The sequence below is a fragment of the Pinus tabuliformis genome, chromosome 6 (assembly GCF_031772625.1).
Source record: "Pinus tabuliformis cultivar Carrire ecotype Pingquan chromosome 6, CPIR1, whole genome shotgun sequence".
Taxonomy (NCBI): Eukaryota; Viridiplantae; Streptophyta; class Pinopsida; order Pinales; family Pinaceae; genus Pinus; species Pinus tabuliformis.
The window spans coordinates 1372475498-1372547586 of record NC_142292.1 but is presented as its reverse complement, the minus strand read 5'-3'; positions in this window follow the sequence as shown (position 1 = coordinate 1372547586).

Sequence of the window (72089 nt, the reverse complement as noted above, 5' to 3'; positions counted from 1 at the left end):
CCTCAATGTGCTCTTCCATTGAACCCTTTTGTTTGAGATTTATCAATTGGATAAAGAACGAGTTTCTCTTTGTATCCTCAGAATGTGCTATCATTTCCTCCGTGAAAATTGACCACGTAACAAGTTTTTTATGAGAACAAAGCCCTTTATACCATAAAAATTGATCTGGTTCTAAATATGAAGATGCAATAAATACCTTTTGTAACAGTGGTACACCATGTAGATCAAAATATTTCTCCATCTGAAGTATCCAATTTACCGGATCCTTGCCATCAAACTTCCTCATATCGCCTTTTCTTGATTTTAGGAGCTCGATCTTGAAACGACTATAAATCTGTAATTTCGACTCTTCCAGTTCTTAAATTACGACCTGTAGTAGCCCTCTGTGTCCTCTTTCCAATGCCACCAGTCTGATCAAATTTGGATTCTCCAAGAAAGAGTTATGCACAATATTCCAAGATGACCTAATTATATTCCTTTTCAGAAGAGCGAACTTGTATGAAGTTCCATGTGTCACTGTTTTGACCTTAGGATCTACAAAATATACACAAGAAACTACAGTCCGTCATATTTCTTTAACTTCTTACGAAATTTCAATCTGATGCTCAAAACAATAGTTATGACTATTTTCCCTAGGTAACCTGTTTGGAATGTAATTTAGGAGTCTGCAAAAAGACCAACTTCCTCAAATCATATCTCTACAAATATAGCGCAAAAAGCTCTGAACTTCAGACCCAAGCTTCAGTGCGATCTTGTCTCAAATGGGTTTTTTTTTTTAGCTTCTGAAACGTCGCAGAAAAAAAGTTATAGTGAAAATGCCACGATGACCTATTTGGAGCAGCGAAACCCTAGAATCCAAAGCTTTGATACCAAATGTTATGAAACCAGCTCACAAAAGATAGAAAAGATAGATCAACGCCTTAGAATTCAGCCTCTTCGAGGGGGCAACCTCCTTTAAATTACATAAATGAACAATTCTTGGATGATACAAATGACAAGACCTCCTTTCTATATATAGGAGTCTTAGGGGTCATAATATAATCAGAGCCGACATAACAATAATAATGTAAGGGCACAACAATAACAATAGTGGGCTTCTATGGGGCACAATAGTAACAATATGGGGACTAGATGGCTAAAACAATATAATAAGGGGGTTGTACTAATAATAATAAGGGGTTACACTAGTAGTATAGGGGCCTAACATAACGCAGCCAGATGCTGATGGAAGGAGGGCTAAATGGATTGCAAAGCTTATTGAATTCAACGTAGAATTAAAGCCCACCAAGCTGATCAAAGGTCAAGGCCTTGCCAAGATAATGGATGAAGAGAATTTCAGAATGTTGAACATGAATTGGATAGGCACAAGCTCTGATGACACACATACAAGGGAAGAAACGGTTGAACCAGGGTAGAACCAGTCATTGGAAGAAAAGCTAGTTTCTTGTGAATGGTATTCTACAATAGTTCAATTTTTGCTGAAGCTAGAAGTTCCTCTAGGCCTAAGTTCAAGCCAAGCCAGAACTATTAAGCTCAGAGCAGCCAATTATTGCATTCATGAAAACTTGCTCTATTGGAGGGATTCATCTGGAATCCTTTTGAGATGTCTGGACAAGGAGCAATCTATGGAGGTCATGCATCAGTTCCATTCCAGCATTTGTGGAGGGCATCACTATTGGAAAACCACAACCCATAAGATCCTCAGAGCCGGGTATTATTGGCCCACTTTGTTTTCTGATGTCTTCTCGTTTGTAAAATCTTGTGACAGGTGCCAAAGGTTTGAAGGAAAACAACAGTTGAAGTCTTTGCCCTTGAAGCCAATTCATGCAATGGCCCTTTTCAGCAGTGGGGCTTGGATTTCATAGGAGAAATTAATCCACATTCTGGTGGCCAGCATAGATGGATCTTAGTAGCCACTGACTACTTCACTAAATGTATTGATGTCATCCCTACTAGGAAATCTGATCACCATGTGGTCATGAAGTTTTTGATAGAAAATATCTTCACTAGGTTTGGTTGTCCCCACAAATTGATTACAGAAAATGCAGTAGCCTTCAAGGCAAAAGAGTTGGTGGACATGTGTGACTCAATGGGCATTAAGCTAGTGCATTCTACCTCATATTACCCTCAAGGTAATGGCCTAGCAGAATCATCCAACAAGAGCTGATAAGGATAATTAAAAAGCTGCTGGAAGACAACAAAAGAAACTGGGATTCCAAGCTCAAGCTTGCATTATGGGCTGATAGGGTAACCACCAAGAAATCTACAGGGAATTCTCCTCTTAAGCTGGTATATGGCATTGAGGCTATATTCTTAATCGAGTTGACCCTCCCTATGGCTAAGTTCTTGCAGGAAGAGCTGAATGAGGAAGATGACATGGCAAGGAGGATTAGTGACTTGGCAGAAGTTCACCAGATCAGGGATCAGTTGATTGAAAGGTCTACAACACATCAAAAGAGAATCAAGGAAGCCTTTGACAGAAAGTAAAAGATAGATAATTTTCAAGTTGGAGAATTGGTTCTTAAGTGGGATGCACTTAAGGAGAATAAAGGCAATCATGGGAAGTTCGATGCTCTGTGGACTGGACCTTTTATTATTTCTTAGATCCAGGGGAACAACACCTTCATACTACAAAGTATGGAAGGAGAAACAGTTTTTGATGGCCCAGTTAATGGACAATTTTTGAAAGTTTATGTTGTTTAAGGCCTCCAGGCCTCAGCATTGTAAATATGTTCTTTTTACAAGTTTTAGTGTAGGCTTAATTAGACTCCATGCCCAATGGGACACTAGGGAATATTGCTGATTTTGTTTTTGTAGGAAAGGCAATGGTCTACGGTTCTTGAGACCTCACAGGGAGGATCTCATCCCCAGAGGGAGCTAGTGTTAGCTCTGTTATGCAACACTGATTCTCTAAAGGTTAGAAATGATTTGTGTCATTTGGTGGCATCTTCAAAGGAACTCACAATGGTCACCTTTTCCTTTTTCCCTCCACCCCACTTATTCTCCACCATCTCTGTCACCCTACTTTCCTCCTAAACCCAGCAAAATAGCCCCCTTTGCCTTTAAGCCCCGAGCGCAAAGCCTAAACCGGCCATAAAACCTCAACTATATGACTTTGTGCCTCTTTAACTCATCGCCTGTTACCTCCGCCGTTGATCTTCCCCATCGAATCCAATGTCTCCCGTCGCGCCTGATAAAGTAACCCACACGGTCATTTCCCCACTATCTGATCATCTTTGTAAAGATTCGACAGCATTCGCTCTTATCACGCCTACAACCCAATCGAACGTTAGTGTGTGATGAGAGCGGTTTTTCTCTCTCATTCGTCGCTACGTGTTGATCATTGAGTGGGATCGTGCAACTTTCGGTTTTTACCACTTAGGGCCTAAAAGCGGTGCGTTAAAAAGCATTACCGCCCATCCAAACCACCCACACCCGTTAAACGACTGCGCAGCTTCACCGCCCGATCACCGTTCGATCTGTCTGCCAAAGATCCAATGGTTCTCATTCACCCTGCTCTTACCCCGGCCGATAGCCTCTGTCGAGCCATCTTTGCCATCCATTTCCCTGATCCAACGGCCATTCTTTCCACTCATCCAACTCGTCCACTTGCCCATGCATTTCATTTCCCCTGACCACTCCGCTTTCTCGAGAAGGAAGATAACCAACTTACTAGTACTAGTCACTGACAGACCTTGTTAAGCCCCAAACTTGCATCTTTCCTATACACCTTTCTAGACTTTTTCCATTTACCTGGACCTCCTGAGCTGTCAACATCATTGCATATTAGTTTAAAAGAGCATATAATGTGGTTTCCTAACTATGTTTTGTGTCTGCTGTTTGAATTAGATTTTTGCTCATTGAGCTGCGGAATCTTGTCACTTTCCACAGCTAGTTCAACTTTCCGCAGCCTTTTTGTTAAAGTCTATATTGTATGTGTCTTCAGGAAAATCGAGCCACATGGGCAAGTTGGAAATGACGAGGACATGGACCGAGTCCTATTGGCTCAGTTGAATTCATCATAGGAGGCCATAGTCAATGGGGGTCAAGCGGTGGTCAACAGAAGAGTCTTACAGTAACAGGACTCCGTTTTTCACCACGTGAAGACTTGCGCGGTTGTTCCTAGATCTCTGGGGACATATAAACTCCTATGGACTGCTCCATAAGGCAAATCCAATAGCCACCCTCAATAGATTTAATCACCACGGTAGCCATGATACTAGATCCCTAAACGTCGATATTCACATGTCCTCTATCAGCGATGTTTTGAGGAAATTAGTTATGTCATATTATGTTATAAATAATGCGTTCCCATACGCATAATAGTTAGCCTTTGTAATGTAATTTTGAATGTTAACGAGCCCACTGTGCCGTGACATTATTTATTTGTTATGACTGCATTTTGAATACATGAGAAGGCTCTGTTTATAAGCATAATTCGTGGTTGATAGCTGTTGCCTGAGGTTCTGCAGAGGGCCCCTGCACACGTCGAGGTTTTGTGTATTGTTGTATAGTTTCATGCTTTATTTCCTTACGTTCATTATGCCATAGTTATTCATGTGTATATATTACATTTCTTATAGTATTAACGTTTGATTTTTGTCTATAATTTTTCATGCTTTATACTGCAGTTAACTGATCAGTGTCTTTGTTCCAGATTACAGTAGGCAGCCCGGGCATTTGCACATAGTTTTACAATGACTAATGACATGGAACCAGTCTTGTCCTTCTTCTGAATTATTTTTCTTAGTTTTAATTCCAGCACTGTTTTATTTATTTCAGTTTTGTTCATTTGCTTTATTAGTTATATTAGATATTAAATTACTCATGTCATTATCAGTTACCTCCGAAAGCCATAGCGAGACTAATGGTGAGGGATTGAAATATGAGTGTGTAGTTTGATATTAGTTTATTTTTTTCTGAAAGTTAGATATTAAATTGCTCATGTCATTATTAGTTACCTTCGAAAGCCATAGCAAGACTAATGGTGAGGGCTTGAAGTATGAGTGTGTAGTTTGATATTAGTTTATTTTTCTGCAAGTTAGATATTAAATTGCTCATGTCATTATCAGTTACCTCTGAAAGCCATAGCGAGACTAATGGTGAGGGATTGAAGTATGAGTGTGTAATTTGATATTAGTTTATTTTTCTGCAAATTGGATATCAAATTTCTAAAGTTGTTTATAATTACCTCCGAAAGCCATAGCGAGACTAATGGTGAGGGGTCATAATATGAGTTGATGTAATTTGATTTTAGCTTTACTTTGCTTGCAATTTTTGGATTTCTTTGAGTACAGTTTCTTTTGTATTTAGACAGCAGCAAGGATAATGGTTTCATGATCAATAGTTCACTGTTTGTTTAATTAGAATAGTGGCACATTTTCATTTTCTTTTAGGAATTAATTTCATCATTGCATGTTTCAAAACCTTTTTGAAAAAGTTTGAAGTTTTGGAAATCATTCTAAAGGACACCATTGCCTTGAACATTTATATCCATACTTGTCTTTTAGGATTGCCATCTCACATTAGGGAATCAATGAAGATAAACTCAAAAACAAACTAAAAATCAAAAACGACAAAAAAGTAAGAAATAGGTTATCTTGCACATATAGTGCGCCACACTTCAACAGTTTACGACTCCCGGATTGACAATTAATATAGCAATTTAGGACACTCTAAATTGACCAAACATTTTGGCACCGTTGCTAGGGAAGTGTAACTAGGTGGCCAATTTCTTAAAAAAAAGGGATGAAAAATTTAAAGAAGGAAAAAATTGATAACTTCTCAAAGTATGCTCTCCTCTTGCACCTAGTGTGATCTGGAGGATCAGAAAAGAGAGTTATTGGTTTAATAATTTCTTGAGTATGCTCTCTTCTTGCACCTAGAGTGATCTGGAAGATCAGAAAGAGAATTATTAGCCCGACTTGAAGATAAAAAAAATAAAAAAAAAATGACATGCATAGAGCAAGAGATTCTAGGGGAAGGTTTATAGCTAGGGCCAAGAGTTCGATTTTTACAACTCCATCTACTTCAAGGCATAGACAAGATACACCTCCATCATCTCCAACTCACACTCCCAGCCTTAGGATTCCTGGAATTCAAGGGGCAGCAGTTGAATTAGGAGACTCTCCCACACTATCCACCAAAACTGATTTAGGAAAAGAACCTTTCTTCACTTTTACAGGGGAACATATTGTAATCAAAGAAGTAGAATCACATGAAGAAGAAGAGGGAGAAATTCCTCCTCTTTCGCCATTAATAGAAGAACTAGAGGACTCTGAAATCTCTGAGGAAACTATCATGACAGAGGAGGTAGTAAATGGATTAGGAGGTGGAGGTAGAGGTAGAGGTAGAGGAGGAGGAAACAATGGAGGAGGTAGAGATAACAATGGGGGAAATAGGGATGGAGATAACTCGTTTGGATTTCCTATAGTTGATGAGGAATCTCGTACAACAATGAAAAACATCTCACCATCTGTCCTCCCAAACTTTTATGGGTTGCGAAGTGGGGATCCTGAAACATTTCTATTTGAGTTTGAAGTCGTGTGCCGAACTTATGACTATATGGAAGACTCTCAAAAACTCAAATTGTTTCCTTCAACATTGAAGGGGGCTGCTTTGAAATGGTTCATGGGATTAGTCACTCAATCTATTAGGACTTGGAATGATATGAAACAAACATTTTTGGATAGATATCTGGACTATTGCATGCCCACCAACCATAAGGATGAGGTATTCAAAATGGTGCAAAAAAAAGATGAAAACTTGGAGGATTTACTTGAAAGATTTCAATACAACCTGAAAAGAGAAAAAATGAGTAACTTAGATGAGGAGACCTTGAAATCCCTTCTATTAAAAGCCATTAGAGATAAATGGATAGATATTTTAAACATGATGGGAAAGCGAGATATTTCTCAACTTCCACTTCATGACATAGCAGAACTATGTGTCCATCTCTCAAGGGGAAAATATAAAACTGGAAAAGGGCCTGAGAAAACAAATCTACAACTGGATCAGTAAGTAGGGCAGAGATTGGCAATATGCTTGATGAGTTCAAAACTGATATCCTAGGGAGCCTTAGTGAACAACTAGACACCCTTAAAATACAAAACAAGTAGAAAGCAGAAGCTGAAGCTTTGGCCATATTTTGTCCAGAATGTAGGAAGAAACATGCTCTAAGGGAATGCCCCTTGGATGCAAAAGTTGTAGAAACATGTATGATTTGCTCAGAAAGCCATGAGACCAAGGATTGTCCTTCAATTCCTGGGCTCAAAGCTATATTTCAAGAAGATCCAAATTCAATAGAGTCTCTCTGTTTTGTTTCAAGGAGACCTTGGCAGGGGCAACAAAATCAAGGGTTTAATAACCCTATGAACTTTCAACCTCCACCAAATTGGAATCCTTGGAAACAACCTTGGTCCCAACCTCAAAATCCATATCAATCATGGGTACAAGGTACGCAAAATCCTTATGGGAGATTTGCTCAATTTTATCAATATCCTCCATCTTTTCAAAATCAACAAGCTCCACAACTTCCAAATCAAAATCCACAACTTTCATTACCATTTCCACAACAACAACAACCTTCTCAACAAAATCCAAATTCTTAACTCTTGCTTCCATTTCAACAAAAGACAAATCAACTACCATCCCAGCCATTGCCAAATCCCAATAATAAAAATCCTAAGAATTTTACATGGTAGAAGGTCAATAATTTCCTACCTATATTATTGTTCCTCTCAATGATGTACAACTCAGATCTGGTAGAGTTTTAGAAAAACCTTCTATAGATGCTCAAAAGAAAAGTATTTATGAGGAAGATTCTCTTGAAGCCAATAAAGGTTTGGAAGCATCTCTTCAAAACCCAAGCACTCAAAAAGAAAAAGAAAAAGAGTCAACCCCCACAACTCCTATAGTTGAGCAACCTGCATCTTCATCCACACCTCCTTTCCCTGAAAGATTACAAATTGACAAAGGAGTGGAAAAACAAATCTTGTTGCCTGACTATGATTTCCTAGATGAATTAAAGAATGTCTGTATCAAGATTCCCTTGCTACAAGCCATTAGATAGATTCCTATTCTAGCAAAAACAATAAAGGAGTTGAGTCTCAAAAGACCAGGAAGGAAACCAAGAGATACAAGAAGAATTCACCTGGTAGGAAAAATTGTAGATATCATGATGGGAAAAATTACCATGTAGAAGTATGTAGATCCCCGTAGTCCAATTGTCAGGACACATATAAATGGGGTAGAAATTCCAAATACTTTGATTGACTTAGGGGCTGCTATCAACATTATGAATAGACAGACTATGGAACAGCTGAAACTTCCTAATCTTCTTTTTACACCTACTTTACTGCAACTTGCAGATAGATCAATTATCAAACCAGATGGTGTATTAGAAGATATTTCAGTCTCCTTATATTCTTGGGAATATCCAGTAGATTTCATGATTTTGACTCCCAAGAGTAATTTAGGAGGGCACCCACTCATTTTAGGAAGACCTTGGCTAGCCATAGCTGATTCTTTCATTAGTTGTAGATCTGGAGATATTTACATTTCTGATGGTAATTCGACAAAGAAGTTCAATTTGTATCCTCCAGCAAAAGCAATTACAAAAGTAGAAGATAATGAATGGGTCGATGATGAGGACACTATACAACCTGTCTTTACCATTTCTGAAATCAGTGAAGATAGTCAAATTCTGAACACATTAGAAAATTTTAAAACATCTTCAGAATATGACCACACACAATTTCAGTTAGATTCTAACATTGAGTATCTATAATCTAGACAAATGTCTCTTTACTCTATGGAAGAGTTTGGTAGTTTCACCATTGAGATTTTTCCAGGTAAAACATTGAATATCAAGAAAAATTTGAAAAAATTACAACAGGGAGAGCTAACTAAAATCTTGCAAAAACATTCTACTGCATTTGCATGGGAGTATACTGATATGAAAGGTATTGACCCTAATACTTGTATTCATCACATCTACATCGAAGAAAACAGTAGACCAATCAGAAAACCTCAGAGAAGGATGAATCCAAATCTTAGGGAGATAGTGAAAGAAGAGTTCCAAAAACTACTCAATGTAAACTTCATTTATCCAATTTCAGATAGCCGATGGGTTTCCCCTTTGGTTATAGTACCTAAAAAGAATGGTAAACAGAGAGTATGCATTGATTACAGGGAATTGAATAAAGAAACTTTGAAGGATCACTTTCCTTTTCCCTTTATCGATCAGGTATTAGATACTCTAGCAGGCAAAAAGTACTTTTCATTCTTGGATGGTTTTAGTAGCTATAATCAAATTCAGGTAGCACCTGAAGATCAAGATAAGACCACATTTACCTGTCCATGGGGAACTTTTGCTTACTGAGTGCGTCCTTTTGGATTATGTAATGCACCCGCAACATTCCAAAGAGTAGTACTGGGAATCTTTTCTGATCTAATCCATGATTGTGTAGAGATTTATATGGATAATTTTACAGTTTATGGTAATTCATTTGAAGAGGCATTAGAGAATTTGGAAAAAGTCCTTATAAGATGTAAAGAAACAAACCTTTCATTGAGTCATGAAAAATTCTTTATGATGTTTACTGAAGGTATTGTTTTAGGACATCACATTTCAGGGGATGGGATTAAAGTTGATAGATCAGAAGTTGAAGTCATCTCCAAGTTACCTATTCCAAATTGTCAAAAAGATGTTAGAAGTTTTCTAGGATTTACTGGGTACTATATAAGATTTATAGAGAACTTCACTAAAATAGCATCTCCACTCTTCAAATTGCTCACAAAAGACTGTGAATTCAAATGGGATACTAATTGCCAATCAACATTTGAAACTTTGAAAACAAGAATATCTGAAGCACCCATCTTGAGAGGGCCAAATTGGAAACTTCCTTTCCATATTTCTACAGATGCTTCAGATACATCTCCAAGGGTTGTATTAGGTCAAAAGGATTTAGTTCCTTATGCCATTTACTATACCAGTAAAAACTTAGCTCCCACTGAGTTGAACTATACTATGACTGAAAAAGAGTTCTTAGTTGTTGTTCATGCAATCAATAAGTTTAGACATTATATAACAGGTTATGAAACTTTTGTCCATACTGATCATTCTGCGATTAGATATCTTATGAACAAACCTGTTACTAATGGCAGAGTTACAAGGTGGCTCTTACTTTTATAGGAATTCAATATTACTATGTTGGATAGACCAGGGAAACAAAATACAGTAGCTGATTTCTTGTCTAGGATCCAAAATACTAAAGAAGATTCTCCTATAGAGGATAAGTTTCCGGATGACTATTTATTTGCAGTAACTACTAAGACCCCTTGGTATGCAGATATTGCTAACTATTCGGTTACAGGGAAACTACCTCCACATCTATTTCCTAGTGAAAGAAGAAAGATTATTCATGAGAGTTCAAAATATTCATGGATTTCTAACGAATTGTTTAAAACAGGGCTAGATCTTGTGATCAGAAGATATGTTAGGGAAGATGAAATGCCTGACATCCTCAAGGCATGCCATGATGAACCATGCGGCTAACACTTTGCTGACAAAAGGACAACCTATCAAATCCTTTCTTTAGGATATCATTGGCCTTCCCTCTTCAGAGATAAAGAATATGTCAAAAGGAGTGACAACTTCCAAAGAGTAGGGAAACCGACTCTTTCAAATGAAATTCCATTGCAACCGCAGGTACTCATCGAACCCTTTGAAAAATGGGCTTTAGATTTCATTGGACCTATTAATCCACCATCTAAACAAAAGAAGTATATATTGGTATGTACTGATTATGTCACTAAATGGGTAGAAGCCAAAGCATTACTTTTTGTTACTGAAAATTCAGTTGTTAGTTTTCTTTATGAGGATATTTTTACTCGCTTTGGTGTTCCAAGAGAAATTGTGACAGATCAGGGAAGTCAATTCACATCCAACATGGTGGAGAAGCTGATGGAAGAATACAAAATCAAGCACAGAAAATCTACTCCTTACCATCCATAAGCAAATGGCCAAGTGGAGTCTACAAACAAAGTTATTGAAGGCATCATCACCAAAACTGTTCATCTACACAGAAGAGATTGGGCAGAAAGGCTTCCTGAAGCCTTATGGGCCTACAGAACTACATGGAGGAATATAACAGGACATTCTCCCTATGAACTTGTTTATGGGAAATAAGTCCTGCTCCCCATTGAGTTCCAAGTCAAAACTTGCAAGATGGAAGTTCAGTTGGGGATGGATCTATCAGAAGCCCAAAAGCACAGAATGGAGCAGCTAAATAAGCTAGATGAGATCAGACAAGAAGAAATCCTAAGAATTGATCTAGTTCAGTATCAAAGAGCTAAGTGGCATGACAAATACATCAAAGAGAAAAAGTTTCAAGAGGGAGATTGGGAATTACTATTTGATTCCAAGTTTAAAGACTTCAAAGGTAAATTTCAGACTCATTGACTTGGGCCATATGAGATTGACAAAGTCTTTAGCAATGGAGTGGTAAGAATCAAGACCATTGATGAATTTCAAACTCCTCTTATTGTGAACGGCCACAGATTAAAGATCTATCATAAGCCACTCTCAAAAGAGGAATTTGTCAAAATGTTTCAAGATAGTTCTCCAATAAGACTGGTGAAGAAGAATCCTTCTTCTCCACCAGCCTAGCCTTTGTTCCTTTCTGTTTCAAAAAAAAATAAAATTAAATTGTATAAGCCTACAAACCAATTACTGATTGGCAGTCTTATACAGAAAATATAGAGTGAAAATCAGGAACACCTGACACCCTATATTTTCCAAAAAAAAATAAAAAATCTCTCTTTCTTTCCCATTTTCATTTCACTTCACCTCATTTTCATTCCACTCCATTTTATTCCACTTCATTCCACTCCACTTCATTTCATTTCACTCCATTTCATTTCATTTCACCAATAAAAATTTCTTTCATGACCATTTTCATTCAGTCAGTTATCATCTATCCATCTTCATTTAGTTAAGTGGTTGTTGTGTCAGTTTCCGCAGCTGGAATCAGTTTCCGCAGCTGGAATCAGTTTCTGCAGCCAGAAGCAGTTTCCACAGCCACCACTCTGTTTTTCAAATTGACAGTCAAGATGTTAGTTCAATAATCATGAAAGAAAATGCAGGTATAATCGAGGACATATTATAAAGACATGGAGCACCTAAAGGCATCAATAAGGAGCAGTTGATCAAGGGTTAATGGACAAACAAATGGCAAAAATTCCAAGGTATGAGTAAGAGTTTATTTCAAATAGCAATCAAAACACATTTTTACATAGTTATTAAACCATAAGCTCCACTATATGCAATGATTGTCGTGATAGCTCCATAACCATTCCACGACATTCCTCCATGAACCATGCATTTATTTTCCAAACGGTCTTATGATTAGCCTTCAGATTTAATTTGTGTTGGCTGCATCTTAACACTCCACCTGTAGTCATAATGACGTGGTCGATTTGACTATGGCTCTCCTCAGCCGCACAAAATCCGTAGTCGTTTCATGAACGTGTTTGCATCTACTTTGCAGCCACCCAAATTAAAATTCCACCAGATGCATTGTACTCTCCCTACTGTTCTATTAATATCACGGCTGCATTCCCACTTTGCTCACATAAGCCTTCACCCCATTTCACGAATTCACTTCCGTTGTCTGTCCTCTGTTTTCCGCTCATAGTCACTAGTTTTCTCCATAAACTCTGTTCACTCCCGTAACCAGCCGTCTCACCTCCACTAAACCCTCCTCACGCAAACAAATTTTAAGAATAGAAGGAAGGATGGGTCTGTTGTTGAGGGCAGAACCGGAAGGGCCTAAGTTTTTGGAAGGATACCCTCAAGTGAAAGACTTACTGAAGAAGGAAAGATGGCTACGTTTCATTCAAAAATTTAAGGCCCACAATAAGGAGATTACAAAGGCTTTTGCAAGGTCTTTTAATGGCTAGGTGGTGGAAATTGGGGACCTTAAGTTTACAATCACTGAGGCATCCATAGCAGCTGCTACAAAACTTCCCCAGGAAGGTGAACGCTGGTTCAAGAACAAGAGCTTTGACGAGCAAGCTTAGAGAGTCATACTACGCAACCCAGGTATGGACGTAACTATATTCAAAAAAGGAATTCCTGTTCATGCTTTAAAAGAGGAGTGGGCCAGCTTACTGTTAATCATTCAAAAGTTCATTACTTGTGAAGGCCGTTTTGGGGCAATGTATATGTATCATACTCGGTTGTTGATGAAATTTTTAGAAAACCAAACCCTCAATCTGCCCTACTTTTTATTGCTGAGCTTGAAAAAGATGTGCACAACAGTCCAAAAGAATATAGAAGACATAGAACCCCATTTGTATCATCATGGGCTTGTGAGAATTCTAATTGAGGACCAATTGAAGAAAAATAGGGACACATGGGAACGGTTTTTGGTGAGGAACTACTTTCAAGAGCCACCCGAGGTACCTGAGAGTAGTAAAGCAAGAAGGAGTAGGAGGAAGGAGACAAGTGTAATAATTGAAGACCCTCCTATTAGAAAAACCAAAGAAGTTGATCAAGAAGAGAGGCTGGAAAGAACATGTTATGAAACAAGCTCAAGAAAATATAGATCAACGCCTTAGAATTCAGCCTCTTCGAGGGGGCAACCTCCTTTACATTACATAAATGAACAATTCTTTGATGATTCAAATGACAAAACCTCCTTTCTATATATAGGAGTCTAAGGAGTCACAATATAATCCAGCCGACCTAACAATAATAATATTTAGCCACAAAAATAACAATAGAGGGATTCTATGGGGCACAGTAATAACAATATGGGGGCAATAGGGGCACAACAATATTAATAAGGGGTATAACTACAATAGTAATGGGGTAATCACTAGTATTATAGGGACCCAACATGCCCCTCTCCTTAAAAAAAGTGTTGTCCTCAACGCTTGAGTAGTTATGGATACTTCTACATAAAATTCTCATCCTCCTATGTGGAATCTTCAGCGGATAAGTTCTTCCACTTGATAAGATACTCTGAAATTGAACGATTTCGTAGCTGTCGAGTTTTTGTTTCTGTGACTGCTTCCTACTCCAATATAATTTTTCCTTCCTCGTCAAGTTCTGGCAATATTGTTTGAACTGGGAGCTTGTCACCTATAACCTACTTTAAACATGAAACATGGAGAACTGGGTGCAATCGAGAAGCTGCAGGAAGCTCCAATTTGTATGCCATAGTACCAATCTTTTGCAACACCTTGTACGGACCATAATACTTTGGTGATAATTTATTATCCTTCTTAGCTTGCTTGAGGGACATTTGTTTATATGGTTGTAGCCGTAGGAATACCCAATCACCTACATTGAAACTTCTTTCACTACGATGTTGATCTGCCTGTTGTTTCATTCTATTTTGTGCCAACACGAGGTTATCCTTTAAGAGTTGGAGGACTTGTTGTTGATGTTCGATGTGATGTTCCACTGCCTGAACCTTAGAATTTTCTCTTAAATATGATGTGATGGATGGTGGTTGATACCCATAAAGTGCCATAAATGGGGTCATTTTTGTTGCTGTATGGAAGGAAGTGTTATACCACCATTCAGCCAGAGGCAACCATTTGACCCATTGTGTCTGTTTATCAGATACAAAGCAATGAAGATATCCTTCCAAACATTTGTTTACTATCTTAGTTTGCCCATCAGATTGAGGATGATAAGATGAGCTATGAGCTAACTGAGTACCAAGACAAGAAAATAATTTTGTCAAAAATTTCCAGTGAAAATGGGATCTCTGTCACTTACAATAATCTTTGGGTTTCCATGTAGCTTTTGAATTGTTTCCATAAATGCAGTAGAAACTGTACTGGCTTTAAATGGATGTGATAATGCACAAAAGTGTGCATACTTGGTAAGTCTGTCAACTACCACCATGATGACACTCTTTCCCTCAGACTTGGGTAAACCTGTGATAAAATCCATTGAAACCTCCTCCCAACGTTGGCTTGGAATGGATAAAGGTTGTAATAGACCCGGTGTCTTAATTGTTTCAACTTTATTTTGTTGGCAAACGAAACATTCAGCCACAAACTTTTGAATATCTGATTTAAGGCCATCCCAAAAAAATTCCTTCTTAACCCTGTGGTAAGTTTTTAAAAATCCTGAGTGCCCTCCTAAGGGAGAAGTGTGCAATTCCATAAGAATCTTTTGTTTTAGCTGGGAATTCTTACAGAGGTATAAGCGATCTTTGTACCATAACGAATCATTTTGCCAGCTAAATGTACCAGACGTACTGGAATCTTGTTGTAACTTTCGAATAAGTGCCCACACTTCTTCGTCATTCTTCCATTCCTCCCTTGCTTCGTTTATCCAATCTGGTTGGATAATAGAAATGGCGTACAACAATGCTTCCACATCCTCATCCTTTCTTGAGAGTGCATCTGCCACCACATTTTGCTTCCTTTTTTTGTAGATGATTTCAAAGTCATAACCCAACATCTTTGTGACCCACTTTTGTTTCTCTTCAGAGGATAATCTTTGTTCTAAAAAGTATTTAAGGCTATCATGATCCGTTTTTACCTTGAAGTGTCTTCCCATTAGGTAGGGTCGCCATTTCTTAAGTGCATGGAGTATTTCCAACATTTCCTTCTCATAAATAGCTTTGCTTAAAAACTTTCCCTTGATTGGACGACTTTCAAAAGCAATGGGTCTTTCATCTTGCATTAGAACAACACCAATTCCATTTCCTGAAGCATCACATTCCACAATAAAGGTTTTTTTGAAGTCTGGTGTAGCTAAGATCGGTGCTTGGCACATTGCCTCTTTAAGATGTTCGAAGGCCTTTGTTGCTTCCGGAGTCCATGAAAATGCATCTTTCTTCAATAATGTTGTTAGAGGTGCTGCTATTCTCCCATAATTCTTAACAAACTTGCGATAATACCCTGTCAACCCAAGAAATCCTCGCAGATGCTTTATGGATGTGGGGATTTTCCATTCCTTAATGGCTTTAATTTTGCTAGGGTCTACCTTAACTCCTTCATGAGATACAATATGACCCAAATATTCCACCTCCTGGACTCCAAAGAAACATTTGGATCTTTTTGCATATAATTGTTTCTCCTTCAATAGTTGTAGCACCTTGTCAACATGTTCAACATGATCCTTCCAAGACTTGCTGTAGATTAGTATATCATCAAAAAATACTAACACAAATTTTCTAAGGAATGGTTTGAAAATTGAATTCATCAAACCTTGAAATGTTGAAGGTGCATTGGTAAGGCCAAAAGGCATGACCAAAAATTCATAATGACCCTCATGAGTTCTAAATGTTGTTTTTGGAATGTCTTCAGTCTTCATTCTGATTTGATGATATCCTGAATGAAGATCCAACTTGGTGAAGTAAATTGATCCATGCAATTCATCCAGTAATTCATCAATGACAGGAATGGAGAACTTATCTTTAATAGTGAGCTTGTTGAGCTCCCTATAATCCAGACACATGCGCCATGATCCATCCTTCTTGTGCACCAATACTACTGGAGCAGAGAAAGAACTTTGACTCGGTTGAATTATACCAGCCTCTAGCATTTCTGCAACCATACGTTCAATTTCACTCTTTTGGACATAGGGATATCTGTACGGCCTGATGTTTGGAGGAACACTTCCTGGAATCAGATGAATAGCATGATCATGATCACGCATAGGTGGGAGACCTTTGGGAGTCTCAAATACCTTGGAATGATTGTCCAGGACTTTTTGGAGATCTGGAGAAATAGATGATTCCGATGTGGAAACATCTAGCGAACATAATTGTGCAATTACACCTCTTTGCTCCTTTTTTAGAAGCTTTGTCATACTATTAGAGCTGATTATCTTTCCTGGTTTCCCTGCAATACCCCTTAATTCAACTTCCTTTCCTTCCGTAGAAAATTTGATGAAAAGTTCTTGAAAATTAAAAGCTATTGTACCCAAGGATTGTAGCCATTGGACTCCTAGTACAACATCAGCACCTCCCATTGGAATGGAAAGCATTGGGCTAGTCAATACATATTCTCCCATGGATAGCTTGATATTATGGCACTTTCCAAAGCAATTTATTGTTCCTCCATTTGCAATCATCACTTGACACTCTGGTGCTGGATATAGGAAGCAATTCAATTCTTTTGCTACCTTACAATGAATAAAATTGTGGGTGCTTCCTGAATCAATCAACACTATTACCTTTTTCTTCTTGATTTGTCCTTCTATCTTGATGGTTTGAGGAGTGGTAATTCCTGCCAATGCATTACAAGATATGGTCGGATTTATTTGTTCTTCATCTAGGCTTTGTTCCTGGAGTATATCCTCTTCTTTTGACCTTTCTTGCTCCTTTTCTTCTTCCTCTTCACAATCTATGTAGAATAATTTCTTCTCAGCACACTTATGACCTTTAGTGTATTTGCTATCACAACTGTAACAAAGCCCTTTTGCTCTTTTTTCTTCCAATTGTTGTGGTGTCAACCTTATAGGTTGTGGAAGACTAGGGGCAACAACACTTCCGTCTTTATAGTTGTGAGTGGTATGCTTCCTAGTTGCCATAATTTTGCTTTCCATTTTTCTTGCTAACCTGAATGCCTTCTCTAATGAATCAGGTTCCCAAAGGCGAACATCATGTTGGATATTATCCTTTAAAGACCCTATGAACACATCAATCCTATGCTCCTCTGGAATATCTTTTACCCTTATGTTCAATTTTTGGAACTCCTCAATGTGCTCCATTATTGAACCCTTTTGTTTGAGACTTATCAATTGGCTAAAAAAAGTGTTGCTTTTTGTATTCTCATAATGTGCTATCAATTCTTCTGTAAAAATTGCCCAAGTGATAAATGGTTTACGAGAGAAAAGCCATTGATACCATACAAACTGATTTGGTTCCAAATATAAAGTTGCCATACGTACCTTTTGTGTGTTTTGCACATTATTGAGATCGAAGAATTGCTCCATCTGTAATATCCATGTGGCAGGATCCTTGCCATCAAACTTCCTCATATCGATTTTTGGAATATGGTGAGTCTTAGATCCAAAATTAGCGTCTATGGAATCATGATTAACATTTCTTTTGTTCTCATCATGAGTTTCCTTTAGTACCCTTTCACCCTTAGGGACCATTTCTTGTAGCAACTTATTCATATTTATCTTCAATTCGTCCATGTTTGTCTTCAAATCTATCTTCAAATCATCCATCTTAGCTTCCACGTCAATCATCTTAGCTTCTACGCCTTTCTTTAACCAGTCCATCTTAGCTTCTACACCTTTCATTAAACCATCCATCTTAGCTTCTACATCTTTCTTTAAGCCATCCATCTTAGATTCTTTTCCTTTTTGTGCAAGGGACAGTTGTTGCACTTGGTCTTGTAATTTTGATATATCATGTTGCATTTCTTCCTCTTCTTCATGAGTCATGCTAGAGCTTTCAGGTTCCTTACTAGGTGTTTGCATTTTCTTTCCTCGGGGCATCAGTTACCGATAATAATGCTCTACTATGCCCTTTGAATTCCTTCAAAATAAATTTTCAAACCAAGCTTAAGCAAAAATTTAAGAAAATCTACACACCTTTTTTCACTTTGTAGGAGCTCGATATTGCCTCTGATGTATCTCTGTACTTTCCAATCATCTAGTTCTGAATTTGTGAGCTGTAGTAGCCCTATGTGTCCTCTTTCCAATGCCACAATCTTGACCCAAATTGGATTCTCCAAGGAAGAGTTATGTGAAATCTCCCACAGTGACTTGCTTATAGACTAGTTCAGTAGAACGAACTTGTACAACGTGCCATGAGTCACTGTTTTGACCTTTGGATCTGAAACATGCATACAAGAAACTAAAGTCCGTCCTCTTTCTGTACCTTCTTACGAAATTTCAATTCGATCCCCAGAGAGAAAGTTATGATGATTTTCCCCAGGTCACCTGTTTTGAATGTAATTCAGGAGTCTGCAAAAACACCAACTTCCTCAGATCATATCTCCACAAATATCGCGCGAAAAGCTCGGAAATTTGGACCCAAGGTTTAGCGTGATTTCTTCTCAAATGGTTTTTTTTGCGACTTCTGAAACGTCACAGAAAAAAGTTATAGCGAAAATGCCACGATGACCAGTTTGGAGCAGCGAAACCCTAGAATCCAAAGCTCTGATACCAAATGTTATGAAACAAGCTCAAGAAAATATAGATCAACGCCTTAGAATTCAGCCTCTTCGAGGGGGCAACCTCCTTTACATTACATAAATGAACAATTCTTTGATGATTCAAATGACAAAACCTCCTTTCTATATATAGGAGTCTAAGGAGTCACAATATAATCCAGCCGACCTAACAATAATAATATAAAGCCACAAAAATAACAATAGAGGGATTCTATGGGGCACAGTAATAACAATATGGGGGCAATAGGGGCACAACAATATTAATAAGGGGTATAACTATAATAGTAATGGGGTAATCACTAGTATTATAGGGACCCAACAGAACAAAGGATAGAAACCAAAAAAAATCAAAAGGGAAATGAAACATAGAAGCTGTCTATCAAACTTCAGAGCCTTCTCAAAAAGAAGACTACCAGACATTGTCCGAAAGGTTAGCTTATCTTAAAGGACAAGCGGTTGCAGCCAAAAAAAAATGAAAGGAAAAACAGAGTATGGGTATGGAGGAAGATACTAGTCCACAACATGTAAGAAGAAGCTCTAGGCTTAAAGGGAAATTAAAGACAGTAAAAACCAAAGGGCCCCACTTTATTGATTTGGGGGAGGAAACCCTAGAAAAGCCTCCAGCAACCTCTCCTGATCGTAGCCCACACCATAGTTCCATTTCACAGCCAGATGTTGATATGAGCCCTTCTCGGCCAGAGTTTGAAATCAATCCCTCTCAATAGGATTTTAGGGTCAGCCCAAGGAAGGCTACACCCGAGGTAGACCAAAATCAGCAGGAGATGTACAATTATATAGAATCCTTAGAGAAGATAGTTGCAGGTCCAAGCACGTCATCCACTCAGCCTCACATAGCACAAGAAGCTCTAGTCCAATCATTGAAACAAGAAGTCTTTGAATTGGAGGTTTTAAATAGACATATTAAAAATGAAAATGAAGCATTAAAGGAGCAAAGCAGATTGGACAAGATCATTCATGACAACACTATGTTACATCTGGGACTGTGGTAGAAAAAGAACAGGAAATTAAAGAAAAAGTGCAGGAAGTTGAGTAGAGAATTGATCAGTCTCAAATTCAGATGCTTGATGAGGAAGCCCAGGATGGTAGTAATATCACAGAAGAGGAGAAGAGGACTGGATGTACTGGCAGAAACTTCAGAGCACATGGACTAAAGGGAGGATGATCAAATTTTTTTTTGCATGGGGACATGCAACACCTTCACAGTGGGGGTATGTTGAGCCCCAAACTTGCATCTTTCCTATACACCTTTCTAGACTTTTTCCATTTACCTGGACCTCCTAAGCTGTCAACATCATTGCATATTAGTTTAAAAGAGCATATAAAGTGGTTTCCTAACTATGTTTTCTGTTTGCTGTTTGAATTAGATTTTTTCTCATTGAGCTGCGGAATCTTGTCACTTTCCGCAGCCTTTTTGTTAAAGTCTATATTGCAGGTGTCTTGAGGAAAATCGAGCCACATGGGCAAGTTGGAAATGACGAGGACATGGACCGAGTCCTATTGGCTCAGTCGAATTCATCAGAGGAGGCCATAGTCAACGGGGGTCAAGCGGTGGTCAAAAGAAGAGTCTTATGGTAACATGACTCCATTTTTCACCATGTGAAGACTTGCGTGGCCATTCCTAGATCTCTGGGGACATATCAACACCTGTGGACTGCTCCATAAGGCGAATCCAACAGCCACCCTCAATAGATTTAATCACGACGGCAGCCATGATGCTAGATCCCTGGACGTCGATGTTAACGTGTCCTCTATTAGCGCTGTTTTTAGGAAATTAGTTATGTCATCTTCTGTTATAAATAATGCATTCGCATACGCATAATAGTTAGCCTTTGTAATGTAATTTTGACTGTTAACGAGCCCACTGTGCCGTGACATTATTTATTTGTTATGACTGCATTTTGAATACATGAGAAGGCTCTGTTTATAAGCATAATTCGTGGTTGATAGCTGTTGCCTGAGGTTTTGCAGAGGGCCCCTGCACACGCCGAGGTTTTGTGTATTGTTGTATAGTTTCATGCTTTATTTCCTTACGTTCATTATGCCATAGTTATTCATGTGTATATATTACATTTCTTATGGTATTAACGTTTGATTTTTGTCTATAATTTTTCATGCTTTATACTGCAGTTAACTGATCAGTGTCTTTGTTCCAGATTACAGTAGGCAGCCCGGGCATTTGCACATAGTTTTACAATGACTAATGACATGGAATTAGTCTTGTCCTTCTGCTGATTTATTTTTCTTAGTTTTAATTCTAGCACTGTTTTATTTATTTCAGTTTTGTTCATTTGCTTTATTAGTTATATTAGATATTAAATTACTCATGTCATTATCAGTTTCCTCCGAAAGCCATAGCGAGACTAATGGTGAGGGATTGAAATATGAGTGTGTAGTTTGATATTAGTTTATTTTTTCTGCAAGTTAGATATTAAATTGATCATGTCATTATCAGTTACCTCCAAAAGCAATAGCGAGACTAATGGTGAGAGATTGAAGTATGAGTGTGTAGTTTGATATTAGTTTATTTTTTTGCAAGTTAGATATTAAATTGCTCATGTCATTATCAGTTACCTCTGAAAGCCATAGCGAGACTAATGGTGAGGGATTGAAGTATGAGTGTGTAATTTGATATTATTTTATTTTTCTGCAAATTAGATATCAGATTGCTCAAGTTGTTTATGATTACCTCTGAAAGCCATAGTGAGACTAATGGTGAGGGGTCAGAATATGAGTTGATGTAATTTGATTTTAGCTTTACTTTGTTTGCAATTTTTGGATTTCTTTGAGTACAGTTTCTTTTGTATTTAGACAACAACAAGGATAATGGTTTCATGATCAATAGTTCACTGCTTGTTTAATTAGAATAGTGACACATTTTCATTTTCTTTTAGGAATTAATTTCATCATTGCATGTTTCAAAACCTTTTTGAAAAAGTTTGAAGTTTTGGAAATCATTCTAAAAGACACCATTGCCTTGAACATTTATTTCCATACTTGTCTTTTAGGATTGCCATCTCACATTAGGGAATCAACGAAGATAAACCCAAAAACAAACTAAAAATCAAAAATGACAAAAAAGTAAGAAATAGGTTATCTTGCACATATAGTGCGCCACACTTCAGCAGTTTACGATTCTCGGATTGACAATTAATATAGCAATTTAGGACACTCTAAATTGACCAAACAGACCCCAACAACCATGTTTAACAAACAGCATGGCCAAGGGAGAAAAAGGACAAGAACGACCCTGTGACTGTATTTATCAGTTATGGAACCCCACTGGTACGAGCACTCCAACTACCTAAGAGGACAACACAACACCTGAACAGATCAGATTCTTCCACTAAAGTAAGCAAGCATGATCAGAGACTCCATCAGGCAGCTAAATGCGGTTGGTGGTAAATTATGACCCCTCCATACCTAAATTGGCCAAGTGCCCTTGTAATGTAAATCTATAAATACCCAGAAACAAGATGTAATTAGGGTTGAAGGTTGGAATTTGATGTAAATTTCAACTTCTGGAGACTGTAGATAGTTTGTCACTTGCAGTGTCTCGTCTTCATTTTTAGCTAATACAAGCTTCTTTTGCTGTTAACTGCTCACTTTCCATTTCCCTCTGTTCTAAGTTGTGCCTGATATGCTATGTTCATGATCTCTTGATGTTTAGCACTAGATAGCTGTCATCCTATTTATGTGTTAGAATCTTGTATGAATCATTGAATAGGTGGTATAGGTTTCTTTCTATCTAATGCAGGAGAGCTGTCATCATGTCTTTGCATTAGTAGATTATATTTGTAGACTTCTTTACTAGTTGCAGCCGGCCATCACATGGTCTTGTGCATCTACTAGTGTGGTTAATATTCTCCATATTCACCTTATACCTCAAACTGTGAAATTGGTGGTCTAAAGCCTTGTAGTCTAGGGGTGTTCACGCATGTCTGGAGTGAAACAAAGTAGAAGTGGTTATTTGGCTTGAACGAAACCATCAGTCCTTCCATTAAACCTGCAACAATAGTTGAATTTATATGTTACCAGGCATCTCTGAGCTACAACCTAGGAGAGTTTCTTGGAATCCTAATAGTTCCAAGTGAAGGTTACATTTATAGTCTCTGTGTCCACCAGTCCCATGTTCATGAGGAAATCTTGGAAGGCTTCAGAGTCCCTACCAAGCTGTCTCGTGCCTCCTTTTTTTTCTGAAAGAGATCTTATCATATTGAAATCCCTTGCTAGTATCCAGGGTATGTTGGGGTAACGAGCTCTGAGCCCTTCCAAGGAGGTGAGAAGCTTGAGTTTATCTGCTTGCTGTTGAGGGCCATATACATTAGTTAACATGTAAGTCTCCTTGTCACCTACAGGACTACACACCAAAGAAAGATAGTTCCTGGACGCTTTAGCATCCAGGATTCCCAATTTCTGTGGATCCCACAATGTGAGAATCCCTCCTGCAGAGTTATTAGCTTTAACCTCCAAATAATCATACTTGATTAACCATTTATTGTGAATTTCTCTTATTTTCTCCATTGAACATTTTGTCTCCTGAATAAATACCATATCTGGTTTTACTTCTTTTATTCTATTACTTAGATTTCTCTGTTTCCTTCTACTACCTAAACCTCTAATATTCTAGGTTGTAAGCTTCATTAAGAAAGGTTGGTAAAAGAATAGCTGGTAAGATCTTTCATCTTACCTAAGTTAATCAGTAGTTTCCCACATTCAGTTAGCAGTTCATTCTGTCTTTTCCTTCCTCTTTTCCTTCCGAGTTTTTTGGAGATAGTGTCTGCTGGTTCTCCATCATTTTGATCCCACTCTGCTCTTGGCTTTCATGGTTTCTTTTGACCCCATTTCCCTTCGGTTGTGCCCTCCATAGATAGAGTTGTTGGACTCGATCATAGTCTTCTTTTGGCAATGAGTCTACTCCTTTGTTCTTTCCTTGCTCCAGAAATTGTTCTAGGTCCAAATTTTCCCTGTCTAGAATCTCCTGCAGTTCATGATCCTCCATACCTACCTCACTTGGGGTCATCTCATGGTCCTTGCTGATCTCCATGTAGTTTTGTATATCCTCTATCTGCTGGTTGTTTACTGGGATTTCCTCCATTTTAGCTTCCATATCCTGCTCCTTGGGGATGTTCTCCTTAACCTAGGCTGTCTCCATGCTCTCCTCCATATCCTCTAGGATTTTGAAACTATTGTGTTTTTTCTATCTGTATTCACTCGTTTTCTTATGTGATCTTTTACCCCCTTTCCCTTTACTGCCAACCTTGTGTAAAACCCTCATGATATTTGTCCACAAGGTTTTCCCATTGCTTTCTACCTTGTTTCTGGGACAGTCTTTGAATAGATGTCTGTGCTCATGACATTTGCGGCATCTGAATGGTATGTGCTCATAGTCTCACATTTTCACCCATCCCTCATCATATAATTCTAAGATTATTGCTTTTGGAAGGGCTCCAGATAGATCCATTTCCACACATATTCGGGTGAAGGAGGTACATTTACCTTTAAGAGTTTCCTATGATATTTTCAGAAAACGCCCCAACTTGTTTTGATAGTTTTCAAGGACTCTGGTTTCTAGTAGTCCAGAGGTAATAAGTATAGTCTGATCCAAACTGGTACAGATGTGAATGTTTCATGTTCCAGAACGAATTTCATCGTCCATGGGTGCATGTAGAGTCCTGCCACAACGTAGAAGTAAGGTCCCCCTTCAAACACTCTATCTTTGTCCTCTAGGCTTGTAAACAGCACTGTAAAGAATCCCTTAGAACCCAGATGCAAATGTATTTCTCCCTTGGTATCCCAATGGCTTTTGATCCAGATGTATAGAGCTTTCTCCATTGGCCATAACCCCATAAACTTGCAGATGATCACATGTTCTTTCATATGGTCCCTATGCACTTGAATCACTGGATCACTTAATATGACCCTGGGGATGATGCACGATTTGGGTTTGCAGACTCCTGTATATTTCTTATGAGGCATTTTCTTGCCACTGCCTTCCTTCTCCCTTTCTTGATTCGCTTTCCATTGTTTTTCTTCCTGATTTTGGGTGACATTAGTTCCCACTTTTTCCTTGCCTCTTGCTTCTGATCTCTTTTCCATTGGTATTTTGAACTGCTTCCCTCCTGCCTCCTTGCCTCCCTCCGTGACGGCTTGACTGTAGGAGGGAGAGGCGCTCCCCCCTGCATGACCCGCCATAGAACCCTAAAACCAGACTTGGCGCCAACTTCAAAGCTTTCTTAAGTTGCAGAGCTCCTTAAATTGAAACATTGAAGTCTTCCTTCGAGATGATTTCAACATTTATAGTTATTTATAAAATAAAAAGAAAAAAGAAAAAAGTCCTATAGAACTACATGTGGCACAAAGCTAGTGTTATCTAAAAGATTTTGAGTTTAAATCATGATATTTTAAGTGTATGTATCTATAGCTCCCTTATGGTTATAATGGAAAATTCATGTTAGGTTCTCTGCATATGTGGTCCTTTAATTTTATTTTACCAAATAATAGGTTCAACTTTACTTCATGTTATGTAGAAATGGTATACTATGAGGCTCCTCATTTTATGTTTTTGAATCGTGTACAATGACAAACTATGTAAATGCTATTATTGTAAATATTTACCATGAGTAGGCTTGGTCCTACCTCAGGCAATTGTTTCCTTTTTTCTATTTATTGTATCATATTTATTAAAGAGGAGTACCACCTCTCTAAAAATAAAGAAGTCTTTTTCCTTGTAGTTTTATTTCTAAGGCTTTGAGAAATCTTAAATAACGACAGGCCCACCTACCCTCCTTTCACCACAACCACACTCATAGTGGTCACGACCTCCTCTAATATGTCTTACTACACAACTTTCAAAACTTGTCATAAAATTATCTTTCTAGATATTGTTCCTTGGGATTATTATTGTCCACCATGTAGGTGATGGAGAGGAGGGTGCATGATCCTTCATAAAAAAATAATCTTGTTGCATGATAAAGTTCATGGTACCCCTCTTTTATGTACTCTCTCTTGGTCTCACCATCGAACCCCAGCCACTAACAAATTATGCCACTAGTTTCCCCTAATAATGATCAATATGATGTCCTAAACATTATTCTGTGGGACTATTCAAACAACCAACAATAAACTTTTCCAATGATGTTCTCAACCTTCTATTGTACCCCCATAATCTTTTATTCCTCCTCAGCTTTATAGTGAAGTAATGCCATGTTCTCCTCCAATATTATAAAAGACTTGGAAACTCCAACCTCTCATCCATTATATATAAAAAGAATGTGTGCCCCACCCTTTGCACCTCCTTCTATGTAATCCAAACATCAATGACTATATACAATGACCTCTTGCTATCAACACTATATGCATGGTATTGGCACTACATTCTATGAGAGATACCTCCCACCAACCCACTTCCAAATCAATGTTTGTGACCTAAACCTTTTCACATGCAACTAACCCCATCACACCTATCATAAGAGGTACTACGAAATTGAGTTCTATGGTGGGTCCTTAGCTCCATCTCAAAACTATATCATAGAAATAGGCCCACTAGAATAGCATAGGAAATCACAATCCATGAGCCTCTCTCTTGATAAATTCGAGGCCTTAACACAACCTTGACATCGTGTTAAAAATATAGAAAAACCAAGAACACACAAAAATATATGTAACATTGACCCAATAATAAATGCATAATAGTAATTAAGAAAACAACAAGATTAAATTTGGGAGATTGGATTAAAGTGGAAAAAACCCAAACAAGGTAAAATCTCCACTATCAATATTTTATTGTGTTTCAATGTGCATTAAATGATATAATGGGAACATTCACTATATGAGACTAAGTTGCTTCAAATTCTTTGAGCAATAATCTCTCTCTCTCTCTCTCTCTCTCTCTCTCTCTCTCTCTCTCTCTCTCTCTCTCTATATATATATATATATATATATCACATAGAACTATAATGAATAGTTTTGTGGTCAATTGTTGGACATTAATAAATTATTTTATTTATCTTATCTTATCCTTTATGCGCTATGTGTGTTGTTTGTGTCATAATTGTCTTTAGAACTTTGTCTCAATTATCTCTCTAGGTTTAAAAAAATTCAAAAATAAATTCTATCAAACTATTACATTTTTTGGTGGGCTTTCGAAACCTTCCATAATTTGATTCTCTTAATTTAAAGAAAAATCTTTTAACGTTACTAAATTAATGAGAATATTACCCAGTTCTCATTTTTTAGAGGTCACATTTACTGGTTATTTCTACCCCATTGCAAAAAATGGTGCCATTGGTAAAACTCATTTTTTTCAAAGTTGAATTACAAAATTTTGCAGCCATCATCTATAAAGTTGCAAGCAAAAATATTAAGAGCAACCCCCAAAACAAAAGATGTTGCTCACACCATCACCCCTTTTTAAAAGGTTTAAATTACAACATGTTTGAAATCATAGTCTCAATGACCAATGTCATATTGAACAAAAACATTAAAATCGACTCTTCAAACAAAAAATAGTGCTCCTTGCTAAAATCAAAGTCTCAACAACCAATATCATTTTGAACAGAAACATTAAAATCAACCCCAAAAATGAAAATGGTGCTATCATGAGCACCCCTATGTTTTTGAGGTTAGGATTAAAACTTATTTGAGACCATGGCTTTAATGGTTGGTATCATTGTGAACTAAGCCCATCAAATCAATCTCTAAATTAAAACATGCCACTATAAGTAGCACATTTGTTTTTATCCCCAAATTAAAATTGCAATGTTTTTAAAGCTAGCACCTAAAAAGTCAACCTATTATTACAAATAAAATCATAAAATAATAATAATAATAATAATAATAATAATAATAATAATAATAATTCGGGGCAACTTAATTGGTTAATCCAAGAAATGTGAAATGGTTGAAACTAGTAAGACCCAGTTTCAAATCCCCTTATTGTGACCTAGGCTTTAGAGAGAAAGACATATCGTAGACCCCTAAAAATTTACAATTAAAAATATATATATTAAATAAACATTTTCTTTAAAAAATTATAATAATTTAAAATATAAAATATAAAATAAGAAACTTCCAAATATATTTAAATTATTAAAAAAAATTAGCAAATTAAATAACAAAATATAAATAATACAAAACAAAAAAGAAAACTAGTGAAAAGAAAAATCTAAAAATTCGAGAAAAAATACATTTAAAAAACCAAAACAGATTAGTAAAATAAAAAATATATATTTAAATTATTAAAAAAATAACAAAATATAAATATTACAAAACAAAAAGGAAAACGAGTGAAAAGAAAAATCTAAAAATTCGAGAAAAAATACATTTAAAAAACCAAAATAGATTAGTCAAATAAAAAAATTACAAACAAAATGATCTGAACATCACTCGTGAATGATCACAGTTAATGAATGAAGATATTACAGACTCATGTGTTGGGGTGTGTCTATGTTATTTTAGGCAACGGATCGATAAGATTGTAAAATACACAGACACTTGAAACAATAAGAGAAACACAGTGAGCAAATACAGAACACAACAAATTTAATAAGGAGTTCACCCAATCCTCCTGGGCTACGTCTCCTAGTCCAGCTTCAGTGGTGGCCTTTTCTATTGTGTCTTAAGCAGAGATTTTACAATAAGGAGCTCAATTTGAGTCTCACTTAATAGATGATGATCAGTAGGGTGGTACTTGGATCCCCCAAGCCTCTAGAGTACACAGACTCCCCCTTACTGAATCTCGACCTCAACTAGTCTCAATGGTATGAGTCCAATTTGGTACTCAGTATCTGACAGGTATATATAGAGGAGTTGCTTGAATGTCTCAAGCCCTCTCTGGAGTTCACAGACTCTTGGAATCTCTCTGTCTCTATTTGCTCGATGCTGCCTTTGCTCTACAGGTCAGCTCGGCTTCTCTATTCTCTACAATTCGCTTCTTTCTCTACTTCTATTCCCCTTTACTCTTTGTTTGTTCGTGGCTTAAAGCCAATCTGCTCCCTAACTGTTCGTTTCCTCTTCCCAGCTCTCTGGATCGCCTGCCTTTGTCCGCTGGAATTCCCCTGCTCTGTGTCGTCATCGCTGTGTAACACTACACAAAGAGGTGGCCACTTGTCGCCTTACAGATTGAGTGTCAGTTTTCTTTTGAACGGTCATTATTTCCGTTACTCCAGGATTTTCCCGCGAAATTGATTCTCCTGCTAACTCATCGGTCATGCGGACCTCAAATCTTTATGTGCCTTAGTCTGTTTTCCCGTCGAATCCGGTCATCCATTGGGTTAATTCTCCGCCTTTGATCTGGAGCCTCCAAGTCCTACGGTCTCCGTTTATATTGCGCGGTTAAGTTGCTCGACCATTACTCACGCGATGTATGTGGTTTTCTCTCTCATCTGCTGGACATGTGTCTCCCAGTGTATGGCATCGCACTGAACTCGGCCAAACCTGCTTACCACTCGAAGTGCACGCGATATCCTGTTGGTTTTGGGTGTGAGACCTACCTTCTGACATTTTTCACACGGTTTCCTGTTTTCCCTCGTGACCGAGCGCTCGGGGCTTTCCTTCTCTGATGGTTTTTTCCTGCGATACGCAATTAGTGCTTTCTCTATGGGCCTGGTCAGCGTGCTTTTGAAACCCGCAGAGTATCAGAAACTGCCTCTGTTTGGATCTGGGCTTCCAATTGCCAACTTGCATCCATGCGCGGTCTCCATGGGCCAATGGTCAGTGTGCTTTGACCAAGGGTCCTCGTTGTTCCGTGAAGGCCACAGTTACCATTGTCTAGAGGTCATTTCTGATACTTGTTATTCATAAGATTTGATCTAACATAATATTTAAATAGTCATGAGAAATGTTTAAGGATCCAATTCGGATCATGGCCTTCCCACTGAAAAAGCTTTTGGACCACCAAAAGTTGGTTTTCAAGCATTGACTAAGTGAGGATATAACTATCTCACTTGTCCAATCTCTATCCATTTTGTACTGCTTGGATTTGAACCCTTGAGTCCAATCCTAAGGTACTCAACATTTCCCCTACACGTCGTCCTCACCTTCCTGCCAGAATTGTGTGTTCCTGCAATTCATTGAGATATTCAGGTAACAAATCATCAATAGAAGGAAATTAACTTTTCTCTTCGGGATCTTCAATTAATTAGGGTTCAAATAGTCTCAAGTTGTCTGCATTAATGACTGAGTAGATGTGCATGTAAGCTGGTAAATCAAGGCGAAAAGCATTCTCACCAATTTTCTCAAGTATCTTGAAAGGTCCATACCTTATTGGCTTTAGCTTTTTACCTTCACCTTGCATTATGTCTTTGCTGATATACAGCCAGACTTGATCACCAACTTAGAAACTATGCTCCACCCAATGCTTGTCATGCCTTGCCTTGTATTTGGCTTGGCTCTTTTCCAGCTATTCTTGTACTACCTGGTGAATCTCTTGGATTTGTTCAATGAAATTGGTTGCCTTGTCCACATCATTGTGTCCATCAACTGCTATGTCCTTACCAAAGACAAAATCCAAGGGAGACCTTGGTGTGAAACCAAAACAGGTCTCAAAAGGAGATCTCTGTGTAGAAGAATGTTTTGCTCGGTTGTAAGCATGCTGCACATAACACAAATGTTCATCCCAAAGTTTGGGATGCTTGCTGTAATAGCCTCTGAGTAACTGGATCACTGTCCTGTTGACTACTTCTGTCTGGCCATCCATTTGTGGATGAAAGGCTGTGATTTTCTTCAATCTGGTGTCCATCAGTTCCCACGGACTCGACCAAAACTTCCCAACAAATCTGGTGTCTCAATAAGATACAATGGAAGTGGGTAATCCAAAATGAACCCATACATGCTGAAAGAACAACTTTGTAGTTTGTTCAGCTGTAATCTGTTTATTACAAGGTATCAAAATACACATTTTGCTGAACCTATCCACAACAACATATAAATAGTCATGACCTTTTCTAGATTTAGGCAGTTCTCCAACAAAGTCCATGGAAATACTTTCCCAAGGATGAGAAGGAACTGGTAATGGAGTGTACAAGCCTAGTTTTCTATTGCTAGGCTTGCTTTTAGCACACATGGTACACCCTCTTACATATCTAGAAACTGTATCATTCATTTTTGGCCAATAACAAAATCTTTGCAGTTGTGCAACCATTTTACTTACCCCAAAGTGACCTGATATTAGAGAAGTGTGTGCTTCCCGAATTATCTTTACTCTTTCAGTTTGTGGAATGCATAGCTTCCCACAATGATACAAGAGTTGGTCCTTAACATGATAATCCAATTCTTCTACTCGTTTGCCTTGACTTAAATTTGCATATACATATTTGAAATCTATATCTTGAGCATATTGTTCAATGTAGCTCTCATGCAGTACTGAATTATGCTTAAGTATAGTGGCTGCATTTATAATAGGTCTAGACAACATATCTACAACTTTATTGTGTATGCCCTTTTTATATCTGATGACTAAATGAAACTGTTGTAGAAAACCCATCCACCTATAGTGTCTTGATTGCTGAAACTTAGTTTGGGAGTGTAGATATTGAAGTGGTTGATGATCAGTATGTATGACTGTCTCTTTGCCCATTAAGTAATGTTTCCACTTTTTCACACTCTGTACTAATGCATACAATTCTTTATCATATGTTGGATAGTTAACTACTGCAAAATTAAATGTCTCAGAATGGTAACATATGGGTTTACCATGTCGTATCAACACTGCTCCCATGGCATAGCCACTGGCATCTGTTTGGATCTCAAATGGTCTTTGAATATCTGGCAGTGCTAGTACTGGCGCTGTACTAATCTTTTCTTTCAAGGTGTCGAAGGCTTTCTGCTATTTGCCTCCCCACTGAAACACCTTGTTCAATCCTGTCAAAGCATGTAAGGGAGCTGCAATTAAGGAAAAGTTAGAAATGAACTTCAATATTGTGTTGCTCCTAAGAAGCTTCTCACTTCTATAGTATATTTGGGTTTAGGCCAGTTTACAGTGACTGCAACTTTAGAGGGATCTATCTTCAATTCACCACCCCCTACTATATGTCCCAAATAATTCAAAAATGTTTTGCCAAATTCACATTTTGAGAGTTTAACATAAAGTTTTTATCTTTTCAAAACATCTAGTGTCTGCTTAACATGCTTTAAATGTTCCTCCCACGTTTTGCTAAATATAAGAATGTCATCCAGATATACAATAACAAAATCATCAAGAAAAGGTCTGAGTACATCATTCATTATTCTCATGAAAGTAGCATGAGCATTAGTTAAGCCCAAAGGCATAACCAACCACTCATACAATCCCTTCTTTGTTTTGAAAGCAGTCTTCCATGCATCTTGTTCTGCAACTGACCTCATGATATCCAGTATGCAAGTCTAGCTTGGAAAAATAAACAACTTCCTTTAACTGATCTAATAGATCATCTATGCGAGGAAGGGGATAACGATTTTTGATTGTTATCTTATTCAGTGCTCGGTAATCAATGCACATTATCCATGAGCCATCTTTCTTTCTCACCAAAACGATTGGTGACCCACATGGTGATGTGATAGGTTTGATGAACCCCTTCTCGAGCAACTCCTGCGCCTGCTTCTTGATTTCTGCCTTCTCTAAAGTGGACAACTTGTACATCCCAATGTTAGGCAATGAAGCATCTTGCTACAAATTAATATCATGCATTATTTCCTTTTTGGGTGGCATACCTTTAGGTTCTTGAAACAAGACATCATACTCTAAAACAACTTTTTCTAAATTAGCTTGCTGTTTAGCATCACAGCCCTCAAATACATTGGTTTTATCAGGTTTCTTATCCTTTACAACCATTAGTAAAAATTGTTTGCATGAATTTATGCCCTGAGTTTATGAGATTATAATTATTCTTGAGCTTATGAGCTATTACGAAGTATTTGATTCCATCTTTAACGAGTAGATACTTGTTCTCAGCTCTGTAGAAAATAGCTTTCCTATCATACAAGTAAGGACTTCCTAAAACAATTCCACATATATCTAGAGGAATTATATCTAACTCAACCTCATCTACAAATGCTGACCCAAAAGAAAACTTAAGTTTACATTTTCTAGTCACTTGTAGTTGTGCTTTATCACTCAACCAACCTTATGGGTATGGTTTCTTGTGAGGTGTAGTCAGTAATCCCAACTCCTTTACAATTGCTTCAGAAATTAAATTTACTTGTGAACCACTATCAAACAAAGTATCAAACTTTTGATGTTTGGAAACAACTCGAATATGGAAAAGCTCATGTCTTTTTCTCTCATTTTCTTCATCATTAATAGATTGTGCAAAATTACTAGTAGATGCTTCAGAATTTTTACCTCTTATACCTGTGGCTGCAATGGTTGTTTCATCTCCTGAGTCTGACCCCAAATCTTTCTGAATAGCTGCAGCAGTCTTCTTCTTCTTGCCCTCGAACTTCTTAGGTCTCAGCTCCAAATGCAGAATCCAACAGTGCTCATCATCATGCCCATCCTTTTTACAGTGAGTGCATGAAGACTTTGTCTTTTGTGCAGTATTGGCCTTCCTTTCTTTCCATTTCTGTTTTCTTTTCTCCTTATTCTTGCTTGCAATGGGTTTGGATGATCCCCCAACTTCTGGGTTCCCATTCTTTCCTCTAGCTTCTAGATGCGTAGCTTGAACAGATACCTCATCTATACTAGTGGGATTAAACATGAGGATAGTGTGCCTCATGTAGCTGTGTAGACCCCCTATGTACTTCAGTAGAGTCTCAGGTGAGTCTAATGAAATTCCTAGAATCAAAGCTCTCTTCCTAAATTCTTGGGTGTAACCCTATACACTTTGCCTTTTCAATTGGTGAAGAGTTTTCTAGCTCATCATGGCTTGCTGCATGTAAGCTAGTGGATAGAACTATTTTTTGATTGCAAAAACAAATTCACTCTAGACAGAAAGAATTTTACCATGTTTCTTCATGTCAGCTTGTGTCCTGCCTTCCCACAATACCAAGGCAGTGCCTCCGAGGCGTAGGCTGGCCAGTTGAATCTTACTCTTGTCTGAGTCGATATTTTGCAGTCTGAAATACACATCAATTTGTCTGATCCAATTATCTAGCTTCTCTACATTCAACTCTCCATCATATATTGGTAAACCAAATTTAACGTCTAATTTAAACAAAGATGTCTTCTTTTTATGCTCAGGGCTCTTAGGAGGTGTGAGAAATCTTTCTTCCTTCCCTTTGCCTTTTGAGTGGTCATGGAGGAGAGATTCTTCTTCTCCTTTATCTTGTTTGGAGCCTGATGAATCCTCATCTTTATGTTTCCTAAAGTCCTTATACATTTTCTCTACCATGGACCTCATGGCCAGGAAACTATCTATAAATTAAGTGTCTGGCCCCAAGGGACTTTCTTCTGACATTTTCTTCCAAGGATAGACTCTTCCAGTCTCTGGGTTAGTTTTGACCAGCTCTCCTTCTCCTAATTTAAGCTTTGATCTAGTTAGCATTCAACAGTAAAATCCAGCACAAGCTTGTCTAACCTTAAACAACCTAGGAGATTTGATACCACTTGATCTGAAAATCACTCGTGAATGATCTTAGTTAATTAATGAAGGTATTACAGAGTCATGTGCTGGGGTGTGTCTATGTTATTTTAGGCAACGGATTGATAAGATTTCGAAATACACAGACACTTGAAACAATAAGAGAAACACAGTGAGCAAATACATAACACAACAAATTTAATAAGGAGTTCACCCAATCCTCCTGGGCTACATCTCCTGGTCCAGCTTCAGTGATGGCCTTTTCTATTGTGTCTTAAGCAGAGATTTTACAATATGGAGCTCAATTTGAGTCTCACTTAACAGATGATGATCATTCGAGTGGTACTTGGATCCCCCAAGCCTCTAGAGTACACAGACTCCCCCTTGCTGAATCTCGACCTCAACTGGTCTCAATGGTATGAGTCCAAATTGTACTCAATACCTGACAGGTATACACAGAGGAGTTGATTGAACCTCTCAAGCCCTCTCTGGAGTTCACAGACTTTCGGACTCTCTCTGTCTATGTCTACTCGATGCTGCCTTTGCTCTACAGGTCAGCTCAACTTCTCTATTCTCTGCAATTCGCTTCTTTCTCTACTTCTGTTCCCCTTTACTCTTTATCTATTCATGGATTAAAGCCAATCTGCTCCCTGACTGTTCGTTTCCTCTTCCCGGCTCTCTGGATCGCTTGCCTCTATCCGCTGGAATTCCCCTGCTTTGCGTCGTCATCACTGTGTAACGCTGCACAAAGAGGTGGCCATTTGTCGCCTTATGGACTGAGTGTCAATTTTCTTTTGAACGGTTGTTATTTCCATTACTCTAGGATTTTCCTGTGAAATTGATTCTCCTGCCAGCTCATCGGTCATGCCGGACCTCAAATCTTTATGTGCCTTAGTCTATTTTCCTGTCGAATTCGGTCATCCATCAGGTTAATTCTCTGCCGTTGATCTGTAGCCTCTAGATCCTACGATCTCCATTTATATCGCATGGTTAAGTTGCTCGACCGTTACTCACGCGATGTAAGCAGTTTTCTCTCTCATCTATTGGACATGCGTCACCCAGTGTATGGCATCGCGCTGAACTCGGCCAAACCCGCTTACCGCTCGAAGTGCACGCGATATCCTGCTGGTTTTGGGTGCGGGACCCGCCTTCTGACGTTTTCCACACGGTTTCCTGTTTTCCCTCGTGACCGAGCACTTGGGGCTTTCCTTCTCTGAGCGTTTTGTCCTGCGATACACGATTAGTGTTAATCGCGTATCAGAAACTGTCTGTTTTTTGATCTGGGCTTTCAATTGCTAATTTACGTCCATGCGCGGTCTCCATGGGCGAACGGTCAACGCGCTTTGACTGAGGGTCCTTGTTCTTCCGTGCAGGCCACAATTGCCATTGTCCAGAGGTCATTTCTGATACCTGTTATTCATAAGATTTGATCTGACATAATTTTGAAACAGTCATGAGAAATGTTTAAGGATCCAATTCGGATCACAAAACTTGAGAGGGGAAAGAAGGTGATGCCCAATCCCACCACTCAAGTGAAATGGAGCCCACCTCATAGTCTCTTAGGGAAATCTATAGCACTATCGACGCCAATGGGGCCATCGGTGCTCAGTGGCAATGGCTTATAAACAATTGCAATCTAGACCGCAGTTGAGATTTCTTTTCAGATTTTAATTAGAAAAAATATTTTATTATTATTTTAGTTTTAGTTTTATTTCTTTAGGTTGCAACTTTTTAAATTAATTAAATTTTTATTTTTATTTATTTTTAAAATTGAGTTTTATTTTTATTTTTTTAATAAATTTATGGATTGTGTAGTTTAAAGAAAAATGTTTTAGGTTTTTTTTTTTTTCATTTCAATTTTTTTAAATTATTTTTTTCCTAAATTAAAAAATGTATTATTTAAATTTATTTTTATATATTTTAATTCATTATTATTTTTTAAAATATTTTTTCGTTGAGCATTTAGATTTATAATTATATAATAAATAAATAAATATTTTTTTCTTTAATTATTATTTTGTAGGTTTATTTTTACTATTTTGTTTATAATTATTTTGATTTTCTTAACTTGTGATTTTTAAAACATTACAAATCTAAATTTGAAATTCTAAAACAAAAAATGAACTAGTAACTTTGTATATTATAATTAGAAAGATGGTTTTGAGGTCTTAATCTAGAATGTTACCATTTTTTCTTTTTGTGAATCAAAGATTTAATATTAAGTCAAAAAGATTACATTTCACCATATTGTTTTTCAAAAACTTATTGGCCTCACTATTATTAGATGTATTGGCAGTTAGATGCATACCAATATGCATAGCAAATATCCAAAATGACAAAGATTTATATACACTGACGTGCAAAAAGTGCCAAAAAACCCATAAGACTAAGAGACAACCAACTATCATTAGAAATATTCTGAATTTACCAAGGGAAGATGGTATGGACCTGGGCCAGAGGATGGATGAGGTTTGAAGTCAAAGTGAACACACCCCTCTGTATGAGCCAATCTAGTCTACATAAGGTCTAGCTTCTCCTGGATGTGTCGTTTGCCTCCCCAGAGACTAACCAGTATGTCATGGATCTCCCACAAATTTCTTTATATGTGACTCATGAAGTTTATGATGTCATTGCGATCATCTTGCCATGCCTCATTGAGCTGGTCCAAGGAAACATTTATATATCATATGATACTAACACTATCCTCTGTCGGGGAGGTGCTCACTGCCATGGGATTAAATTGTGAGGGTGGTGAGTTTACAGTTTCTCCTTGAACCTAATCATTTCACTACTATCGTGTTGGATTCCCCCTCCTCTTAACTTCTTGCCCAGGAAAGGAAACAACTCCCATGCACCAACGAGCTGACCTGAAAAGTTGGGGATGCCCATTCTTCATGTTTGGGGCCTCAATCTTCCTTGTCCCTAAGAGCAAATGACTCTTACCAAGGGGATTCTCCTTGTGATAAAATGAACCCCTACAAACCACCACAAAAACCATAGAGTCTTCAAATATAAAAGTTGCCCCACCACTACCCAAGTTGACCCCAGGAAAATTACACCCACCAACCTCCCAATGAGGGTCATAAAAACATTGAATAGAGCCCAGGATCTTCCAAGGCCAAACTAATAGTTGGCCAGCCAAGCTTCACCCACTCCCATAAACATCAAACCCATGCATAGTCAGTGTCCAGATTACTTACAACACTCAAACGCCCATGGGTAGTTTTCACCACCCACCAAAAAACAAACATACCCCTTACCTCCCTTATTGCAAACAGAAAAGGTAGGATAACACGCACCTTTCCAAACAACCACTTCACCCAAACATAGATAGAAAAACTAAATGCTACAAGCACAAAATTAGCAAGCCCAGTTTGTAAGTTCAAGCTTACAACTTTATACTTGGCGTGGATAACCCATAATAGCTTTGTGTGCAGACCCAGAGTGCCTACAACAATAGTAGAGTCTGAGCACTCCTCATGAAGTCACACATCGCACAACTCGGTTCCAAGTTTCCATTTGCTCTCGCTTTGAATCTCCCACTCACTAAGGCATCCTAGCTAGATTCCTCTAAGAATTCCCCCCACCGTCACTTGTTTGGGACAAAGAGACTTCCCAACATATTTCTCAACATTTCTTGGCACACAAGCATACAAACTACATTTCACTAGCCCTCTCATTTTACACTGATAAATATTATGTCGGTTGACAGACCACCAGTTGCACCTCTGGTAGATAGCACCAAGTTGTTAAATGACATGCAATAAAAAAATTAATTGCCACCCTACAGTGGCTTAAGGTTTCACATGGGAGTGCATGCAACCCATTTTCCATGATATGAACTCAAATGTTATCAAGGAGGTCCGTTGGGTGGTGTACCCCCACCTCAATCCCCATATCCCAATGTTCTGACACCCCCAGCAGGGAAGGAAAAATAGGTTGTTATTTCTAGCCCTAGTGTTTGTTTTAATGGTTGGTTTTAAGGGTTTCATTTCAAACAATACTAGTTGACAAGACCATTATTTCAAACACATTGTAATTTTCACTCCTCGCTCCTCCCAACTCGCAAAGAGAGAGAAAGATAGAAAGAGAAAAATGGTGATGTTGTGAGCACCAATTTTTTTATTTAAAGATCAATTTTAAGATTTTTATTTGAAAATTTACACATATTTAAATAATGAAAAATTATTGTAAAATTGTTATAATTTTAAACTTAAACAAAAGAAAAGGAAAAAAAAAGCAATGAGTAATACAAAAATTGGTGTTTTTATGTTAAAATGTGAATTCTGAGACAAAACTATCCTCTGGAGATTAATATGATATTTCAAATATTTAATTACACTTTATAATTAATTCATTGATCAAGTTTACTTTATAGAAGGGGTTCAGAAGCTATTATATATCATTATAATCTTCTAAAATTTTTAAATTATATCATTGTTTATTTTTTAACTTAGTATTGACAATGTATTATTAATACAAATCGGTTTTGCAATTATTTAAAGAAATTACAATCGATCAGTTTTTCATCATTACCGACTAGTGTTAGGCATATGTCAGAGATATCATTCGCTGTAACCCCTGGGGAACTATTTCCAAGTGATAATTATAAACTATAAGACTAACATTGTAAGATTGTTTTTATTAATACATATGAAATATGCCGTTATTTCCTTTGATAAATTTTCTTCCATGATTGTTGGGATAGGTCTACAATGTGGTCATATTTCCATGATTGTTGGATATGTCTGCAATTTTCCATGATTGTTGGATAGGTCTTATTTAAGTATACAATGGTCAATTTCTGGCCAGAAACATGTAATTGAATGTTATTTGTTAAAAATTATTCATTTTAATATTTTAATTTTAAAATTGTTTTGATTTATAAATTATTATTTCTTAAATAAGAAGAAAAATTGTGTAGGTTCTTATTTTAAGCATTTATATTAATAAAAAATAATTTTATTTAGATTTGCAGAGACTAAACAGATTGACCATGGAAGATGTAAACTTTTCTCATCAAATTATTTCATCCATTTATTGTTTTGTTTTTATCCTAAAGGATATTATTTCATTAATTTACATTGTGATAAAGTAGTGCCAATGTCTTAAAAATATAATATAGAACTATATTTTCTTTGATTTTGATAACTAGTTTAAATTTATATGTACCTAATCATAATAGGTATACTTTGTGCATCTTTCTATTAAATTTAATTAATATTTTTTATTCATGTAATTTTTAATATAGGAATTGATTTATGTTTATAGATTTAGATGAAAAATAAATTTGATTGAGTCAAGGATAAAATTTGACTAAATATTCTATGAATTTTATCAATGATCAAAATTGATCAAGTTAAAAATTAAATTTGACTAATTCTAAATTCTTTGGTACTGTCTTAACTCATATGCTAAAATTATTCTTTTTGTTAAACTAGATTTAGGACAAAACTACAAGTTACACCAAAATAAATTAACTAAATTGTGCACAATATCACACATTGCACCAAATTAACATTTCAATTCTAATAAAACCAAAGTGCATTAAAAAATTAGATGGATGAATTTTTTTTGAATACTTAGAAAATTCCACACTTGTATTTGTTTAAAGCCATAACTATATTGCAGTATGACTCAAATGGTCCACACAATAAATTCACATCTCTTTAGGTCATAGTGAAAGTTTACAATAATTTGTTTGTTGAACATTTCCTTTTCAACAACAATACGTGACACCTTATCCATTCATTTTACCAAAAAAACAGCATTTCTCACTCATTAAACTTCTAATACACTCTCTCTATGTGAGAACAAATTTGATTGATTTTGGGCTAAATTTGACTATTACTTCCATGAATTTCATCAATGGTTAAGGCTCATTAAATGAAGAATAAAATTTGACTTTCAAATTTCTTGTATGCCATCTCAACTCTTGTGATAAATTTCTCCATTGTCAAACTAGATTCATGACATGAGTATTACATGTCATATGTCAAAATTGATTTGTGTATGTTATCATAGCATTGCAACAATCTAAACAAAGTTATCAATTTAACAAGAATTGTGATCTTGAAACAAGAATTCTAGCCCAGAAACCTCTATTTTGTACAAAAAAAAACATGAAAAACACCTAAAAATCGAAAAATAGGAATGTTGCATCACCCCTTTTTTTAGGATTAAAATTTCAAAAAAATCAGCCATAACAATATAAACCAAAACCATAATTGCAGAAAACTTAAAATTCCAAAATTTTCAACCATGACATTAAAGACCAAATATCATGACTATGAAAATCTTAAAATTATGATATTTTTCAACAATGGAATTAAAATCAAATATCACGAGCACAAAAAACATTAATTTTTCAACATTTTTCACCCATAACATTAAAGACCAAATATCATGACTATGAAAATCACTAAAAATCAATACCTAAATGAGAAAGTAGTTCAACATTTTTTATTTTTATTTTAAGATTCAAATTATAGCTCATTTGAAATCTTAAGGTAACACAACTTGACCCTTTTTAATTGCGGAACAAAAATTGCAATATTTTTTTTTAACTATGGCCTATAAAATCATCATTAGTATATACAAAATCATTAAAAACAACCTTAAAAAATGATGTAATGCAATTTTTTTTCCAATTAAAGAAATTTTTTTTTTTAAAACAAATTAAATAATTTTAAAAATATATATCTTCTCCAAAATAATTTAATTTTGAAAAAAAACAATTAAAAACCAAAACTATAAAACAATTAAAAACACTGAAATAAATAAAAAAATAAATATCTATATATATATATATATATATATATATAAAATCAAAATATTTTTTATTTTTTAAATATGGAAAAATTAATTATATATTAATAAAAAATAAAAATTTATTTCAAAAAACAATAAATTTTGAAAAAAAAACATTTAAAAAGGAACCCCAAAAAATAAAAAATATCCGTGACAAAAAATTTAAAAAACACATTAAAAATTAACACATATTTTAGAAAGGGAAATGATGGGCATCACCTCTCCATCCATGCAACTGTTGCATAGTCCAAACATGAGTTATACTGCCATTACAGGTCAACCGCTTGGGGGGGGGGGGGCATGCCAAGCTCAACCCCATTGTTATTTCATTTTTTGTTTTGTTTTGTTTTTATTTTTTTATTTTTATTTTAGATTTTAGTTTTCCTTGAATAGGGTGCCGAGCACGAGATGGGGGGACAAGGCCATTGTTCCACTACCTATAAGATGAGGGGGATGTGGCATCAACATCCCTAATGTATTTAAAACTCACATCCCATCGCATTAGTTTATCTATGCACCATAATTTCATTACCACCCCATCAATCATGTCACTCATGTCAGGTTTGATGGAAGATATCCCCTTGATTTTTTAGTACATCAAGCTATTAATCTCACTTGTACTTGGAATACTAGCATGGTTTGTAAGCCTACTACCAATTTGTACATTGGTCATTTCAAGAGGTGAATAATTATGATGGCACACTGAGCCATCTCTCTGTCGATGAGGATAGTGGCTAATAGTTTCTATGCACTCATTTGTTGTACATTTAGTTTAATGACATCCAATGTATTTTGGGAGTTTTAGCCCTTTGTAGGTATTCAGAAGGAGAATTAGTAATTTTTGTATCATTTTAAGTTTTTCTCCCAACAACAATTCATCCAACTCAATGAATTTGGTGGCCTTCCTTGTTGAACTTGCTATGTTGAGGTCATTTCCCTAGTCCAAAGTTCTTTCTGTTGTTTTTTCCCTTTTTTCCCCAAACCTTTATCTAAGTCCTTCTTCCTTAGCTTTTACTAGCTCTATGTCCACTCCCCTTTGCCGGTGAATAATCTCATCCTCTAGCATCATTTGTCTCCTCCACGTTTTCCCTCCTCTTCTTGCTAGCTTATCTCTATGGAATTCTCGCTCTTTGCAACTCTTTCCTTATGATTTCACACGGTATCCCTCTTTGGTGGAGAACATGCTAAGAAAAAGAGCATAAGTTCATCATGGTGCTTCCTATTACAAGGACAATGGAAGCCCCAGAGCCCAATAATGGGTTGAAACACTTGTTGATCATTATCACAAATTTACTCCTATAATAATTCAAGAGGAAATTACGCAAGTTGATTGTGACATTGCAAATGAGATACAATGAATTACTGACTCCAAGGTGCTTACAAAGGTGGTGGGATGGGTTCTAGACATGAGCCACTCCTGGGGTCACCTAAATCACTATATGCATATAGTCTATATTTATTGGAACCTCAAGTTTCTATCAAGTCACATGTTGGTGGACAAGAACACTTCCAGATAAGAGGTGTTTCTTTGGTTGGATGATTTGCAAGTGTTAGTGAGCTCCATGGATAGCAAAATAGGGAAAATTGAAGCCCACCTCAACCTACCCCTACTCTAGGTTGTTCTCTAGGAGGTAACAAGGATCTTATCCATGTGGAAGCATCAGATTCTAGAAAATAATGAATGTTGATTTTGTTCTCTAGTTATTTACTTTCAAGTCTTGGTTACTTTTTTTCTATTTTAGTATAGTCCTAGAAGCCATGTATTTTAAAAAAACTTATTGGTATTTTGGTACATTATTTGTAAAATAAAATTGTGGTTCTTATAGGAAATGAAATTATGTGCCAAATTTGGTTTCCCTAGTGGCAGTCTAGGACAAATTTCAATACATTTTAATGTAAAAGAATGATCTGAAGAAATAAAAACATTTTTACTTACAAAAAAAATTGTTTTATTTTATATTTTAAATATATTAATATATATTTTAAATTATTTGATTTTTCTTTTATTTTTATGTTACCCCCTTGTTTTCCCCTCCTCCACACTGTGCTCTCTACTCCCTCCTTCTCCTTGCTTATACTTCCCTTGTCCCTCTTCTCCTCCTCCCTTCTTCATCCTTGCTTTCTTTCCTCTTAACCTCTCCCATTCTTTTCACCTCTTCCTCTTCCCTCCTCCCTCTTCATCCCTATCTTCTACCCTCTTTATCTTTCACCATAACTCCTTAGGGGTTACCTCTAATTTATTCACTAGATCACCTTAACTCATACACTTGTTAGTGACCATTAGGGATTGTACATTATATATATATAAAGTAATAAAGTAATAAATATTTATTATTATTATGATGATGATGATGTGTTACTTAGACATTTAATATGTTAATAAAAAAATTGTTTAATACATGGATAACTTTAATTAAACACACTTATACCCCTTTTATTTATTTAATTAACCTATGATATGGTTTATTTATGTTTAAAATTAATAACATACACCTTAATAATTTTAATAATTTCATACTTAATGTCTTAGTCAGCTTTAGGATTTGGACCAGACTTCTCTAGTTGGCTTATTTATTCCACCTTAGCTCTTAACCTTTTCTCATGTCTTGATAATGAACCTAGATATTTGTTGAGTCGATTTAATCACTATTAATTTGACTGAATCGCAACTATTAATTGTCAACCCAAGGATGTTTGTTTGTTTCAAAGGAGTATGCACTATCTGTGTTGATACACCTTAGCCAAGAGTAAAAATAAAAGACAGAAATGAACGTCGCTGAATTTAATTGCAGAAAGTAACACTCATGCAGAAATAAAAAAAATTCTACAGAAATGAAACCACACTTCATGTTACCAAGGAAAAGGCGCGCCACACACCATACCACTAACTAAGCCGGCTGACTGAATATTATGCTCAAATCAATCCTGTGTGACAGCATATCAAAAATATGGAAACAGAAATAAACCCATTCTGCAAATTACATGGCGACATAAATAACTTCACACTTACTAAAAGGAACAATGATTAATCTACCACTATGCTACTGTTGCTGCTACAATCCCTGCTAAAGAGGAGGGCCCTTCCTCCCTAACAGGGCGCAGGGATGAAATGTGAATTAGTTAAAGTCCCAACACCACGTCTGTAAAAACATCAACAATGCTATTCTTTGTATTAAAATGGTTATGAATTACAAAAGAAAAATGACGATGTTGTCCTTGATTACATGGAACTGAGTCCCATTTATAAGATTTACGTGCCCAAAATAAAAAACAGATCAGTAATGAGAATCTCATGATTCTCATGCTAATCAATATCGAGACAGAATAGAAATCATTACAACAGGTTCTAAATACAAGGCCTATTGTGTAGAAATTTTGAATAATAAACACTTATTCACAGAGATTATCTCGATTATACACTATTGCGGAATACATGCATAATACATAACCTCCTCTATGTTGATCATCAATTTAGCAGCATTAAAAACAATGAAACATCAATCGCATGCACACATTAACACAGTATGTAACCCGGGGAAAGCATACAGCTGAAAACCCCACACTATCTATATATTATAATGCTTGAGAACATGTAACAATACATAGTACAATACTCCTCACAAGTACTCAGTACTATCTCCACCTGTTACACACAAAACTAGCTCAGATCCGAACAAGTCACAGGTTCAAATCTCCTCCGCTGCTTTGCCTGCCTCCACTGCACAATTCAAAGTGAAAATCACGTGAGCACAAGCTACAATTTCCTTGGTATTGGCCCACACTGCGCAGTCCTCATTAGCATAACTCAATCCCATTGATTGTGCAAGATATCATGCAAAACTATAGTCACAACTGATAGCAATCTCAACCTCTAACATCTGTCTCCACTGAACTGTACATGCACTGAGTTAATTGATGTATTCTTCAGTTGCTTTATGAGTTAATAATTAGCGAATTAATTAATATTTAATTCACACAACTCATCACTAGTGTATTCTTTAGTTAGACTAAAATACAACTAGTTCAACCAAGTCAAACTGAACACAACTCCGTCAACTCCACCAAACTCAACCACATGAGTTCTAACTGAAGTCCTGCATGCAATAGCTCAACTGACCCACAAAGAAAGTGTATTTCCTTCTTACAGCTACATGTGCCACATCTGTAGCTCAAACCGAAGTGCTCCAAGAGGATAATATAATGTTTATAGTCCAAATATTATTATGAGACAATAATATTCGACTGTTCTATTTTTAGCTTGGCAGTCTAAAAATAGAAACCTGCCTATATGTCTAAAAATAGAAGTCCATATAATTTTACTAACATGACCAATCATCCACAAATAGCATCTTGCAACTCATAGACCATGATCCATATGTCTAAAAATAGACATAGTCTAAAAATAGACTTTGCGCCAAAAATAGCCTGCGGGCCCACTTAGTGAAGGCGAATTCTTTCCACTAAGCTCCATCATCTTGTTGCATTCTCAACACTCCCTCTCAACAAGATATGGATTATCAGCAACCCCTATCTTGCCTCGGTGGTATTCGAATTTTCTCCTGGTGAGCGCCTTTGTCAAGATATCAGCATCCTGATCCTCTGTTGGAATGTATGAAAGTAACATGATTCTCCACTACACACAATCTCTGATATGATGGTACCTGATGTCAATGTGCTTAGATCTATCATGAAATAGAGGATTAGCCGAGAGTTTAATGCAACTCTGGTTATCACAGTAAATCACAGTAGGCTCCAATTAAGAACTGAACAACCTGACTAGAATCTTCCTCATCCATATAGCCTCGCATGCAGCCAAACTTGCTGCCATATACTCAGCCTCTGCTGAACTGAGTGCCATGGATCTCTGCTTCCTGCTGTACCAAGAAATTGCTGTCGACCTGATACTGAAGACCCCTCCTGATGTGCTCTTTCTGTCCGTTGGGCTCCCTGCCCAATTTGCATCCGTGAAGCCACATAGCATCACCTCATCCTCCTGTCTGTACCACAATCCATATCCCGATGTGCCTCTCAAATAATGCAATACATGCTTGCCTGCCTTCCAGAAGAGCTTGGTTGGCTTAGTCATAGCTTGTGAAAGCTGGTTAACAGCATAGCATATATCGGGTCGTGTATTGACCAGATACATAAGCGACCCCACCAACTGTCGATAAACAGTGGCATCCACTTCTTCTGCTGAAGTGGCATCCTCCTTCCTCCAACCTCCAGGAAGAGGAGTATCAATAGGCTTGCAGCCATGCATGTTGAACTTCTCTAGTATCTCCTGAGCATACTTACCCTGAGAAACAAATAGTCCATCACTGCGCTGCCAGATTTCCAATCCCAGGAAAAAATGGAGGCCCAAGTCCTTCATCTCAAACTCCTTAGCAAGATCATCCTTGCATGAAAGTATCAACAACTCATCACTTGTTAGAATCAAATCATCTACATAAAATACAATGATAAGAAACTTACCCTCCACCACAATCTGGTATAGGTTAGGATCCGCCTCACTCTTAGAGAATCCAAGTCCGGTGAAATAACTGTCTATCCGTGTGTACCAAGCACGTGGTGCTTGTTTCAACCCATACAACGCTCTCTTGAGCCCACACACATGCGACTCGCTGCTGAAGATCTCGAAACCTTCGCGCTCTTCTATGTACACCTCCTCCTCAATGACTCCATTGAGGAATGCAGTCTTCACATCCATCTGATGAATGTGCCACCCCATCTGCACTGAGAGAGAAAGAATCGTCCGTATGGAAGAATACCTTGCGACAGGTGAAAAGGTATCCTCATAATCGATCCCCTCTATCTGTGAAAAGCCTCGGGAAACAAATCTTGCCTTGTACTTCTCCACACTCCTGTCAACTGCCTGCTTAATTTTGTAGATCCATCTCGAACCCACCACTGATTTCCCTTCCGGTCTTGGGACAATCTCCCATGCACTATTTCTAATAATCGAATCATACTCTTCCACCATGGCGTCTACCCATGCGGGTTCCTCCACAGCTTCCTTGAAAGAGGATGGCTAAGTCACAACACATTTGCTCACAAGAGCCATCTATCCAGTGTACCGATCAGGTGATTGTCTCTGCCTGCGTTGGGCTGTAGGTGGTCCTACAACTTTCTCTACATCTTGAGCCAGTCGCTCAGCTTTTGTCAAACGCTTTCACCCTCTGATGGTTGACGCTGCATGAGTGGTCTCTTCCACTCCATGAACTTCGTCCTATGGCTGATCCATGTCCTGAAGCTCATCTTTAGGAACTAATAGCTCCTCATCTACATGCAAGTGTGGCTCCCTCTCAAGCAAACACTTCATGGCTTTCTCCTCCTGAAATTTTATATCCCGTCGCACAATAGTCTTGCCACTGTCTGGCAAATACACACGATAGTTGTGGGGTGTATCAATGTACCCCACAAATATCCCAACCTCTGCGGTCGGCTCCAACTTCTTCCTGGCATCCTTCGTCACATGCATGTAAACGTTAGCACCAAAAATCCTCAAATGGGAAAGATCAGGCTTCTTACCAGAATAAGCCTCCTCGGGTGTACTCATGCCAAGTATCTTGTGAGGACAACGGCTCTGCACATATACTGTTGTATTGCATGCTTTCGCCCACAAGTGAAGGGGTAGGCCCTGATCATGCAACATCGCCCGTGCAGCACCCACAATCGTTTTGTTCTTCCGCTCAGCAACCCCGTTCTGCTGTGGGTTATGGGGAGCTATGAGCTCTCTTCGAATCCCTTTTGCACTGCAAAAGTCCTTGAACTCACCAGAGATGTATTCACCACCATTTTCGCTCCTAAGATCCTTCACTTTCTTCCCCGAATCCTTCTCGACCAGTGCTTTGAACTCACAGAACTTTGAGTATGTCTCGCTCTTCTTCTGCATGAAGAAGATCCAGCACTTACGAGAGAAATCATCAACAAAGATCACATAATACCTGTGTTTTGCTGTCGAAGCTACTGAGAAAGGTCCACACACGTCTGTGTGAATTCTCTCAAGGATCATCGTGGTGCGACTATCCTTCTCGTGAAAGGTGGCTTTCACAAACTTTCCCAAAGTACACCCCTTGCACTGATCTGACTGCGCAAGAGTGCCTTTAGGAAGTCCTGTAGTGATTTGCTGTAGTATCTTCAAGGCTCCATGGTGAAGGTGACCCAATATCCTGTGCCACAACTCGCCATCATCCCGGCTCAACAATCCTTCTGCCTTGCATGCCATTACTGCGCAGCCATCTACATGCAACTGATAGAGGTTCCTCACTTGAACCCCTATCTTCTGGGTTTCTCCAGTTGTCTTGCTGCGCAGGAAAGCCTTTCCCTCGCTGAAAACAACATCATATCCCTTGTCTTCTAACATCGCCACAGAGATAAGATTCTTCTTCAATCCTGGAACATGCATCACTTCCTTCAATACGAAGGGTTTACCAGACTCCCTCTAAAAGGAAATGGTACTGATACCGGTCGCACTGTATCTACCATGATCTCCCATCTCGATGTGCACTCCAAGATCTTTCTCCTCCAGATCAGAAAAAAATCTCGATCTCCTGTCATGTGAAAAGATGCACCATTGTCCAAGAACCACACTGATCCCATCACACTTGATACCAAGAATGTGATCAACGAAAAATCAAGCTCAAACTGCGAGGCTAGAGCCTCTCCTACTGTAGATCCAGCAGCTTGCTTGTTCTTCTTCTTCTGCAGACAATTAGTGGCATAGTGTCCGTGCTGGTGACAGTGAAAGCACTTCACCTTGGACATGTCCTGCTTCTTTCCTTTCGCACTGGACCAAGAAGCTTTCTTGTTCTTCCCCTTCTTTGCTTTGGCAGCCAAAGCATAATTTTCTTCATCAGTTGCCTTTGATGAAGATCCGTCCCTGGTATTCCGCCTGATCTCCTCCTGCATAAGATCTGACCAAAGTCTCTCCCATCCTGGCAACTTCTCCTGACCATTGACAGAGTCCTGATAGGAATGCCAACTCTTCGGAAGACCAAGGAGGGCCAAGCTCACCAAGTCCTCATCATCGACAGTCACCCCCACACTTCCCAGCTCGTCCCGACACTGAGTGAACTTTGTGAGATACTTGGGCATACCGTCTCCCTTCTCGCATTTGATATTTCTGAGTTTATCTTTGAACGCTAGCTTCCTCTTATCTCTCTTGCTTTGGAATAGATCTGTCAACGCTTTCCACATCTCGTATGGAGAAGCCTTTCCATGCAGGCTGGACACAATGTGATCCTTCACGCCCTCCAACAGAATCCTTCGACACTTTGCTGTCTTCTTTTGCCAAGCATCAACCTGTGGAGTATCAGTAGGCTTTGGGATATTGGCCTCTATGAACTCCTTCAACCCATTATCATTTAACACTGCCTCCATCCTATCCTTCCATGCAATATAGTTCGAGCTGCCCTCAAGAGCATACTCCAATCGCAATCCGTTGAAAGACATTGCCACGTTGATACCAAGAAAACATTGCTACAAATTCGAATTCCACCAGCTCCAAAATCAACCGCCTCTGATCTAGAATTTGTGAGAACAAAGTATTTCTCGTACAAAGATTGACTGTATGGGATTTTACTGGATATCTCACCTTCCAAAGGAAGGATGAATCTAGAGGCTACCTGGCCCGATTACAGACTCTGCCTGAAGAAATAAAATGTAAACACTTTCTGAATAATAGATCTGATGATCAACACCTCTGATACCATGTAGAAATTTTGAATACATGCATAATACATAAGCTCCTCTACGTTGATCATCAATTTAGTAGCATTAAAAACAATGAAATATCAATCGCATGCACACATTATCATAGTGTGTAACCCGGGGAAAGCATACAGCTGAAAACCCCACACTATTTGTATATTATAATGATTGAGAACATGTAACAATACATAGTACAATACTCCTCACAAGTGCTCAGTACTATCTCCACCTGTTACACACAAAACTAGCTCAAATCTGAACAAGTCATAGGTTCAAATCTCCTCTGTTGCTTTGCTTGCCTCCACTGCAAAATTCAAAGTGAATATCACGTGAGCACAAGCTACAATTGCCTTGGTATTGGCCCACACTGCACAGTCCTCATTGGCATAAATCAATCCCATTGATTGTGCAAGATCTCATGCGCAACTATAGTCACAATTGATAGCAATCTCAACCTCTAACACCTGTCTCCACTGAACTATACATGCACTGAGTTAATTGATGTATTCTTTAGTTGCTTTATGAGTTAATAATTAGTGAATTAATTAATATTTAATTCACACAACTCATCACTAGTGTATTCTTTAGTTAGACTAAAATACAACTAGTTCAACCAAGTCAAATTGAACACAACTCCATCAACTCCACAATCAACTCCACCAAACTCAACCACATGAGTTCTAACTGAATTCCTACATGCAATAGCTCAACTGACCCACAAAGAAAGCATATTTCCTTCTGACAACTGCATGCTGTAGCTCAAACTGAAGTCCTCCAAGAGGATAAGATAATGTTTATAGTCCAAATATTATTATGAGACAATAATATTCGACTGCTCTATTTTTAGCCTAGTAGTCTAAAAATAGAAACCTGCCTATATATCTAAAAATAGAAGTCCATCTATTTTTACTGACATGACCAATCATCCACAAATAGCATCCTGCAACTCATAGACCATGATCCATATGTCTAAAAATAGACATAGTCTAAAAATAGACTTTGCGCCAAAAATAGCCTGCGGGCCCACTTAGTGAAGGCGAATTCTTTCCACTAAGCTCCATCATCTTGTTGCATTCTCAACACTCCCTCTCAATAAGATATGGATTATCAACAACCCCTATCTTGCCTCGGTGGTATTCTAATTTGCTCCTGGTGAGCGCCTTCGTCAAGATATCAGCATCCTGATCCTCCGTTGGAATGTATGAAAGTAACATGATTCTCTGCTGCACACAATCTCTAATATGATGGTACCTGATGTCAATGTGCTTAGATCTATCATGAAATAGAGAATTAGCCGAGAGTTTAATGCAACTATGGTTATCACAGTAAATCACAGTAAGCTCCAATTAAGAACCGAACAACCTGACCAGAATCTTCCTCATCCATATAGCCTCACATGCAGCCAAACTTGCTGCCATATACTCGGTCTCTGCTGAACTAAGTGCCACAGATCTCTGCTTCCTGCTATACCAAGAAATTGTTGTCGAACCGATACTGAAGACCCCTCTTGATGTGCTCTTTATGTCCGTTGGGCTCCCTGCCCAATCTGCATCCGTGAAGCCACATAGCTTCACCTCATCCTCCTGTCTGTACCACAATCCATATCCCGATGTGCCTCTCAAATAACGCAATACATGCTTGCCTGCCTTCCAGAAGAGCTTGGTTGGCTTAACCATAGCTTGTGAAAGCTGGTTAATAGCATAGCATATATCGGGTCGTGTATTGACCAGATACATAAGCGACCCCACCAACTGTCGATAAACAGTGGCATCCACTTCTTCTGCTGAAGTGGCATCCTCCTTCCTCCAACCTCCAGGAAGAGGAGTATCAACAGGCTTGCAGCCATGCATGTTGAACTTCTCCAGTATCTCCCGAGCATACTTACCCTGAGAAATAAATAGTCCATCACTATGCTGCCAGATTTCCAATCCCAGGAAATAATGAAGGAGGCCCAAGTCCTTCATCTCAAACTCCTTAGCAAGATCATCCTTGCATGAAAGTATCAACAACTCATCACTTGTTAGAATCAAATCATCTACATAAAGTACAATGATAAGCAACTTACCCTCCACCACAATCTAGTATAGGTTAGGATCCGCCTCACTCTTGGAGAATCCAAGTCCGGTGAAATAGTTGTCTATCTGTGTGTACCAAGCACGCGATGCTTGTTTCAACCCATATAGCGCTCTCTTGAGCCTGCACACATGCGACTCGCTGCTGAAGATCTCGAAATCTTCGGGCTGTTCTATGTACACCTCCTCCTCAATGACTTCGTTGAGGAACGCAGTCTTCACATCCATCTGATGAATGTGCCACCCCATCTGCACTGAGAGAGCAAGAATCGTCCGTATGGAAGAATACCTTGCGACAGGTGCAAAGGTCTCCTCATAATCGATCCCCTCTATCTGTGAAAAGCCTTAGGAAACAAATCTTGCCTTGTACTTCTCCACACTCCCGTCAGCTGCCTGCTTAACTTTGTAGATCCATCTCAAACCCACCACTGATTTCCCTTCCGGTCTTGGGACAATCTCCCATGCACTGTTTCTGACAATCGAATCATACTCTTCCACCATGGCATCTACCCATGCGGGATCCTCCACAGCTTCCTCAAAAGAGGATGGCTCAATCACAACACATTTTCTCACAAGAGCCATGTATCCAGTGTACCGATCAAGTGACTGTCTCTGCCTGCGTTGGGCTGTAGGTGGTCCTACAACTTTCTCTGCATCTTGAGCCAGACGCTCAACTTCTGTCAAGCGCTTTCACCCTCTGATGGTTGGCGCTGCATGAGTGGTCTCTTCCACTCCATGAGTTTCATCCTGTGGCTGATCCACGTTCTGAAGCTCATCTTTAGGAACTAATAGCTCCTCATCTGCATGCAAGTGTGGCTCCCTCTCAAGCGAACTCTTCATGGCTTTCTCCTCCTGAAATTTTATATCCCGTCGCACAACAGTCTTGCCATTGTCTGCAATAGTTGTGGGGTGTATCAGTGTACCCCACAAATATCCCAACATCTGCAGTTGGCTCCAACTTCTTCCTGGCATCCTTCGTCACATGCATGTAAACGTTAGCACCAAAAATCCTCAAATGAGAAAGATCATGCTTCTTACCAGAATAAGCCTCCTCGGGTGTACTCATGCCAAGTATCCTATGAGGACAATGGTTCTGCACATATACTGTTGTATTGCATGCTTCCGCCCACAAGTGAAGGGGTAGGCCCTCATCATGCAACATCGCCTATGCAGCACCCACGATCGTTCTGTTCTTCCGCTCAGCAACCCCGTTTTGCTATGGGTTATGGGGAGCTATGAGGTCTCTTCGAATCCCTTCTACACTACAAAATTCCTTGAACTCTCCAGAGATGTATTCACCACCATTGTCGCTCCTAAGATCCTTCGCTTTCTTCCCCGACTCCTTCTCGACCAATGTTTTTAACTCACAGAACTTTGAGTATGTCTCGCTCTTCTTCTGCATGAAGAAGATCCAGCACTTATGAGAGAAATCATCAACAAAGATCACATAATACCTATGTTTTGCTGTCGAAGCTACTGAGAAAGGTCCACATACATTTGTGTGAATTCTCTCAAGCATCGTTGTGGCGCGACTATCCTTCTCGTGAAAGGTGGATTTCACAAACTTTCCCAAAGTACACCCCTTGCACTGACCTGACTGCGCAAGAGTGCCTTTATGAAGCCCTGTAGTGATTTGCTGCAGTATCTTCAAGGCTCCATGGTGAAGGTGACCCAATCTCCTGTGCCACAACCCGCCATCATCCCGGCTCACCAATCCTTCTGCCTTGCATGCCATTGCTGTGCAGCCATCTACATGCAACTGTTAAAGGTTCCTCACTCGAACCCCTATCTTCCGGGTTTCTCCAGTTGTCTTGCTGCGCAGGAAAGCCTTTCCCTCGCTGAAAACAACATCATATCCCTTGTCTTCTAACATCGCCACAGAGATAAGATTCTTCTTCAATCCTGGAACATGCATCACTTCCTTCAATATGAAGGGTTTACCAGACTCCCTCTCAAAGGAAATGGTACCGATACTGGTCGCACTGTATCTACCATCATCGCCCATCTTGATGTGCACTCCAAGATCTTTCTCCTCCAGATCATAAAAAAAATCTCGATCTCCTGTCATGTGAAAAGACGCACCATTGTCCAAGAACCACACCGATCCCATCACACCTGATACCAAGCACGCGATCAATGAAAAATCAAGTTCAAACTGCGAGACTAGAGCCTCTCCTACTATAGATCCAGCAGCTTGCTTGTTCTTCTTCTTTTGCAGACAATTAGTGGCATAGCGTTCGTGCTGGTGACAGTGAAAGCACTTCACCTTGGACATGTCCTGCTTCTTGCTTTTCGCACCGAACTGAGAAGCTTTCTTGTTCTTCCCCTTCTTTGCTTTGGCAGCCAAAGCGCAATTTTCTTCATCAATTTCCTTTGATGAAGATCCTTCCTTGGTATTTCGCCTGATCTCCTCCTGCACAAGATCTGACCAAAGTCTCTCCCATCCTGGCAACTTCTCCCGACCATTGACAGAGTCCTAATAGGAATGCCAACTCTTCGGAAGACCAAGGAGATCCAAGCTCACCAATTCCTCATCATCGACAGTCACCCCTACACTTCCCAGCTCATCCCGACATTGAGTGAACTTCGTGAGATACTTGGGCATACTATCTCCCTTCTCACATTTGATGTTTCTAAGTTTATCTTTGAGCGCCAGCTTCCTCTGATCACTCTTTCTTTGGAATAGATTTGTCAACGCTTTCCACATCTAGTATGGAGAAGCCTTTCCATGCAGGCTGGACACAATGTGATCCTTCACGCCCTCCAACAGAATCCTTCGACACTTTGCTGTCTTCTTTTGCCAAGCATCAACCTGTGCAGTATCAGTAGGCTTTGGGACATCAGCCTCTATGAACTCCTTCAGCCTGTTATCATCTAACACTGCCTCCATCCTGTCCTTTCATGCAATATAGTTCGAGCTGCCCTCAAGAGCATACTCCAATCGCAATCCGTTGAAAGACATTGCCACATTGATACCAAGAAAACACTGCTGCAAATTCGAATTCCACCAGCTCTAAACTCAACCGCCTCTGATCTAGAATTCGTGAGAACAAATTATTTCTCATACAGAGATTGACTGTATGGGATTTTACCAGATATCTCACCTTCCAGAGGAAGGATGAATCCAGAGGCTACCTGGCCCGATTACAGACTCTGCTTGAAGAAATAAAATGTAAACACTTTCTGAATAATAGATCTGATGATCAACACCTCTGATACCATGTAGAAATTTTGAATAATAAACACTTATTCACAGAGATTATCCCGATTATACACTATTGTGGAATACATGCATAATACATAACCTCCTCTATGTTGATCATCAATTTAGCAGCGTTAAAAACAATGAAACATCAATCGCATGCACACATTAACACAGTATGTAACCCGGGGAAAGCATACAGCTGAAAACCCCACACTATATGTATATTATAATGATTGAGAACATGTAACAATGCATAGTACAATACTCCTCACAAGTACTCAGTACTATCTCCACCTGTTACACACAAAACTAGCTCAGATTCGAACAAGTCACAGGTTCAAATCTCCTCCGCTGCGTTGCCTGCCTCCACTGCACAATTCAAAGTGAAAATCACGTGAGCACAAGCTACAATTGCTTTGGTATTGGCCCACACTGCGCAGTCCTCATTGGCATAACTCAATCCCATTGATTGTGCAAGATCTCATGCACAACTATAGTCACAACTGATAGCAATCTCAACCTCTAACACCTGTCTCCACTGAACTGTACATGCACTGAGTTAACTGATGTATTCTTCAGTTGCTTTATGAGTTAATAATTAGTGAACTAATTAATATTTAATTCACACAACTCATCACTAGTGTATTCTTTAGTTAGACTAAAATACAACTAGTTCAACCAAGTCAAACTGAACACAACTCCATCAACTCCACAATCAACTCCACCAAACTCAACCACATGAGTTCTAATTGAAGTCCTGCATGCAATAGCTCAACTGACCCACAAAGAAAGCGTATTTCCTTCTGACAGCTACATGTGCCACATCTGTAGCTCAAATCGAAGTGCTCCAAGAGGATAAGATAATGTTTATAGTCCAAATATTATTATGAGACAATAATATTTGACTGTTCTATTTTTAGTCTGGCAGTCTAAAAATAGAAACCTGCCTATCTGTCTAAACATAGAAGTCCATCTATTTTTACCGACATGACCAATCATCCACAAATAGCATCTTGCAACTCATAGACCATGATCCATATGTCTAAAAATAGACTTTGAGCCAAAAATAGCCCGCGGGCCCACTTAGTGAAGGCGACTTCTTTCCACTAAGCTCCATCATCTTGTTGCATTCTCAACATATTGTTGCTACATCATTTCTCAAAATCACAAATGCCTTGATTCCTTAGTCACCCATAGATAATACAATCTTTACAACAGTTGTCCTATGGAATAGTACCGATGGTCCTAGACAGTTGCGATGTAGGCAACATCCCATGGTGTAACAAAAATTCGAGGTGTAACAACAATGCTCAAGGTGTAACGGTCAATTGAGGGTGTAACAACAATGGTTTGAAACAACAAGTACTCAAAACCCCTTTGTGAATTATCACATTGTTGTTCATCCTTTGGCCATGGACTTTGGAGCATCACTTGAAAGAAACAAAGCCAAAGAACTTTTTCCATATTTTCCTCGGTTAGCCATCAAAAATATATCACCTCATTCATATTTAACAAAAATGGAAAAATAATATGTCATAACAAAAATGGATTCTTATAACCGGGAAAAAGGTAATTATGATATAAAGTCCACAGGTTCAGAGGTGAAATGGTCAAGGATGGGGGGAAAAAGTGTCTAAAATATGCACAAAACCTGCACCCAACATCTCCCCCAAGCTGAAGCAATTGCATGTCCTCATGCAAAATACTTCAGAGCCTACTGCTATACCTCCTATGTAGTTCTGTCAAATCATAGGTGTTAGCGGTGTCCTCCTCATCAGACTTGTAGCCTTGAGTGGCCATCAGGTGATGTGGCCAAGATTCCTCCTCATAATCACATAGTTGATACTGAGGTTGGTACTCCTCCACTGGCAGCCAAATCAAAGGATACTTAAACTTGAGTCCTATCCAAAAGGCGCCCAATAGATCCACAATCTGGGCATACTCTGGGACTTGTGCAACAACAACCACGAAAATTTGAAAACCAAATGGGTCGCTCTCTTGTAGTCTTGCACTACTAACCTCTGTGCGTTTATGGCACCTTGCTAGTGCACAACTCTTCATCTGCACAAAAAGGTCAAGGCAGAGCTTCATAATTATTCTCCTATAGATGGTTGCCTGTTCCCTGACATCCAGAATACTCAAAAGTTTCATAAAAAGTTGTCTTAATTCTGCGGCCATACCCAGTTCATCCTAGATCATTAATGTTTCCTTCTCTTCATTTGCGTCCACTGACTTCATATCCATGTGCCATTCTATCTAATTTTTCATAAAAGAAATAAAGGCGCACAATTGCAGATCGCCCATGTAAGAAAGAACACACACAACCATGTGTGTACTAGCATTATATTATGAAGGAAAATATCGCAAAAAGAAATCTTTGATCATGGAAATCACAATCATGAAAAACCTTCAAAAAGGTTCAAGTAGAATTACCCAAATACAGTCTATTTTCATAGACCGCCTTCAACTGAAACAAAAAAAATCATTCCCACAAAAAAATTGGGTAGGATGGAAAGGTTCTTCTACACCCCAACATATTAGGGCGAGTTCATGCGGCTTGTGTTTATCATTCATGAAATCTCGAACCTGCTACTGCAACAACTGCAACTGCTCTTATTTCTTCTTCATAACTGCCTCTTTTCCCCATTTTTCCGAGTTTTCTACCAATTCCTTCTTAGCCCATTTCTCCTTGAGTGAGTTTACTACTTTATGGTGTGCCACCAATGAGAGCACTCCTTCCTACAACTAGAGTGCCTAGTGTTTCCACTTCTGCAATTCTATCAATAAAATGTTCTCTGAACACCTTCCCGCTTCAGGACCTTGTGGTACTTCACATGCAATATCACTTGGGGGTGTAATAGCATCCCGAGGATTGAGCTGCTTCGTTTCAGTTGCTGGCTCTTGTGTAACAACAACGTCATTAACGGGTTCTTGTGTAGCAACCTCTTCTTTTTGTCCCTGGTATCTTTTGCCTCTGCTATTGGTTCTTGTGTAACAATAGTTTCATTGGTAGGTTCTTGTGTATGAACTCCCCGGTTGCTACATGTGGGATACTCCGCTTCAGTTGTCGGTTCTTGTGTATCAACAACATTGTCAACGGGTTCTTGTGTAACAGCTTCCCAGGGTTTGGTATGATTTTCCATCGAGATGGTGCTTGCAACAGAGAGTTTGGATCTGGTTTTTGCTAGGTTTATGGTACATGCCGCACACAGAGGATCTTGTGCAGAATTTTCCCTCATTTTATCCACTACTTTTTCCACGGTATACAGGCCTGGGACCCTTGCTTCTGCTCTACTTCCTTCTAATTTCTACCTTAATTTTTCATTTTCTTCTTCTAAATTTTTTATTTTAAGCAGCAAAAACTGAGTCTCGTCCTTACCTGGCAGAGGGTCTTCTTCTAGATGGGGTTGTTCCCCTTCTTTCTGCTTCCTTGTGTCCTTGCTCAGTTCTTTGTTGGATGAAGGTGAAGGTTCCAGCTGTGAGCTGACTTTTACCCTTTTCTTCAATATCCTTCCACCTATCGGCTTCTCCAATGATCTTTTCTCAATCCTACCCTCCGAAGATTGGCCTCGTTCTCCAGTCTCCCTTGCTTCCTTTGGGGCATCAGGGATTTCATTTTTCCTCCTGCGAGAGGTCCTTGTATTTCTACTCATAAATTCTTCCCAGCTTCTGCCTTGTCATTCTAATGCATCTAATACGATCAATTTAATAAGACTGTGATTGGTGACCCAAGTTTCTGGGTGTGCAACAATTTTTATAACCGCAAACATGTGCTTGATGTTTTCTAACAAGAAATATGGAAAGTTAACCAATTTCCTGTGCCATAGGTGGTTTAGCAGTGCAAAATTATAGTTGAACACGATCGTTTCCCTTCCTTCATAGGTATTGTACTTGATAATGTACAGGGAAACATCTCCCCACAACTAAGGGAGTGACGATCTGTAAATTCCCCTGCCCTTATTCTCCAAATGTTCCTCTCCTTGAAGGAATTTTTCCTTAAGAGAGGGGTCATTGATTTTTCTGCAGAACCACCATTTCCACATAGTCTGTAGTGATGTCACATGGACAATCACTTCTTTTGTCACTTCTAGCTTTAACGCCCGAACTTTCGTCTGGTTTTTATTTAGGTTCTGAGCAATTCCATGTCCATCGACTCCTCTAATCCCTTGAGCTATTCGAAAAATTCGAACCAGCCCACTTCCTTAAAGACCTGGCATGCCCTAGGGAAATTCTCCAATGTTTCAGTCAAATTGGGGTCTTTTCGGACTGTTGCTCCTCTCATCTCTATCCCAACACTCTGTACTCTACCCTTTCTCCAAGAATTTTGGAATGAAGGTGCAATGCTTCACTAAGGTTGATGTCAGGGCAGTGAAATAGGCAATAAAATGAGGATTTTGGGTTAGGGACGATCGTACTACACATTGTATGGTTTCATTATTGGTTTGGATCATGGATATCTCATGTTAAATTCATTTTAATTCTTGGAATGATTGAGATAAAGGGATAATGATGACAAAGTTTTAATAATGATTACCGGATTTAAATTCGAGATCATAGATTACGAAATGATTCGTCCTCTCCCTCAAGTTTAATGTGACATCCATCCTCGGTCATCTAAAGAGATACCATATTAATTTCCATGATTGTTAAACAAAGGGCAAAAGTGATATACCTTTGTACATTGATGCATCTGACGTGATGTGGAAAGAAAGGAATGGTAACAAGGATCAGTGATGATGTACTAGTTGTATGAATTACTCCCATGACATAATGCTGATGAATACTCTCTATTTTTTATATTGTGGATGATGATTTCGTTGATGTGACTTCCTATAGGTTGACAGTTGTTACACAAGTAACATCAAACCCAATTTCCACGCTATTTCTACAGTTGTTTCTTATTTACATGATTCTTTAAAATACTTGCAAAAAGAATTTACAGAGATAGAAAACATATTCTAATAGAAATTGTAACAACATAAAAATAGAATATGCATGAGTTACATAATGTTGTTACAGAGGAAAAATAAATGTGCAACTGATGCAGGAGCATCAAGGCCAATTTTCATTTTAATGATGTAAATAAAGGGGGTGTGACATTTTTATTATTTTATTGTTAGATAAATTATATAAGTGAGGATTTTGTAAATATTCTTGTATTAATTAAAAGGATATGAGAGAAATAGATTAGGAGCCAAATTTGGGATTAGGAATACTATGTATGGGACTTTGGTGAGTCCACACCTAAAATATAGATGTAGTTGAGGATTGGGTGGAGAGACTTTTGGAGTGAATTAAATGCATTATTTGTGTATAAATATGAGTGGTTTTTGTGAGGAAAAGAGACTTGAATAGTGAGAGTGATGGAGAGTAGGTTTTGAACAGCCAAGGCTGTAAGCCTCTGGCAAATTGTAAGGGCCATGAACGTTGAATACTTGGCAGGAAGAAAAGGTTGTAAGTATTTTCATTGTTAATGTGGAAGTGTTTCAGAATTTTGTGTTTAATTCATTGAGTAATGTGTATTTCTGTATATCGACTTCGAATTCGTCAAGGCGCACTCACTTTGGTGAAATCAAATTAAACTGTTGTGATGAGGTACCAGAATTTGGACTGGTAATGATGGATCGACTTAGTGATGGTATGGGATGCGAATGTATGGTACGTTGACTGAAATGAATAGCATCGAAGAGTTGTGTTTCACATGTGAGATGGAACGTTTTTTTTTAACTGTTTTGAAACAGGAACAACGTTCAAATTAGAACGTAAGGCATTGGGTGAATCGATGTGTGCAAGCGGAGGAGATTCAATTGTCAATATTTACAAAACCGGTTCAGAATCATTGAGAGTTTCAATAGGGTTAGTGAAATTGGGTTTTTTTTTTTTATGGAGACAACGCTTAAATTATAATTGTGAAATTGGTAAATCGATCATCATGAATCGATTTCATGAAAGAAGAATTCCTGTATATGGAATTGGTCAAACACTGGTTGACAGAGGATGTTGTTCCTTTGAAATTATATATGCCATGTAAAGGTTTCTGTCTTGAATGCCTTTAACCGCATCTGAAAGTTCTGAACGTTGTCATTCGAATGTATGATCTGCAAAATTCTGGGAGGTACAGAGTTCGAAGAGCAGGAAGTGTAATCGCCCATGATGAAATATTGTGTTTCAGCACCTCTGCAAGTTGATGGAATCATGGTGGTGTAATTTAAAGGTGAAGAAGAAATATAATTACGCGCTGCAGTTGATACATGACAGGTCAGTATGAATATGCGTTGAAATCCATTTATTGAGGTCAATTGAGATCGATTAAATCGATTCATATCTGCTGGGTATAACAACAGAGAATATGTACCTATGTTAAATCAAATGCCTTAATCCACTCTTTGATTATGATTTTCATACTTTTAACTCTCTGTGAAAGGTTCGATGAAGCCTGGTCTTTATTGAGGGGCGTAAGTGCTTCACAGCATCTGATTGCTGCGTATAAACTGTGCAAAGAGACTCTGTTTATTTTAATCCATACAAATTGATGCAATCCATACATTTGTTTGAATCAATATCTGAAAATCGATTCAGATCTTCAAGGCAGAGGTTCGAATTATGAGCGGAGTTCAATTCAAAATTGAATTCAACAGAATCTGATTGAACGTGATCAGTACAAGATTGTATGGCTGTGTTGGGTGGTATTACATTGATAATTGGAGCTTTGAATGGTAAAAACGAATGGTATTGGTTTTTTTCGAATAGTTGATTTAAAATCCTAAGATGAGTATTTCATAGATTTTATAATCATTGTTAAGTGATAAAGCTTCAGCATAAGATTTTAAATTTTGGGCTGGTTGGTTTTGATAGCCATGAGTTAAAAGATAGCTTCCACAATTGGGAATGTTGAAATTGCCTAGCTTGAGTGTTATTTGAGGCAGTCATTGAAGATGCATTTTGTATATGCACAGTTTATGAAGATTCTGGGTTTGCAGGGGTAACCCTGCATTAGCAACAACTGCGACATAGTGGTTTTCAGCTGTCACAGTCGGTCTTTCTACACCCCAGAAGAGGTTTTCACAGTCAGATTTTTATTTATATGTTTTTATTGCTCTTCTTTTTTATTACTGTTGGGTGTAACAACTGCCAACAGAACCTAGTTTTTGGTTGCTACACTTATTAGATAATTAAGAAATTGGTCGGATAGGGGAATTGTCCATTGCCTTCATAATCTGAAGGTCAGAATCCGTGACAGTGTTGATGAATGATTCCTTTGAAGTAGGTTTGTGATATAGCCAAATATGGTGCCCATTAGCAAACAATGGTGTCCTAGCACTGTCAATGGTTACTAAATTTACAGTCCCATTGTCGAAGACTATGTCAACTTCATAAGGACCTAGCCACCTAGTGCAAAGCTTCCCTTTAAAATCCTTAAATCTTGAATCATATAATAGAGCCCAATCTCCTTTTTGAAATTTCTTCTTTTTAATGAATTTATCATGCCACTTAGCTCTTTGTTGTTGGACAATGTTTGTTTGTTGAATGGAAGCTAACCGTTTCTCATCTAGTTCATTAAGTTGATTCAACTGTTGTTTTTGTGCTGTTTCCAGATCCAAATTTACTTGTAGCGTTGTTCTTAATGTCTTAATTTCAAATTCTATAGGAAATAGAGGATTTTTACCATACACTAATTCGTATGGTGAGAACCCTGTGGTATTCTTCCATGTAGTCCAATATGCCCACAGCGCCACTGAAGTTTATCAGTCCAATTTCTTTGATGGATAACTATGATATTGGTAAGAATTCCCTCAATAACCTTGTTGGTGCTTTCTACTTGGCCATTTTCTTGCAGATGATAAGGCGAAGTGATTCTATGACATATTTTGTATTTTTCAACCAGGTTCTAAATCAAATGAGATGTAAACTGGGGTCCTCCATCTGTCACTATTTCTCTGGGTACTCCAAAGTAGACAAAAATATCTTCAAACAAGAAGTCTGAAACAACCTGCTCTGTAGCTCTGGTTAATGCTTTTGCCTCAACCCATTTTGTGACATAGTCTGTGCAAACCAAAATGTAGGATTTCTGCTGAGATGACAGGTTAATTGGTCCTACAAAATCTAGGGCCCATTTCTCAAATGGTTCTAAGACTATTTGAGGTTGCAATGACATCTCGTCTCTGCTGAGATGACAGGTTAATTGGTCCTACAAAATCTAGGGCCCATTTCTCAAATGGTTCTAAGACTATTTGAGGTTGCAATGACATCTCGTCTGATTGGAGTGGTTGACCCATTCTCTGGCAGCTGTCACATCCCTTCACGAATTTCTTAGCATCCTGGAATATTGTGGGCCAATAGTATCCTATTGAGAGCACCTTGTATCCTATTCTCTTATCTGCAAAGTGTCCTCCGCAAGGTTCCTCATGACAAGCTCGAAGGATATCAAAAATTTCATCCTCCCTTACACAATGTCTGATCTAATGGTCTGGCCCAGTGTGATAGAGATTTCCTTCTATCCATGACTATCTAGCACTTTGCTAAACAATCCTTTTCCTTTCCCTGTAGGATAGGTGTTAGGGGAATTTTCCTGCAACAAGATAATTAGCTATGTTTGCATACCATAGTCAGTGAACTGAAATAGCAAAAGGATATTCATATGGAAAAGAATCTTCAATAGGCATGCTTTCACTACCAACATTCAGCCTAGAAAGAAAATCAGCCACCACATTATCTTTCCTAGGTTTATCTAGGATAGTTATATCAAATTCTTGTAACAACAATAACCACCGTGTAATCCTACCATTAGTGACTGGTTTTTTCATAAAAAAATGAATGGTAGAGTGGTTAGTGTGTACAAACACTTGATATCCTGTGATGTAGTGCTGAAATTTATTGATGGCATGCACTACTGCAAGGAATTCCTTCTCAGTCACTATGTAATTGAGTTCAGCTAGAGTCAATTTTTTTCTTATATAATAAATGGCATATGGTTTCCTATCCTCCAGCTGGCCCAAAACAACTCCCATAGCAGTATCAGATGCATCCGTAGCTATATGGAATGACAGATTCCAGTTCGGACCCTGCAAAACAGGAGCTACTGATACACAGTCTTTTAATTTCACAAAGGCCTACTCGCATTTTCTTGTCCATACAAACTCTGCATCTTTCATAAGTAAAGAAAATAAAGGAGATGAAATCTTTGAAATTTTTTCTATAAACCTCCTATAGTACCCTTCATGACGTAAGAAACTACATACCTCTTTCTACGTCTTGATTTAAATTTTCAAAATTACCTCTATCTTAGTACGGTCCACTTTAATCCCGTTAGCTGAAATAAGATGTCCCAGCATGATCCCTTCATTCATCATCATGTTACATTTATTAGTACTCAAAGCAACATTAGTTTGTTCACATCGTTCTAATACTTTTTCCAAATTAACTAATGTTGTTTTGAAGGCGTCCCCATAGGGTGTAAAGTCATCCATGAAAATTTCTAGACAATCATTCAACAGATCTAAGAAAATTCCCAGTATCGCCCTTTGGAAAGTTGTTGGTGTGTTATAGAGTCCAAAAGGAAGAACCTTGTATGTGAAAGTTCCCCAAGGGAAGGTAAAGGTCGTTTTATCTTGGTCTTCCGGGGCAATCTGTATTTGGTTGTACCCACTAAACCTGTCTAAGAATGAGAAAATTTTCTTTCTAGACAGGGTATCAAGGACCTAGTCTATAAATGGCAAGGGGAAATGGTCCTTTTGAGTGTCTTTGTTAAGTTCTCTATAATCCACACAGACCCTCCGCTTACCATTTTTTTTTGGGACAATGATAAGTGGAGATACCCATTGACTATCAGAAATGGGATAAATGAAGTTGGCATTCAAGAGTTTCTACAATTCTTCTTTTACTACCTCCTTTAATGCAGGGTTCATGCATCGTTGCAGTTGTCTCACTGGATTGAAACCATCCTTCAAATAGATGTGGTGAGTGCACAGGCTAGGATGGATACCCTTCATATCTGTATAATCCCATGCAAATTCCTTTGTGTACTTTTGTAACAACAATCTGTTCTACTCAGTAGTAAAGTTTGGATTGATATTAAGGTATTTGCCTGGTTCTATTTCAATAGGACGGTTGTTAATACTTGGAGTGGTCTTCATATGTTCAAGGCTAAAATATTCTACAACATCTTCCTCCCTCAAGTCTTCAATGGAAGTAACAAAAAGTGAATTACTAATAAAAACACTTATGATATCATATTCCGTTTCATTATTAAAGTATTATGCATTCCTGAGGGTGAGAAGTGGTTGTGAGTGATTTGAATCGGGTTCAAATTCATCCCACAAGGGGTTTCCCGAATGCGTATCTGGTTTTGTTGGGGGATAAGGCTAAGATTCTTGGTGGCATGGCCATCAGAAACCATCATAGACCTAGACTTGCATCCTATGAATGCAGCTGCAGTGGCTATCCACGGCCTTCCTAAGATTAAATGATGCCCCCCCTAGGTTTGATTTAATTTGTAAAATAAGGAAGTTAGCAGGATATCGCCAAGAATATACTGTAATCACTACGTCTTGTAACATCCCCTCAGGTTTGACATAGGACCAATCTTCTAATTCCAACACCATAGGTGTGTGTCTTAGTCTGTGTAACCCTAAGGTGATGAAGAGCTCTTTTGGCATTACATTAATGGTTGCCCCTAAATCAATCAATGTATTGGTAATGGGCTTGTCATCAATGTAAACAGTGACCATATGATTCCCTGGATCATTGTATTTGGTTAAAAGCGGCTGATCAATCATCAACTCGAAAAACTTTCCCATCACATGAATAGTAGCAGGGTCCTTAGGCTTCCTTCCAGGTTTTTGAACACATAGGTCCCTTACTGTTTTTGCATAAACAGGCACATCTTTGATAGCCTGTAGTAGAGGAATCTGTATGTGTAAGTTTCTCAACTCCCTAAGGAAATCTGATTCCATGTGTGAAGTCATACCAATTTCTGCTAGCCTTCGAGGATATGAAGGGTCTTTAGTTGTTATAGTGAAATTGACTATTACAGGTGTATTAGCTTTACTTGAACTGGTTGTTATAGGCGCAATAGTCCTTTTTGAATCAGCTGTTATAGGTGTGACAGGAGCTTCAAAATCTATAGGAACCCCTCTGGGTGACTCACATTATTCTTCGGTTATCATAGGGGAGAGATTTGGGTTAAGCACTTTCCCTGATTGAAGATGGATTTCATTATACCCGATAGGATTGATACAATAAGTATGAAAGGTAGTCGAGGGTTCAATGTTTTGGGCCGCCTTATTGTTCGGGTTAGGGTTAGGTTGCACAGGTAATTGGGGTCATATAGAAGGTGTAGCAACAGGTGTTTGAAGAGGTGGTATCTGTAATTGTTATTGTACTGGTATTATAGTGGGGACTAGACCTAGGGAATTTCCTCTCCAATTTTGAGTCCAAGGATATGGTTGTGATGGAGGGCATTGGAAAGGTGATGAGGGAGACCACTGATTCTAAGGTGAAGGATACTGTGACAGAGGAGGGGTAGAGTACTTCCATGGAAATTGTTGGACATTATATGTATTATTCCATGGATTGAAAGAAGAGAAGTCTTGACACATACCTGGGGGTCGTGGTTGCCATGGTTTTCTGGATCCAATGAAGTAGGAAGACTGAATCTCCTTGCTTGATTCCTTAAGCACGACTTTCAATATGGGAAGCTCCGGGTAATGACTTGTGGAATGTTCTAGATCACAAATGTTACACAACCTGATGTTGTTTACCCTACATTCCTTTTGGGAATGCTTGTCTTTGCATATCAGATAGAACACGACTAAAGCTGCATCAACCTTGTCCTTTTCTTTCTTCACTTGCGTCGTCATTATTTGAGTAGACAGGGTACTGAGAAGATCGGTTTTAATATTCTCGAACAAAGTTTCGATTTCTATCATGGTCACACCACAGTTTTCAGATTTCTATATCTGGGCATTGGCATCTCATACCATGCTTCTCCCCTTTTACAATCCTCTAGATCATCTCAAACAAAGCTTTATTATCTCAGGAAATGGTTCTTGAGATATGCCCCCCTTCCCTAGTAGATTCAGGGTATCAAGGCAGTCATCTCTCATTCCCCTTATGAATATGGTCTTCAATATTTCTTGATCTAAGTCACTGTGTTTAGATCTCTGCAAATTGTAATGGAATCACTCCACATAGTCCTCCAAGCTTTCTTCCTCCTTTTGTGTCATCCTAAATATTTCTTCCCTCAAATCCCTGGTTCTGCAATAATCCTGATACTTATATAGGAATGTCTCTTTCATGTTGCTCCATGTCCGAATGGTAGCAGAGCCTAATCCCATGAACCATCTCAATGGTGTTCCTTTTAGAGTAGTAGGGAATAATTTTAGCTTCTGATCATTCAAAGAAGAAGGTGTCAGGGTCTTCTACAGTCATTCCTTGAAAAGATGGGAAAGATGACAAATGAATGTTTTTCATGGGAACCTCACCTCTGATATCACCTATTGGAAACTCAAAGGTGCTAATGGTGGCATCTGTTTTAGTGTTGTAATTATTGTTATCCCCCATTGTTGATCCTCCTTATCTTTGTTGTGACGGGTCTTCTTCAGACAATTTTGGTGATTGTCTTGTGGGTGAAGATTTGTTAATTGATAGTTGAGGCTGCTTCGGGGCTATTTGTTTCAATTCACTACCCGAATTGCAATACTGATAAGTCAATGAATTATTTTCTGTCTCAGGCTCCTGGTGTTCCCCACCGGTTTCCCCTTGACCCCCATCCCTAAGGTCCTGATCACTAGCCTTCCACCGATGTGCCTGATTTAGAAACTTAGTTTTGGGAGTGGTTACACTAGTTTTAGGATGATACAGTCTGGAGATAGAGGAACTGGGTGCTTCTATTCTTATTATGGGAATAGCAGCTTTTTGTGGCCCTGTTTTCCTTGCACCCCTCTAAGAAATTTACTGTTCTTTTTCTGCTTTTGAGATCAACTCATGAATAAAAGTTTTCCTCCCCAAATCTACTCTCTTCTTATTTATTTTATGACCCATTTTTCTTGTAATTTATTAGAGTGGTTGGATTTTGGGATTTATATTATTCCTACACTTTACACATGGACCCTATGCATATTCATTCATGCCCTAAGTGTCTCAACTTATACAGTGGTGAGCCTACTCAAGTTTATTAGAGCTATCTGCAGGTTCTTACTCTCGTCTTACCGCCCAACACCTGTAAAGCTAAGAACACATCTAAAGAATCAAGGAATTCACACAACCTAAGTGTCCTAGTGACCACAGTGGTGAGCCCACCTAGGTATATTAGAGCGATGCGTAGGTTCTTACCTCTCGTCTTATTGCCCAACACCTGTACACTAGAAACACTATGTTAACAAAACACACTTGGCTAATTGCATTGTCAACTGCCTTCCCCAGCAACAATGCCAAAATTTTGAGTCGATTTAATCATTGTTAATTTGATTGAATCACAACCATTAATTGTCAACCCAGGGTAGGTCTGTTTGTTTCAAAGGAGTATGCACTGTCTGTGCCGATACACTTCAGCCAAGAGTAAAAATAAAAGACAGAAACGAATGTCGCTGAATTTAATTGCAGAAAGTAACACTCATGCAGAAATAAAAAAATTGTTCTACAGAAATGAAACCACACTTCATGTTACCAAGGAAAAGGTGCACCACACACCATATCACTAACTAAGCCAACTGACTAAATATTATGCTCAAATCAATCCTGTGTGACAGCATATAAAAAATTTGGAAACATAAATAAACCCATTCTGCAAATTACACAACGACATAAATAAATTCACACTTACTAAAATGAACAATGATTAATCTACCACTATGCTACTGTTTCTGCTACAATCGCTGCTAAAGAGGAGGGCCCTTCCTCCCTAGTAGGGCGCAGGGATGAAATGCGAATTAGTTAAATTCCCAACACCACGTCTATAAAAACATTAGCAATGCTATTATTTTTATTAAAATTATGATAATGTCCCCGTTTACATGGAACTGAGTCACCTTTATAAGATTTACATGCCCAAAATAAGAAACAGGTCAGTCATGAGAATCTCACGATTCTCATGCTGATCAATATCGAGAGAGAATAGAAATTGTTACAATAGGTTCTAAATACAAGGCCTATTGTTGTTACATCATTTCTCAAAATCACAAATACCTTGATTCCTTAGCTTCCCATAGATAATACAACCTTTATAACAATTATCCCATGGAATTGTACCCCCGATCCTAGACAGTTACGATGCAGTCAACATCCCACGGTGTAACAAAAATTCGAGGTGTAACAATCAATTCAGGGTGTAACAACAATGGTTTGAAACAACAAGTACTCAAAACCCCTTTGTGAATTATCACACCATTGTTCATCCTTTGGCCATGGACTTTGGAGCATCACCTGAAACAAACAGAGCCAAAGAACTTTTTCCATATTTTCCTCGGTTAGCCATCAAAAATATATCACCTCATTCATATTTAACAAAAATGGAAAAATGATGTCATAACAAAAATGGATTCTTATAACCAGGAAAAAGGTAATTATGACATAAAGTCCACAGGTTCAAAGGTGAAGTGGTCAAGGATGGGGGGCAAAAGGTGTCTAAAATATGCACAAAATCTACACCCAACGATATTGGTTCCAAAGCCTGAACAAAAAAACTCTCATCTATGGATCTTCCTTCCTCAACAAACAACTCCAACCACAGAAACCTAAAATCTACTTTTATTTTTTGTTTTAACGTTATTTTTTTAAACTATGTTTTTTATTTTTTTTCATGTTTTTTGTTTTTATTTTTTTTATTATTTTGTTACTATTTTTAATTTTGAGTGGGTTTTTTTTGGGCATTTTTTTTTTTATTTTTAAATGTAAACTTTATTTATTCTTTTAATTTTGTATTTTAATGTGTTTTTCTCCTATAAAAAATGTTTTTCCCTCAAATAAAAGAAAAAAATAATGTGTTTTGTTTTGTTTGTTTGTTTTTTTTTCTTTTTATAAGAATAAATGATAAAGTTGATGATGATTAACATCCACTAAGACCTATATAGTCTACTAGACCTTAAGAATGTAAGAGATTAATTATAATTCTTTAACACAATTTCTATGCTCAAAAAGAAGTGAGAGAAGTGCTCCCACATCATCATAGTTTCTCTGAGTTAACATGTCAAGAAGGTCGGTAATGTTACAAATATTTTGAAAAATAGATTTAATATGAGTATAAGGAGGACAATATAAGAGAGTTTTTTTCATATTCAACCTTCCTATGATCGCATAGGTGACAAATTCTTTCATTCCATGGTGTTTTTGGAATTGACCAACTCCTAGTTTCGCTATGAATCTCATGAGAATTAGTTCTAATCTTTGTAGTGTTAATTATCTTATTAACACTAGTCAAGATAGAGAGATAATTTTGGTTTTTGAGATTGAGCGTAATTACCTCCTTATCATATTGTAGTTTCTATTTTCTCTCCATCTCTTTATTTCCCCACAATTTCTCCTTAAATTTAGAAGTAATACTATTTTTAATATTATCCAAATTTTGCAAGATGATCTCCTCCTTTATTCCCCAATGGTAAAGCCAAGATTGGGCATCCTTATGCCACCCTCATTTGAGTTGAAGGTGGGGGTTTTAGCTAGAGTTAGAAGCAAGTTTAGGAAACCTATTGGGATCCATGTTGTATAAATTATTTTTATACATAAGATATCTAGTCATGGCCAAGCTTTCAATGGGGGAACCCGTGATTTAATCAAAAGAATAGGGTAGGGAGTATTTCCTTTAATCTTGAGGTTGTAGGTTATAATTTGCTTTTGGATTTGTTCAATATTCCTCCATTACTCTTTAGATATACATAAACCCTAAACTTCACATCCAAATAAAATAACAGGAGTGATGAGAGTCTCAAAGAGGAGTTTTTTAATCCCAAATATAAAGATACGTTGACTTAAAACTGTTTTCAAGCCCATAATAAGCTTTCGAATGTCCATTTATCCTCTTATTAATGTTATAATTCTAACTAACCTTATGATGGATGTTAGTTCCTAGATATTGTATGAAGGGACTTCCTCCAAGGATATTTTGTCACAAATGAAAGTATCATAGGTGATATCTTTGGATTTAATTATCATGACTTGATTTTTTTCGGTATTAGCAGTGATTTATAGCTTGGAGTATAAATCTTGAAGTATTATTAGTTGCTTTCAAAGATCATAATGGTTCCTTTCCAAATGAACAATATCAAATCATAAAGGAGAAGATTTATGACCATACCAATGAGTGTGGGGAATTGTGGGGCCAACACAACCTACATATTCCAAACACTCTTCTAACTTGTCAATGTATATGCCAAAACGAGTAGGGGATAAGGGACACCCTTGCTTGACTCTAATATTGCATTTAATTTCCTCTTACCAACCCATAGTGGTCCTAAGCTTGGAAATAACATTCTCATACATTCTTGTTGCAACAACCTTCAACTTGATAGGAACCATTATCTCTTCGAATTGACTATATTGTCTACTTAAAGAAAATATGAAGCAGTGTACTTGTCTTCTTACATCTTTAAACTCTCAAATTGGACCCTAAGAGCTTTCAAC